Here is a 72089-nt window from a genome sequence, read left to right as displayed (position 1 = left end):
TTTAATTCTAAGTTTTTCGATTCCTTGGGCTTGGATTTGACTGACGTCAGAGATGCAACTCGACAATGCTGAACTACTAATGTTGCCTACAGACAGCTTAAAATTGTCACTGATAGCATCCCAGTCCTGAGTAATTCCTAGATCACTTCACTGTGCCAAGCAACAAAGTATTACCAAAGTGAGGATCTGCCAACATTACTTAATTGTAAAATTTAAATATATTATAACATATTTTAGTGAAAGCATGTGGTTTAAAGATGAAATATTGAAATTAAAAAATAAAATTTCAAAAAACACATTAATGCTTAAATGAAGATGTCCACTTGTAAAAAGGAGTAAATTTATCATGTGACATATGTTCTATTTGATGGATTTAGAGTAACATTTAATACTCATGAAATAATAACAATATTTATACATACACTAAATATTTGTAAGTCAGCACAATGTAAAGATATAAATTTTTTAATTTTAAATCTTATAAGCCAAAATTTGTTTTGATAGATAATTATAGTCAAAATAGTATAAATATTATGACCTCATGATACATCCTCCCGGCACATAATATTTGGAAAAGTCATAAATATTTTGTACCTAAACGCATAGTAACTAAAAATCTCTTACAATACAAGAAGAAAACAATATGGTTGATAAGATATGAAAAGAAGAGGTGGTTGCATGCACAATGTCACATTTTTCACATCACAATGTTACTTTAAAGTATATAATATAAAATGATAGAACTTACATTAATATTGTAATTGGAAAGTATGAAACATATTATAAAAAAGAGTGATTGACACTTTGCACCCCTTGTGTTTAGGCGCTTTTTCGATTTGGTCTCAAACAATTATTTTGGGCAGTATGCACCCTAAAGTTTGAAAAGCGCTTCGCTTTGTACCCCTTTGACCATACTCCGTTTAATTTACCGTTAAAGTTAACAGATGTGGGGTTTACACTTTGCACCCCACAATTTTAATTTTTTTTTAATGAGTATTTGAAATATATTTATTCATAAATGTAAGTCCTCACCCTTTGAAGCTGATGGCGCAGCTGTAACAGAATGCCTCTGTTGTGAAGCAGGCAAGCTCATCTACACAGTTACCTCAGCCTGAACCTGTTTTTCATGATGCTATAGGAGAAAACATAATTGGTCTAAAGCCACTTCCATCAGCAACAGAAGCAATTCAGCCAGTACCTGGTCTACACAATATCCGTGGAAATAATGGAGAGGACTTAACATCAATTTCTGCAGCTACAAATTCAATACAGCCGACGCCTGATGTGGACAATGTACCGAAAAATAAAGAATGTGGAGCGAGGTCGATCAGTTTCCACAGTTATACCGTTAGTCCAGCAGGCTTCAGGTATCCAAAATGTATTAGGAAACAATGGAAGATGCTTAATCCATCCGGCCCCTGGTGTGAACAAACTATTGGGAAAAAAAGAAACTGACGCGATGATAGTTTCCTCCGCTAGGCTATCAACTCATCCAGTGCCTGGTATGTACAGTGTATCGGGAAATATAGGATTTGGCCCAAGGTTAATTTTCTCAGCTGCAAATCATTTCAGCCGGATCCTGGTATGTCCATTGTTTCAGGATTTAGTACAAGTGGCTCAAGTATAGTTTCCTCAGCAAGACCATCAATTCAGCCAGCTCCCAGTAAGTATGATATTAAAAATCTTTTAATGGAGAAGGCTAGGAATATGATTCTTGTTAGAATTCAAACTCGTATTAACTATAATAACTAGGTGATCCTGAAATTATAGTAGGCTGCAAGAATATATGCGGAATAAATGGTTGGCTATTAAGTGAGTTATGGAGTTCAGCTTGTGTGTACCGGATAACATGGAAGACCATATTAGCAGCTGATATAAATGCAAATGTTATCCTGTTAAGCAAGTAGGAGTTAAGTCATAAATAACAGCTGGGTGTTTATAAGATGTACGATGTATGGACTACAGGAGACTTGAATGTATGGACTACAGGAGAGATCAAAGAAAGAAACATAGCTCCTGGATATAAGGTGGGCTCTCTTTAACACAGGCTGGTGACAATCTGCAGCATTCTCCAGGTCAAAGATGGCAGGCTGATAAAAGTCTAGAGCAGCAATAAATATGTGTTACAAGTTGTAATCTGTAACCTATATATAAGGCTGCTAGAGGAGGAAGAAATAGAAAACACTGAGAACAACTACAACAGCAGTTGTAGAGAGAAATTATATATGAGCCGAAGCTTTTGAGAGAAAAGTAAGGCTGAAGCCTAGTGTGTGTAGCAAAATTATAAGTATTGTAGCTGCGTGTTACATTAATATACAAGTTGTGTGTTTGCATCTTAATATTATCGAAGTTTTTGGTTTAAGGCCCATACACGTTTCCAACAATTCTCAACAAGCTCCATCAACTTAATGATGCTGCTAGGGATAAAAATGAACACAGCTCTGCAGATGCTATAGATGACGCAGCAACAGAAGGTCCCAACGATGATATAACGAAGACTATGGAGGTTCCAGAATCACATTTTCATGACTTTGACAATGATAGAACCAAAGAATCATTTGCAGAGAACCAATTAAGTCTGGGCAGTTTACGACGAAGATGATGGAATGCCTTAACTATATGCTCTAATCCGGAAAGCATCAAAGAGGTCATCTAAGCTGCAAGTCAGTTGGCCCTACTCTGAAAGCAACATGGAGCCGGAATCATTAAAATGGATCGACTCTCGATTTCACAAAACCTGCGGAGACTTCAAAGGGAAAGTGAGGGCTTACATTTATGAAAAATTATATTTCAAAATACTCATGAAAAAAAAATTAAAAAATTGTGGACGGAGAGTGGTCAAGGGGGTGCAAATCGAAGCGCTTTTCAAACTTTAGGGTGCATACTGCCAAAAACAATTGTTTGAGACGAACTCGAAAAAGCGCCTAAACATAAGGGGTGCAAAGTGTCAATCACTCAATAAAAAATTATAATATGTTTATTGATGTATTTATCTCAAAAATAGTTGGCATGTTAATTGAAATTAAGATTCTCACCAATTGAGTTTTTATATGATATCAAATTTTCTTTACCAATTAAAAACATAATCATTTGTCGAAATAAATCTATTAATTCAAAATTTTTATAATAAAATTTGTAACAAGATAATTTACTAAACTTAATGAATAACTAGTGCAAAATATTAGTTACCATAAAAGATATTACCTGCGTAGTACATGTCCCAAGGACATGGATTTCAAGTCATACTGGAGCATTTTCTTCATTATTTTCGAATAATTCTTTCACAAAACTGAAATAAGATGAACATCAAATTATTTTTGCAATATAAAATTTTATGGACTAATTCAAAAATACAAAGATGAATACAATCTATGATTTTAAGAAAAAGATTATACTAAAAGATTAAAGATGATTAAAGTGTGAGACACCGAGGCTTTTCATGTAATTACATTACATCATGATCAATTTATGCTTCATCGGAAACTTTATATCTTATATCAGAATTCAAAGATCAAAACTCAAAAATCAATTAAATCCAACTTTCAATTTAATCCAAATATGTACAAACAAAATTAAATCCAAAATAAGAAGTAAATATATGATAATGGCTTACTGATTAGGCATGAATTGTACAGGAAATCAACAGATATATGATATATCGAAAAGATCAAAACGATGATTGTTGTGGATGGTGGTTATATAATTTTACACTAAAAAGATGATAAGTTAAGAAGAGAAGCGGGTGCGGAAGGTAAATTAGGAAGGAGAGACTGATGCGGAAGGTAGAGTTTCAAGCGGAGATAACAAGGAGAGGAAGGATGATCGGATGAAACTAAGAATGTAGTATAAGTTTTTGTTCTAATAAGATTTTATCCCAGAAATTGTCATGGGTCGTGGCAGACCCGCCATTTATAAACCATCAATATGGGCTCATTTAGTGGATATCACAAATCCGTTGGGTTTACACTTACGATGGATTGCCCTACATAGATGGGCTGCTAGTATGAGAAATTATCTAGCCTTCCCAAGGAGAGGGGTGGTTGCTAGAAATGATGTGGCCTCCAGGGATCGCTAGCAATTGGGCTCGCTAACCCAGGCCTTGCTGAGGGCACACCATACTTGGGCTCTTTGGGACCGTCTAGCTTCCTCACTTCAAGATGACCACGATTGGAGAAAGTATGCTTTATACACTAAGTTCTTTGTCGGCACTCCTAAAAACTACTCCATATATTCTTCGATCCTCTCACTCCTTAAGAGGATGAGGCAGGATTGAAGACTCACGACCAGTCCTAAGGTTAGATCACAACCGAACTGAAACTGAAAAATTAAACCGGATCATTTAAATTCTGTCCGATTCGATCCTAATTTTTGAAAATTCGGTCTATTCGATCCGGACTAAATACACCTATATAAAATTCGGTTCGTTTTGGTTCTTAAAAAAATATTTCGGTCTGGTCCGAATAGAAGAATAACCCAAACAATATATAATATTAATTTATATTTATATTATATAAATTATATATATCTTACTTACAAGTTATAATGATAATTTTTAATTTGTAAATTTAATTATATCTATATTTGGTGAAATTGAGGTGATTAATTAATATTAATTTATTTATTAAATCACATATTTTAGCTTTATTTATAATATAAATTTTTGTTTTTTAAAATAATTTTGTTTCTTCTCGGACAGACCAAACCAAATTATTTCGGTTCAGTCTATAATAATATTTCGTTCCGGTCTAGTCCGGAAAAATCGAAGTTCGGTTCTCGGTCTATTAAGTCCGGTTCAATTTTGGACCGAAATGACCAAATGCTCACCACTAGTCCCAGCTTGGACCACATGATTATAGCTTTCGAGGTCTCTACCTTCTTTCACTAATAGATCGCTATCCACTATCTAACCCGCTCCATGTCAGCCTTCTTAACCATTAAGACCTGGGTCATGCGAGAGTTATGGGCTTTGTTATTTTACACCAACTATGAGAAAGATTGTAGAAGGGGGGGATTGAATACAATCTTTTACAAATTAAAAGATTCAAGAACAAGAACACTTAAAACAATAAAACAGAAAAACACCAAGTATTAAAAATACGGGTGGATTGAATGATCCACCCGTGAGATTTTATATTGAAGAATCTGTGGATTGATTACAATTCGCACAGCTGCTGGTTCATCACTTGAATGGTTTCTAACTCTCAGATTTTTCTCTCAAGTATTCGAACACTTTCAACTGATACTACTAACTTGGTTATATACTCCAAGTTTCACAAGGCTTTTAACTAGAATACAAATTATGCACTCTAATCTAAACAATGCTGCACATCTTTGTCTTATGCAAGCTTTCTCTGATGTCTTCATCTTTGACCATCATCTTGATTTGATCCAGATTGCATTGCATGAGATAAGAATGTTTCTGCTTCTTCTTTATTGTCCTAATCAGCCTTCCATTTCTATTTTAGTGTAATTCGATCCATGTGATTTGTCAGACTTAAGCTCTAGTCACTTTCAACTGCTTGTTTCCTTAGTTGAAAGCTCCTTCATCAGTTGAACGAATTACAGACTTCATCAGTTGAATGCTGTTCCAGTCTCATTAGTTGAATTGCTCAGCTTCATCAGTTGAACACTTTGTCTTCAGTTGAAAGCTTGGTTTTCATCAGTTGAAACATGATCAAGTCTTCATCAGTTGAATAGTTACATCTTATCAGTTGAATATCCTTCACTTAGATAGAATTACATGGCATTGGATATTTACAATTAGCCACCCTATTCCATCCATCCGTTGATAATTCTCAAGGACAAGAAATATAACAATTACAACTGAAATTTTGATAAAGATTCTAAATAAAACATGTTACAGAGTGTTTATGTTATCATCAAAATTATTGATTCCTAACAGGCTTCTCGACGATAGCTTTCATGGTCTAATGGACCTCGGCCGTAATGGACCAAACAAAATCTAGCCTATCTAGATATTTGTTTTCAAAGAACTATGTGATAACTTGAACCCGTACGTAGGAAGTAGCTAGCCCTCTTAACTTCTATGATTTCTTGTCTAGTAGTTAGAGATCAATCTCGTACTTTCTCAAGGATCAAATACAAGATCAACTATACTTTACATCCCTTTCAGTCCCGTGTTCTCCATGATATTCTTTTTACATTCAATTAAGTTTCCTAATTTGTTGTTAATCACTTTCTCCCGTTAAAATAAGAGATTGAGAAAAATGTGCGAAAACAAGAAAAGATGCCCGAGAAATAAAAATGCGGTGTTTCGATAAACTTTGTATAAAGTATATACTTATATATACATACTTTTATATGATTTTATTCCTGTAATTTAGTATTTTGTTAATAAAGAGGTATTATTAATTAATTTTAAGTGTTTAATCATAGTAAAAAATATTTCTAAAGTTCGAATAAATTGAGCTAATTTGGCTTTCTTTTTTTTTTGTGCGGGAGCTAATATGGGTTAATATATATTTTCTTACCGAATTACAAATAACTTATCCCCAATTAGGGGATTAGGTGGTATTCAATAATTTCATATGTTTGTCTTATAATATGGTGATTCTTCTTGTTTCTCATAATTTATCATTGAGTTTTGAACATAATTGAAAGAGACACCAACTTTTAACTATATCCACAGAAATTATAATGAATAGAGGTACGTTAATTATGAAACTATAAATTCTTGAATCTTAATAGTTTATGACTTATATTTTTAATGATCATGAAAAAGAAGTTGAAGATATAATTTTAAGTACTGCATTGTATTTTGTGAAAGGAAAATAAACACAGCAAGAAGAATTATTTTTACCAAGATAAATGAACAAGATTTAACATAAGTAGACATTCATAAAAATCAATTGAATAATCCTTACTATTAGATTGCTTCACATTATCAGTATATCATACGTAGTTTTAAATTCATGTCAACTAGTACTCATTTCCTACCAATTTATAATAAATATTTTTATAATTATTTAGGTGCAAAAAAATAAGTATTTCCTACCATTAGGGTTTTTCGGTACCAAGTTTGGTAGGAAATATATAATGTGTCTTTTATATCAAAATATGTGTGGCCGTTTTTAATTCCTACCATGCACTGCCCATTTCCTCCCCGTTTATGGTAAATATTTTTTTAATAATTATTTAGGTAAAGTATAATAGACAGTTTGTGAGGAATTGCAACATTCATTAGTTAAATAGACACTTGTTACTTTTCCTACCTTAGTTTACAAATATTATATCTGAACTTATAATTTAATACTATAACTGTTATATATTTTAAAAAATTATAAATTATATTGTTAATTTTCCAATATAGAAGGGCTGGTTGGTAATGACAAGGTAAGGTTCCCGAAGGTGATTGTGAATGGGAAGGACTTGTGCAAAGCAGAAGAGGTGGACGGTTTAGATGATTTTGAGAACAGGCAAAAGCTTATATCAGTACTGAATCATCTCTATCTTTCTGCAAAAATAATAGAAAACCTTCATGACATGTTTAGTAGGAGTTTAACATTTCAAAGTAGTATTCAGGACCATTGGATCAATCGGAGATACTCTTAGTGGTTGTGCTACTTCTTTTTCTGTTTCTTTACCATGATTTTTTTAAATAAATGTGACTAGCTCTCATTCTTTGCCTCTTCGCTGTAGTGGAATATCAATGTGTTATAGCAGAGAATTAAGTTACTACATATATAGCAGCTTTATGTACATTAAGAGCAAAGATATAAACAGTTAATGTTAGTAGTTTTGACACAAATCTACAGCTCCAAAACACCTCCTTTGTCCATGCCGACCCATCAAACTTCGTGCTATGGTCAAAAAACTAACGAGAGCCACAGCTGATCCACGAGAAGCTGCCATCAAAGTTCCTACCGTCCATCCATTTCTAAACAGAACTCTGTTGAAGTTGGTCCCTTAAGTTGATCATTCAAGCTTCAAGAACGAAGACAAAGCAATAGAAACCTCACAACACAACTTAACCAAAATTCACAAAGTAGCATCTTGTTACTAGCTAGGATTCTGTAGCTTGTTTCTTCGGATGTATGCCCACACCTGATTTACAATCTGAAGGCACAAAGTAGAAATTAGCTATATTCAAGCATGACTGCAGGTTATTTTAAGTTACATCTCTGCAGGCACAAAAATATGAACTCTAATAGAACTGGAATTTATAGCTAGCCACAGATCTCAGGAATGCTGTTGACCAAAAATAACCTGGAGTTCAGGTGTTACACCACATACTCTGTTTAATTCCCTCAATCGTTACAGAAATGTTTAGCATATTGAATTTACCTGTTCACAAGTTGAATCTCAGCACCAACCTCCATTGGGCATTAGGCTTTTCAATTTTAGGCGACGAGTTTGAGCTACAACAGAAATGTTTAACATATTAAAGTTGTTAAAGAAGTTTATGGCAATGACATATATACAGTTGTAGTACAGCATTCTTATATTCTAGGTAACAACTTACATATACGCTCACGCTGGTTACACTTACAGATCATTTTTGTTAAAGTCTTCCGTGTCTCTTTTCATTTGGCCCCTTCCACAAATCATGCAGCGCCAGGATGAATTAATTGGCGATGATGATGAGTACGATGAACTTTATGGTGATCTTAATATTGGAGAGGGTTTTCTTCAGCCTCAACCGTCTGAGGCGCCTGGTCCAAATGGTGCGGTGAATGTGGGATATGGCCAGACACCAGAAACTGTTGTTCCTGAATCTACACCAGTAAATCTGGTGGCATCAAATTTTGAAGAAATTAAGACTTGACAGAAAGCAATAGCTCCATATGTGAGTCATGATTCTCAAGCATTGAAATTGGGGTCAACACCTGTGGCTCAGAATGGTGCAAGCAGGCTCTTCGTGGGAGAGCTACACTGGTGGACTACTGATGCGGAAGTTGAGAGTGTTCTATCTAAATATGGGAGGGTCAAGGAGTTTAAGTTTTATGATGAAAAACGTAGTGGAAAATCTAAAGGATATGTCTGGTTGAGTTTTATGACTCAGCTTCTGCTGCTGCTTGCAAAGAAGGAATGAATGGTTACAATTTTAATGCTTGACCACACATAATTATGCTACCTCCTTCGTGACAGGCTGAACAATTGTCATCATTAGCAATATTCTATCCATTGTTCCCATCGTCGATTCTGAGCTTTAGCTGCATCTGGCACTTAAAGGGACCATTTTAGGATGCACTCTTCTGAGTGATCGCTAGACACGCCTGGAAACAGTATTGCTTTTCTTGTTTGTTGGTTTGAGCCTTGAAACAGAAACAACAGAAGCAATCTTGCTTTTTCTTCTACGTTTTACGATTCCTTGGGCTTTGATTTGACTGACGTCAGAGATGCCACTTGACAATGCTGAACTACCAATGTTGCCTACAGACAGCCAGATCACTTCACTGTGCCAAGCAACAAAGTATTACAAAAGTGAGGATATGCTAACATTACTTAATTGTCATATTTAATTTTAATATATTATAACATATTTTAATAAAGGCGTGAGGGTTTAAAGATGAAATAGTGAAATTAAAAAATAAAATTTCAAAAAACATTAGTGCTTAAATGAAGATGTCCCCTTGTAAAAAAGGAGTAAATTTATCATGTCACATATGTTCTATTTGGTGGACTTAGAGTAACATTTAAAGATATAATTTTTTTTATTTAAAATCTTATAAGCCAAAATTTGTTTTCATAGATAATTATAGTCAAAAGTAGTATAAATGTTATGACCTCATGATACATCCTCCCTGCATATAATATTTGGAAAAGTCATTACCTAAACGCATAGTAACTAAAAATCTCTTACAATACCAGAAGAAAACAATACTAGAAGAAAACGATGTGGTTGATAAGATATGAAAAGAAGAGGTGGTTGCATGCACAATGTCACACTTTCACATCATATGATCCACTTGTAAAATATTATATAAATATAACAATATAAAATTATAGAACTTACATCAATATTGTAATTGGAAAGTATGAAACTAGTTGGCATGTTAATTGAAATGAAGATTCTCACCAATTGAGTTTTTATATCATATCAAATATATATTTGTTTACAAATTAAAAAGTAAACATTTTGTCGAAATAAATCCATTAATTCAAAAATTTTATAATAAAATTTGTAACAAGACAATTTACTAAACTTAAAATGAATAACTAGTGCAAAATATTAGCTACCATATAAGATATTACCTGCGCAGTCAATATCCCGAGGACGCGAATTTCAAGTGATACTGGAGCATTTTCTTCATTTTTTCGCATAATTCTTTCACAAAACTGAAATAAGATGAACATCAAATTATTTTTGCAATATAAAATTCTATGGACTAATTCAAAAATACAAAGATAAATACAATCTATGATTTTTAAGAAAATAATTATACTAAAATATTAAAGATGATTAAAGTGTGCCATACCGAGGCTTTCATGTAATTACATTACATCATGATCAATTTATGCTTTATTGGAAACTTTATATCTTAGATGAGAACTCAAAGATCGAAACTCAAAAATCAATTAAATCCAACATTCAATTTAATCCAAATATGTACAAACAAGATTAAATCCAAAATAAGAAGTAAATATATGATAATGGCTTACCGATTAGGCATGAATTGTACACGAATCATCAGATATATGATATATCGAAAATTTCAAAAACGATGATTGCTGTGGTTGGTAGTGATATAATTTTTACACTAAAAAGATGATAAGTTAAGAAGAGAAGCGGGTGCGGAAGGTAATTTAGGAAGGATAGACCGATGCGGAAGGTAGAGTTTCAAGTGGAGATAACGAGGAGAGGAAGGGATGATCGGATGAAACTAAGAATGTAGTATAAGTTTTTGTTCTAATAAGATTTTATTCTAGTCATGGGTCGTGGCAGACCCGCAATTTAAAAACCATCAAGATGGGCTCATTGCCTCATTTAGTGGATATCACAATTCACACTTATGTTGGACTGCCCTACATAAATGGGATGCTAGTATGAGAAATTATCTAGCCTTCCCAAGGAGAGGGGTGGTTGCTAGAAATGATGTGGCCTTGTAGAGATCGCTAACAATCGGGCTCGCTAACCTAGGCCTTGCTCAGGGTACTCCATACTTAATTGGGCTCTTTGGGATGGTCTAGCTTCCTCACTTCAAGATGACCACGGTTGGAGAAAATATGCTTTATACACTAAGTCCTTTTCGACTCTCCTAAAGAATACTGCTTATATTCTTCGATCCCCTCACTCCTTAAGAGGATGAGTCAGGAATGAAGACTCACGACTAGTCCCGGTCAGGTGTGAGCAAAACCGAACTCAAACTGAAAAATCAAACTGAATCATTCAAATTCAGTATGCTTCAATCCTAATTTTTTAAAAATTCGATCCAGACTGAATAAACTGAAATAAAATTCGGTTCGGTCCGGTTCTTAAAAAAATATTTCGATCTGGACCGAATAGACGAATAGCCCAAACAATATAAAATATTAATTAATATTTATATTATATATATTATACATATCTTACTTGTAAGTTATAATGATAATATTTGATTTGTAATTTAATTATATCTATTTTGGTGAAATGGTGGTGATTAATTAATAATAATTTATTTAATAAATCATTTATTTTAGCTTTATTTATAATATAATATTTTTAAAAAAATAATTTCGTTTCTTCTAGGACGGACCAAACCAAATTATTTCCAGTTCGGACTATAATAATATTTCGATCTGGTTCGGTCCGGAAAAAATCAAAGTTCGGTTCTTGATCTATTGAGTTCGGTCCGGTTTTGGACCGAAACGACCAAATGCTCACCCCTAGTCCTAGCTTAGAACACATGAGTATAGTTTTCGAGGTCTCTACCTCCTTTCACTAATAGATCGCTATCCACTATCTAACCCGCTCCATGTCAGCCTTCTTAACCACTTAAACCTGGGTCATGCGAGTTATGGGCTTTTCGATCATAACTTTCATGGTCTAATGGACCTGTGCCCTGATGGACCGAACAAATTAATCTAGCCTTTCTAGATATATGTTTCCAAAGAACTATGTGATAATTAACTTGACTCCGTACGTAGCTAGCCCTCTTGTATAACTTTTATGATTTCTTGTCTCTAGTAGCTAGAGATCAATCTCGTACTTTCTCAAGGATCAAATACAAGATGAACTAAACTTTACATCCCTTTCAGTCCCGTGTTCGTCATGATATTCTTCTTACATTCATGTAAATTCCGTAATTTGTTGTTAACCACATTCTCCCATTAACATAAGAGATTGAGAAAACTGTGCGAAAACAAGAAATGATGCCCGGGAAATAAAAATCCGGTATTTGGATAAACTTATGAATAAAGTATATACTTATATGATTTTATTCCTATAATTTAGTATTTGTTAATAAAGAGGTATTATTAATTAATTTTAAGTGTTTAATTGTAGAAAAATACATATTTCTAAAGTTCGAATAAATTGAGCTAATTTGGCTACTTCTTATTCTGCGAGAGCTAATATGGGTTAATATATATATATATATATATATATATATATATATATATATATATATATATATATAATAACTGATATATCCCCAATATTGAGGGGATTAGGTAGTATTCAATAGTTTCATATGTTTGTTGATCATATGGTGACTCTTACTTTATCATTGAGTTCTAAACACAATCAAAAGAGTCATGAACCTTTAGTTGTATTCATAGAAATTATAATGAATAGAGGCTTGTTATGAAACTATAAATTCTCGGATCTTTTTAATTTATTTCTGATATTTTTATTGATCATGGAAATGAAGTTGAAGATATAATTTTAAGTACTACATTGTATTTTGTGAAAGAAAAACTAAACACGGCTAGAATAATTATTTTTACCAAGACATCACATAAGTTAGACATTCATAAAAATCAATTGAATAATCTTTATTGTTAGATTGTTTCACATTGTCATTATATATATCTTACATAGTTTTAAATTCCTTCCAAGTAGGGGTGTAAACGAGTCGAGCCGAGTCGAACACTGCCAGGCTTGGCTCGAGCTCGAGTTCATCACTTGAATGGTTTCTAACTCTCAGATTTTTCTCTCAAGTATTCGAACACTTTCAACTGATACTACTAACTTGGTTATATACTCCAAGTTTCACAAGGCTTTTAACTAGAATACAAATTATGCACTCTAATCTAAACAATGCTGCACATCTTTGTCTTATGCAAGCTTTCTCTGATGTCTTCATCTTTGACCATCATCTTGATTTGATCCAGATTGCATTGCATGAGATAAGAATGTTTCTGCTTCTTCTTTATTGTCCTAATCAGTCTTCCATTTCTATTTTAGTGTAATTCGATCCATGTGATTTGTCAGACTTAAGCTCTAGTCACTTTCAACTGCTCTTTGTTTCCTTAGTTGAAAGCTCCTTCATCAGTTGAACGAATTACAGACTTCATCAGTTGAATGCTGTTCCAGTCTCATTAGTTGAATTACTCAGCTTCATCAGTTGAACACTTTGTCTTCAGTTGAAAGCTTGGTTTTCATCAGTTGAAACATGATCAAGTCTTCATCAGTTGAATAGTTACATCTTATCAGTTGAATATCCTTCACTTAGATAGAATTACATGGCATTGGATATTTACAATTAGCCACCCTATTCTATCCATCCGTTGATAATTCTCAAGGACAAGAAATATAACAATTACAACTGAAATTTTGATAAAGATTCTAAATAAAACATGTTACAGAGTGTTTATGTTATCATCAAAATTATTGATTCCTAACAGGCTTCTCGACGATAGCTTTCATGGTCTAATGGACCTCGGCCGTAATGGACCAAACAAAATCTATCCTATCTAGATATTTGTTTTCAAAGAACTATGTGATAACTTGAACCCGTACGTAGGAAGTAGCTAGCCCTCTTAACTTCTATGATTTCTTGTCTAGTAGCTAGAGATCAATCTCGTACTTTCTCAAGGATCAAATACAAGATCAACTATACTTTACATCCCTTTCAGTCCCGTGTTCTCCATGATATTCTTTTTACATTCAATTAAGTTTCCTAATTTGTTGTTAATCACTTTCTCCCGTTAAAATAAGAGATTGAGAAAAATGTGCGAAAACAAGAAAAGATGCCCGAGAAATAAAAATGCGGTGTTTCGATAAACTTTGTATAAAGTATATACTTATATATACATACTTTTATATGATTTTATTCCTGTAATTTAGTATTTTGTTAATAAAGAGGTATTATTAATTAATTTTAAGTGTTTAATCATAGTAAAAAATATTTCTAAAGTTCGAATAAATTGAGCTAATTTGGCTTTCTTTTTTTTTGTGCGGGAGCTAATATGGGTTAATATATATTTTCTTACCGAATTACAAATAACTTATCCCCAATTAGGGGATTAGGTGGTATTCAATAATTTCATATGTTTGTCTTATAATATGGTGATTCTTCTTGTTTCTCATAATTTATCATTGAGTTTTGAACATAATTGAAAGAGACACCAACTTTTAACTATATCCACAGAAATTATAATGAATAGAGGTACGTTAATTATGAAACTATAAATTCTTGAATCTTAATAGTTTATGACTTATATTTTTAATGATCATGAAAAAGAAGTTGAAGATATAATTTTAAGTACTGCATTGTATTTTGTGAAAGGAAAATAAACACAGCAAGAAGAATTATTTTTACCAAGATAAATGAACAAGATTTAACATAAGTAGACATTCATAAAAATCAATTGAATAATCCTTACTATTAGATTGCTTCACATTATCAGTATATCATACGTAGTTTTAAATTCATGTCAACTAGTACTCATTTCCTACCAATTTATAATAAATATTTTTATAATTATTTAGGTGCAAAAAAATAAGTATTTCCTACCATTAGGGTTTTTCGGTACCAAGTTTGGTAGGAAATATATAATGTGTCTTTTATATCAAAATATGTGTGGCCGTTTTTAATTCCTACCATGCACTGCCCATTTCCTCCCCGTTTATGGTAAATATTTTTTTAATAATTATTTAGGTAAAGTATAATAGACAGTTTGTGAGGAATTGCAACATTCATTAGTTAAATAGACACTTGTTACTTTTCCTACCTTAGTTTACAAATATTATATCTGAACTTATAATTTAATACTATAACTGTTATATATTTTAAAAAATTATAAATTATATTGTTAATTTTCCAATATAGAAGGGCTGGTTGGTAATGACAAGGTAAGGTTCCCGAAGGTGATTGTGAATGGGAAGGACTTGTGCAAAGCAGAAGAGGTGGACGGTTTAGATGATTTTGAGAACAGGCAAAAGCTTATATCAGTACTGAATCATCTCTATCTTTCTGCAAAAATAATAGAAAACCTTCATGACATGTTTAGTAGGAGTTTAACATTTCAAAGTAGTATTCAGGACCATTGGATCAATCGGAGATACTCTTAGTGGTTGTGCTACTTCTTTTTCTGTTTCTTTACCATGATTTTTTTAAATAAATGTGACTAGCTCTCATTCTTTGCCTCTTCGCTGTAGTGGAATATCAATGTGTTATAGCAGAGAATTAAGTTACTACATATATAGCAGCTTTATGTACATTAAGAGCAAAGATATAAACAGTTAATGTTAGTAGTTTTGACACAAATCTACAGCTCCAAAACACCTCCTTTGTCCATGCCGACCCATCAAACTTCGTGCTATGGTCAAAAAACTAACGAGAGCCACAGCTGATCCACGAGAAGCTGCCATCAAAGTTCCTACCGTCCATCCATTTCTAAACAGAACTCTGTTGAAGTTGGTCCCTTAAGTTGATCATTCAAGCTTCAAGAACGAAGACAAAGCAATAGAAACCTCACAACACAACTTAACCAAAATTCACAAAGTAGCATCTTGTTACTAGCTAGGATTCTGTAGCTTGTTTCTTCGGATGTATGCCCACACCTGATTTACAATCTGAAGGCACAAAGTAGAAATTAGCTATATTCAAGCATGACTGCAGGTTATTTTAAGTTACATCTCTGCAGGCACAAAAATATGAACTCTAATAGAACTGGAATTTATAGCTAGCCACAGATCTCAGGAATGCTGTTGACCAAAAATAACCTGGAGTTCAGGTGTTACACCACATACTCTGTTTAATTCCCTCAATCGTTACAGAAATGTTTAGCATATTGAATTTACCTGTTCACAAGTTGAATCTCAGCACCAACCTCCATTGGGCATTAGGCTTTTCAATTTTAGGCGACGAGTTTGAGCTACAACAGAAATGTTTAACATATTAAAGTTGTTAAAGAAGTTTATGGCAATGACATATATACAGTTGTAGTACAGCATTCTTATATTCTAGGTAACAACTTACATATACGCTCACGCTGGTTACACTTACAGATCATTTTTGTTAAAGTCTTCCGTGTCTCTTTTCATTTGGCCCCTTCCACAAATCATGCAGCGCCAGGATGAATTAATTGGCGATGATGATGAGTACGATGAACTTTATGGTGATCTTAATATTGGAGAGGGTTTTCTTCAGCCTCAACCGTCTGAGGCGCCTGGTCCAAATGGTGCGGTGAATGTGGGATATGGCCAGACACCAGAAACTGTTGTTCCTGAATCTACACCAGTAAATCTGGTGGCATCAAATTTTGAAGAAATTAAGACTTGACAGAAAGCAATAGCTCCATATGTGAGTCATGATTCTCAAGCATTGAAATTGGGGTCAACACCTGTGGCTCAGAATGGTGCAAGCAGGCTCTTCGTGGGAGAGCTACACTGGTGGACTACTGATGCGGAAGTTGAGAGTGTTCTATCTAAATATGGGAGGGTCAAGGAGTTTAAGTTTTATGATGAAAAACGTAGTGGAAAATCTAAAGGATATGTCTGGTTGAGTTTTATGACTCAGCTTCTGCTGCTGCTTGCAAAGAAGGAATGAATGGTTACAATTTTAATGCTTGACCACACATAATTATGCTACCTCCTTCGTGACAGGCTGAACAATTGTCATCATTAGCAATATTCTATCCATTGTTCCCATCGTCGATTCTGAGCTTTAGCTGCATCTGGCACTTAAAGGGACCATTTTAGGATGCACTCTTCTGAGTGATCGCTAGACACGCCTGGAAACAGTATTGCTTTTCTTGTTTGTTGGTTTGAGCCTTGAAACAGAAACAACAGAAGCAATCTTGCTTTTTCTTCTACGTTTTACGATTCCTTGGGCTTTGATTTGACTGACGTCAGAGATGCCACTTGACAATGCTGAACTACCAATGTTGCCTACAGACAGCCAGATCACTTCACTGTGCCAAGCAACAAAGTATTACAAAAGTGAGGATATGCTAACATTACTTAATTGTCATATTTAATTTTAATATATTATAACATATTTTAATAAAGGCGTGAGGGTTTAAAGATGAAATAGTGAAATTAAAAAATAAAATTTCAAAAAACATTAGTGCTTAAATGAAGATGTCCCCTTGTAAAAAAGGAGTAAATTTATCATGTCACATATGTTCTATTTGGTGGACTTAGAGTAACATTTAAAGATATAAATTTTTTTATTTAAAATCTTATAAGCCAAAATTTGTTTTCATAGATAATTATAGTCAAAAGTAGTATAAATGTTATGACCTCATGATACATCCTCCCTGCATATAATATTTGGAAAAGTCATAAATATTTTGTACCTAAACGCATAGTAACTAAAAATCGGGCTCATTTAAAAACCATCAAGATGGGCTCATTGCCTCATTTAGTGGATATCACAATTCACACTTATGTTGGACTGCCCTACATAAATGGGATGCTAGTATGAGAAATTATCTAGCCTTCCCAAGGAGAGGGGTGGTTGCTAGAAATGATGTGGCCTTGTAGAGATCGCTAACAATCGGGCTCGCTAACCTAGGCCTTGCTCAGGGTACTCCATACTTAATTGGGCTCTTTGGGATGGTCTAGCTTCCTCACTTCAAGATGACCACGGTTGGAGAAAATATGCTTTATACACTAAGTCCTTTTTCGGCTCTCCTAAAGAATACTGCTTATATTCTTCGATCCCCTCACTCCTTAAGAGGATGAGTCAGGAATGAAGACTCACGACTAGTCCCGGTCAGGTGTGAGCAAAACCGAACTCAAACTGGAAAATCAAACTGAATCATTCAAATTCGGTATGCTTCAATCCTAATTTTTTAAAAATTCGATCCAGACTGAATAAACTGAAATAAAATTCGGTTCGGTCCGGTTCTTAAAAAAATATTTCGATCTGGACCGAATAGACGAATAGCCCAAACAATATAAAATATTAATTAATATTTATATTATATATATTATACATATCTTACTTGTAAGTTATAATGATAATATTTGATTTGTAATTTAATTATATCTATTTTTGGTGAAATGGTGGTGATTAATTAATAATAATTTATTTAATAAATCATTTATTTTAGCTTTATTTATAATATAATATTTTTTAAAAAATAATTTCGTTTCTTCTAGGACGGACCAAACCAAATTATTTCCAGTTCGGACTATAATAATATTTCGATCTGGTTCGGTCCGGAAAAAATCAAAGTTCGGTTCTTGATCTATTGAGTCCGGTCCGGTTTTGGACCGAAACGACCAAATGCTCACCCCTAGTCCTAGCTTAGAACACATGAGTATAGTTTTCGAGGTCTCTACCTCCTTTCACTAATAGATCGCTATCCACTATCTAACAAACCCGCTCCATGTCAGCCTTCTGAACCACTTAAACCTGGGTCATGCGAGTTATGGGCTTTTCGATCATAACTTTCATGGTCTAATGGACCTGTGCCCTGATGGACCGAACAAATTAATCTAGCCTTTCTAGATATATGTTTCCAAAGAACTATGTGATAATTAACTTGACTCTGTACGTAGCTAGCCCTCTTGTATAACTTTTATGATTTCTTGTCTCTAGTAGCTAGAGATCAATCTCGTACTTTCTCAAGGATCAAATACAAGATGAACTAAACTTTACATCCCTTTCAGTCCCGTGTTCGTCATGATATTCTTCTTACATTCATGTAAGTTCCGTAATTTGTTGTTAACCACATTCTCCCATTAACATAAGAGATTGAGAAAACTGTGCGAAAACAAGAAATGATGCCCGAGAAATAAAAATCCGGTATTTGGATAAACTTATGAATAAAGTATATACTTATATGATTTTATTCCTATAATTTAGTATTTGTTAATAAAGAGGTATTATTAATTAATTTTAAGTGTTTAATTGTAGAAAAATACATATTTCTAAAGTTCGAATAAATTGAGCTAATTTGGCTACTTCTTATTCTGCGAGAGCTAATATGGGTTAATATATATATATATATATATATATATATATATATATATATATATATAATAACTGATATATCCCCAATGAGGGGATTAGGTAGTATTCAATAGTTTCATATGTTTGTTGATCATATGGTGACTCTTACTTTATCATTGAGTTCTAAACACAATCAAAAGAGTCATGAACCTTTAGTTGTATTCATAGAAATTATAATGAATAGAGGCTTGTTATGAAACTATAAATTCTCGGATCTTTTTAATTTATTTCTGATATTTTTATTGATCATGGAAATGAAGTTGAAGATATAATTTTAAGTACTACATTGTATTTTGTGAAAGAAAAACTAAACACGGCTAGAATAATTATTTTTACCAAGACATCACATAAGTTAGACATTCATAAAAATCAATTGAATAATCTTTATTGTTAGATTGTTTCACATTGTCATTATATATATCTTACATAGTTTTAAATTCCTTCCAAGTAGGGGTGTAAACGAGTCGAGCCGAGTCGAACACTGCCAGGCTTGGCTCGTGCTCGAGTTCGACCGAGCCTTTAATTTCAAGTTCGAAACTCGGCTCGTAAATAGTTCGATAGGCTCGAGTTCGGCTCGAAAGCTCGAATCGAGTCACCAGATATTGACAAAAACTGGAAATATGATCGGTTCGACTCGAGTTCGATTCGATTAAATAATAAAATTATAAATAAATTTGTAAAAATATATTTATAATAAAAAAATTAAAAAATAATAGAGACTCGATAAGGCTCGCGAACCTTACGAGTCGAGTAATTTGAAGCTCGAGCTCGGCTCGGTAAAACATCCAAATAGCTCGAGCTCGAGCTCGGCTCGATTATTACCGAATCAAATTTGAATATTTTTCGATCCGAACTCGAGTAGCTCACGAATAGTTTGGCTTGTTTACACCCCTACTTCCAAGTAGTACTCAGTTCCTACCAATTTATAATAAATATTTTTTATAACTATTTAGGCGCCAAAAAATTTCGTGCCAATTGTGGTAGGAAATATATACTATGAAAATGTCTTTTATGTCAAAAATATGTGTGGCCTGTTTTAATTCCTACCGATCGAACACTACCTATTTCCTACCGGTTTATAATAAATATTTTTGTAATAATTATTTAGGTAAATAATAATAATACGTTTTTTTAGGAATTTCAATATTCATTAGTTAAATAGACAATTGTTACTTTTCTCCCCCCTTAATTAGTTTAAAAATATAATATCTGAACTTATAATTTAAAACTATAACATGTTTGTAATTTTAAAAAATTATGAATATTATTGTTTGTTTTCAAAGCTGCCCCTTTGTTTTTTAAGAAAAGCATGAAACCTTGTTTCCAATGGTATTAGTATCCAAGGGTATTAGTGCACATACAGCAAGCAACCTATTTAAAAAAAGTTAGTAATAATATAAATGTTGATCATGTCAATTTGTAGAATTGTTAAGCTGCAATGCAATGACCTGATCTCAACAAAACAAAGTAATCTAGTTTAAACTTTAAGTTGTTAACTCCAGTACTGTTGTTGTAATTAAATAGTACATTCTCTAATTTATGCTTTTAACCTACTTTTCGCCTACAATATATGTATATTACTACAAGTCCACTTTTGCACATGCTAATTTGTAGGATGTTGAGGATGATCATGGCAGTGATACCACTACAGAAATAGGCTACACTGATGAGAGTGATGTGGACAGTGATGCAGAAGCCATTGAAATTGAAGGTTCTGGTATAAATGGAGCAGCTTTCGGTGAAGCAGCATCTGATGAGAAAGATGGAGAAGACGATTGTGATGCTAGTGGCCAAGACGAGCACTATGATGAGGAAGCCTTGAAGTAGTTCTGATAACTAAGTTAATGCCTTGATCGGGAGAATATCTAACTTTTTTATGGTATATGTTTGGCTAACTTTTATACTTCAAGATGTTGCGGGCTGTTTCGAAATCTTGTTTCCGATATATTATTTATATCAATAAAATCAGAACTTACTATAAATACTTAAACAGAATAGCAGTATAAATAATGCTGCTGTTTACCAAAATGAACATTGTAAAACTTGCGAATATACTTTGATTTCCATATGAATATGACCACACATACTAGTGGACATCACATTATTTACCTAGCACATTTATTTTTTGTTATATTCACATTCATTTTTTGCTACACAAGCCTAACAAATTAAGCAGTTGTAGGCAACATTTAGAATTAGAGCAGTCAACCAAATATGCTATGGCATACAAAGATTGGGTTAAATTAGGCCGATAGTGCATGGCCTGACGAATTTGATGGCCAAATTAATACGCTTGGCCAAATGGTCGACAGTGCACAGGACGCCTGCATCAAACTTGTAATATCGAGTCCAGATCTAGACCTACAGAGGTTGTTTCAAATCAAATCCTTGGTTAAGAAATGCTGCAGCTACCCATAGCTTCATATTTGGTGCATTCGTGTCAGATTCAACTAATTCTCTAACCTGGTTTTTCAACATACACAGTTTTTCAAGTAAGAGCATGTATGGTAAATTGTGCTGATCAGTAAAATGTTTTAATAGAGGATGGAGCTTACGTTCAGATTGAATGTGAAAAGAAAAGTATCATTTTGAGTAGCCAAGTTGGAAGAATGAAGAATGAAGGTGGATAAAGAATCAAGAGCTTTGTAAAGTGAGGCTGCAACTCCATGGCCTTTGTTGGACACGACTCTTATGTAGTATCCATTCTCTTCCACTTGACACACACATATCTGCATTTCGATTCAAAGTTGAGTTTTAGAAATGTGACCCAATTTTGTGTAGCTTAAAAAGTCCTCAAATATGATACGGAGTAATAATCAGAAATAACCTGCAATATTATTTTAATTGTTGGATAGAAGTCTGCATTTCGAATCTTGTTTTCATTGTCATGTATTCCTCCTTGTCTCTCCGTTCTTGTCAGTGATGACTCCAGGCTCGCAACTTCAGCCTTTAACTTCTTAGCCTGCTTTTGCAAATCTTGAACATATAATGCAGCATCCCCAACTATAGAGGCTTTATCCATCTGCATGTATCATTTTACACATTAAGTTTCAGATGATTTGGACTAATAATAATATCAATTTTCTGATGCAAGACTTAAGCACTTACCTTGGTTATATTGGGAACTAAAGCACGTAACGCATATAGCTTGTCCTTCATCCGACTTCTTCTCCTCTGTTCTTGAACTAATGTTCTTGTCCGGTCTCCCTTTTTGCTCCTCTTTGGCGCAGACATGGTTGTGGTTGTCATTGTCCCAGAAGAATATCCACATGCATCTTCTCGCGTTTCTTTCATCAGTTCACTGCAACTATTGGGCAAATTATTGAAAAGAGAATGTGGATCAGAAAATGGTGTCAAAGGGAGGTTATCGAAATGATCATAGGGAAGTCCAAAACTAGGTTCCAACTGATTATGAACTAAACAGCCATTATTGGTATCACAATCAAGGAAATTGTGACAAAAATGACCGTCTGGCTGAGCAGTTTCGCCTCTACTTAATGAAATGAAACGCGCTAAATTTGCTTCATCAACTAAATCAGCTAAGCAATAGGCCTCTTGAACATTCCCCATTGGATTCTCAGATGAGCCTGTTCTCTCCATTAGTGTATGTCCAATGGCGAATGCTCTGATCTGCCTGGCCACTACCACCACTACTGCTACTTATAATATATGCATCTGGTGAATGTAGTTTCAAATGATTATTTTAGGTGTGAAAGGAACCTTCTTTCTGGGCATCTCATGAAGGATGTAAGAGGGTTAACATTATGTTTCATAAAAACAAATTTGTCGATTAAATAAACAAGATGTCGGTCTCATCATATTAACTTACATAGCAGCCTTGTTATTTTAGTCCTGTAAATTAAGTGAGAGGATATCTTGTTGCATCACTGATTGATTTGCAGATATCCGCATGTATTGCTTAGATTGGAGAATTAGACTTATCTATATGGTGCATAAACAAATGCAGGACCTATCCTCCTTTTAAGTAAATGAAAATTTTACTTCATTTCTGGACCTGTTAGTTCAAACAAATTGGCTCCGAGACTTTATTGGACTCTGTTAAACAAGTTCGAGCTCCAGATTTTGTTGGCAACTGGCTCCGAGATTTTTCTGTCTGTTGGCACCGGAGCATGTTGTGCATCTAATTCTCGGACTTGTTGACTTGTGAGTTAGGTACTGTAATAAAATTGATCTATGCTCCCAGATGCCGATATTATAAGAGTTGATAAGTTTTCTATGATTTTACTTTTCCATTCTCAACGCCCAGCAAAGTCAATCATGATTCCGATTCCAGTTAGATTAATAATAAGTTGGTCATCTTCGTTAAGATTAGGACAGAACCAACTTAACTCCACCAACTGTTTTCTAATATTAACGTCAATGATTTGTTTTTCGATTTTCCAAACAGCTTCCTGCTCAGTTTTTTACTACCAAATGTGAGCCAAAAGACTGCGTGTGAATGACACCCGCAGGATAACGCTAACACGTTCCCTATTCTCCTAATCAGCATACTAGTCCATAATTAGCACTACTTGTCTCGAATGTAACTCAGGCTATGCAACCACATCTAAATTTTGGTGATTGTGATTTGTCCCACATCGTTTGGTTGTAGAAGGGACAAGAAGCTATAACTCTAATAGCACGAGATTTTTTGGGAGGAGTAAAAAACAAAACCGTCTAGACTCGGCCCAAATCGGACTGGATGAGGCAGATGGGCCTTCGAGCCCGAGACAAGTTAAGATTCTCTATTTTAGACCCGTCTATAGGCTCAATTCGATTTTCATGCTAAATGATGGAGACCCGATTCGATTTTCATGCTAAATGATGGAGTCCGGTACATGTAGTCTATAGACGGTTTAAATTTAATTATTTTAAATTGTGATGAATTTGATGACAGTTTTTTTTTTTCCTTTTTGCAAGAGAGTTTGATGACAATCTTAAAAATACTAGTAAGATAGTAGAAGAACAATGGATTGTAATTATTTTTTTTAATATCTAGAATTATGACTTATATCTCAGCAGTCTACATCTTTGTGATTGTTTTAGTGAAAACAAGAAATTGTAAATGATAACATAAGAGTACTTCATAAGACACAGATATGAAGCCCCCGGCTTAACAGAAATCTTCCCATACTTGCCTTTGTATTTCAAGTCCAATTTTTCGAGTTTCGGGTAAAATCTGATCCAATCCGTGGATTTAGGTCTCAATTTTCGAATTTCTTCGGATCCTTGTCAGGATTTTGTCAAAAAATTTGGATTTGGATATAGATATTGAAAAATCCAGTCCGATTCGAACTGTTATCATTCCTAACATGCATGTTCAAAAATATAATCCTTATCTGAGTGTGTTTAATATACCTTTTTAGTAAACTGTTGATATGCCTCTCAGGCAAATATCATTATACTCCTCCTTGGTTGAACAATCAAAAGAGTTCCACTCCAAGCCTGAGTTTTGCCAATAGACATTCAGTCATTGAGTTACTGAATTGGTCAAGCCAGATGACATTATTGCTACTCTGTCCCCCAACAACAGTCTGATGTAATTTTAACATAACTCAGCTTTAAAGCTTTAAAACCAAAAGAAAACTTGAGGTACGATTTCACACAGAAGATGTATTAGGTAAGTGAGAGTTCACCAAAGGAAAAACAGTCTAAAGCCAAATCAAACAAGAGAACAAACAAGAATGATGAGGATGTTTTAGACTTTAGTCACTTTGGTGAAACAACTTACCAAGTTCCATTAGAATTGCGTCTAAAAACATGTATTTCATTTCAGATTTTGGATTTCAATTTATATGATTTGAGATGTCATTTCAAATTATGAGCTTTATACTATTTTTTGAATGTCCTCGGTTCATATTCAGATTCAACTTTTTTGTGTATCCAAACATGTCATTTTATCATATCCAGAAGTTCAAATGAAATTTAAGTTCCTAAACACGTCATAGAAGAATCAATAGAGTGAACCATTACAAAAGTGTTTTGGAGTGAGTGGTTCTAAAAGTCACCTGGTTTTGGCACTCTATTACTTAAGTTTTTGCATAAATTTATCAGTAACAAAAAATGTTGGCAATTTGGCACTGCCATGGCGTTTTTAACATACACGTTCGATGACTGCAGTCTGCAGCAAATGGGAGAAAGAAATAAACATATCTATTCGTTTAGAAAAACTTTTGATGAGAAGAACAAGAGAGAACGTATCCATAGTGTATGCATTTTGCATACCTCCAATTCTGTTGTTCGGTATATGTCTAGTTTTGGACATTTGAGCCGGCCTTCTTTATATTTTTCTATCGACCAAAGCACTCCTTAAATGTGTTGGCGAAGATTTTGTACTAATTTGGCGATTTGTGTTGAGCATCTTATGATGGAGTTCAGCTATAAAGTGAAAGCCAAATCTTCAAACCCTTATTCTTTAACTGTAAATGAGCTAAATCTCCATGGCTAACGAAGCTTCATTTTGTCATGTCTTCTTGAGCTTTAGAGGGGAAACTCGCAACAAGTTCACATGTTTTCTCTACGAGGCTTTAAGAGCCGAAGGGTTTGTAGCCTTCATGGACAAAACTGATATACGTGTTGGAGATGAAGTAAGTTTGACAATTAAGGAGGGGATCAGAAACTCTATGAGCGCCATAACTATATTCTCCAAAAATTATGCCGACTCTACATGGTGCCTTGATGAACTTGTACTCATTCTTGAACGCTAAGTTCCCAGAATGTCGCCTCCCAACTCAACAAGTTCCAGTTTTACAAGGCAGTTCTTCATCGTCCTCCTCGTCAAGACACGAGTCATCTGAAGACAAGATTATTCTGTACACAACTACTAGTGTTACCGATGCTGCAGGTGCATTAAAAAAGATTTTGAAAAGTGGAAATGTTGTATATGAGGAGAGAAACTGTTCAATTGAGCCTAGGTATTTGAGAGAGCTAAAAGATCTGGTTGGAAATGACAAGGTAAGGTTTCCTATGGTGATTGTGAATGGGAAGGACCTGTGCGGAGAAGAAGAGGCCGAGGGCTTTTATGATGCTGAAGTTAAGCAAAAGCTTATCGGATCACTGATGTATCACTACTATTCACAAAGATTTGCGAGCCACTTTCAAGCTACCATGTCAAATGCAATGTTTCGTAGATATTGGTAATGTTAAAACATAGTGTTCGTGTATGAAAATTGCATGATCTTCGCTTTGACGAGATCGTGGTTGTGGTATTTTATCTGTAAATCGAGGTTACTTTTTGAATTGATGACATTTTCAACTTGGAAAACTTGGAATTTGCTGTGCTCTCCTGCTGTTTAACTTAAGCTTGTGAAAAAATAGGCCAGTGACATGTTAATGTAGAATATAAAACTGATTTTTATTAGTTCTTATTATTCTAAAAAAGAAAGATTATTACATGCCATATTTAAAACAAACGTACTTGACTCCTAACAATACTCTACTACTTCTAATAAATCTCCTAAAACAAGATAGACTCAATACCTCCTACAAACTCTCTAGAACTCCAACAATCATCCAACTACTTCAATCTAAAATTAATCCTCAAAATAAATAACTAAACAAATAATAATAATAACTAAATTTAAGATTATTCCAACAATCACCCCCATAATCTTAAATTTACTTAACACAGTTTATGAAGCACTTCTCTTCATCTGTGATGCACTTCTCACCACCACCAATTTGTTGATGCACTTCTCATCAACACCAAATTCACTGGAGCATACCTCTCCAGGTGCACATAATCACCCATAATTCTAATGTTCTCTCTAGGTGCACATAATCACCCATAATTCTAATGTTCTCTCCAAGTGCACATAATCACCCATAATTCTAAAGGAGAGGTTTCCCTCTACTCCGTCATGCAAGATCCATCTCGTTCTGCATAGCACTCTATCTCATTTTCTGCCTTCAGCAGGCTTCTCCAGCATCGCCTCGTCTTTCTAGCTCGGCAGCCACATACTACACATGCATCCCATACTACACATGTAGCTTTGCCACCATCCTTCCGCAACGCCAACCTGAAACTACCTCGTCGGACACTTATTCCGCGCCTCCACCACCAGCGGCGGCTTCACCACCGCCTGCGGCGGAACAACAAAACCTGGCTCTGATGCCAAGTGTAGAATATAAAACTGATTTTTATTAATTCTTATTCTTCTAAAAAAGAGAGATTACATGCCATATTTAAAACAAACGTACTTGACTCCTAACAATACTCTACTACTTCTAATAAATCTCCTAAAACAAGATAGACTCAATACCTCCTACAAACTCTCTAGAACTCCAACAATCATCCAACTACTTCAATCTAAAATTAATCCTCAAAATAAATAACTAAACAAATAATAATAATAACTAAATTTAAGATTATTCCAACAGTTAATATGTATGTTGTTGAAGCAGATATATCCGATTAAGCTCATAATCAAGCACTTTTTAAAATCTTCAAATAAATTTTAAATTTTAATATATAAATCTCATAGATAAATACCGGAAATAATATCCGGTATATCCGATTTGGTTTTCTGAATCCCTGATTAGTCACTTTTATTAATTAGTTGCGTTGTTCATTATTCTGATTGTATTTTCCTAATAATGTATCAATATGATGACATGTGCTAGTTTTTTCGTACGAAATTTATACTTGTGACTCTGTTATGTGCCTATTTCTTATTCTTACTTTGTGAAATTACCATCATCTGAGCAAATCTTTGATTTATTCCTGTAAGAAGGGTAGGTTTCCACATCCATATTTATTCTTGTCACAGATTTGGAATCAGAATGATATTCTTCAAGAGTGAACCAAAATCATTCACTGCATTCTCTACATTGAAAGAAATTTATGTTCGCGTATCAAAAAATGGAAAGTAAATGTTCGAGGGGCAGTGGAGTTTTTATGCTAAAACTAGAGCAGCTTCTGAACTTCAGAAGTTTCGTCGATACAGTACTTGGCTTTGCTAGGCTTTTGCTCTACAGTGCAAAAAAAGATTTCCGGAACAACAGGGACTACCGCTGATGAAACAATCTTCGAAGTACACTCTTACATGTCTTCTTCTCACCGGTCATCACCAATGCAGAGGAAAAAATATGGGGCTTTCCACAATTGTCTTCCATTCAAGATCTACAACCAAACTGAGTTGACTTTGCCTATCAAAAGTTTTTCCCACCTGCAAAGACAAAGTGATTACTTTAGAATCCACTAAAAATTTAAGTAGTAATAACATCAAGAGAGGAATGAGAAAAAAGAGTATTATTAGGGATTATGCTTTCAGGGAAGCAATTTTCGGAAACCTAAGGAGATTGCAGCAAGTCAGCAGCCTTGAATCATTCATGGTGATCGCATATAATGCATAGCCTCTACTTCCGAAATAATGTCAGATGGATTATTTCTGACTGCTCCACTCAGATATGGAGATTAGCCTAAAAATTCAGAACTAATTAGCACAACTTGCAGGTAACAATTATGTTTTCTATTTGGGTTTGCCAATATAAGGTAATAATTGTGTTAATGTGCATAAAATTTTCAAGGGATTGAAGAGTAACACAAGTAAAGCTCGTTTCTCATTTTAGAGATCTTCATCCAGAGTTAGATTAAGGTCAGAGTACCAAGTCCTTTTTTTTAGGCAGGGAGAAGAACTTGTATTCAAATGTTGTGTGTACTTTTTTGTATATAATCTGTCACCTATAAATTTTTAAACTTAATACCCTCTAATCGTGTATAATTTCATTTTTCACATTCTTAGAATTGATAATGTTTAAGGTGCTTCTAAGTTACTTTGTGCTTTTGTGCACTTGGCCATGACATAATCAATTTTTCCAGAGAGGGACTTCTTATATGGAGTTACGTAGTGCGCCACTATAAATCATCAATTTTATTATAAATTCTGTTATAGATTACATATAAAACGTGATTCTAATATAGAATACTATAAAATATATCTATTTTAAGTAATTTAACACTTAAAATTTGATTAAAAAAAGTTATTTTCGAAACTGATTCTACAACAGAATAATTCTGGATGATTATTATTCTGTTATAGAATCGTGTTGAGATATTGCATAATTTTAGATGATCTTTGGAATAAAAAAATTGTATAACTTCGTTTTCTGTTTAATAATCAAAATTTGCAATTATATTTCATAAAAAATATAATAGAATATATATTATGTATATATTTATAATGGTGTGCTACGTAACTCCATATAAGAGGGTATGCTATGGAATGCTACCCTATATATATATATATATATATATATATATATATATATATATATATATTATAGTTCCATGTAGTCCACATATTTACTGTAGTACCGTAGACCACGTATGTTCTGCAACTATAGTATAACATAAAAACATTGCAAAATGTGTTATTTTGCAAATCATGTTCTATAAACATCATTATTTTGTTAAAAATTTTGACAATCCTAAACATTCTACAAGTTAAATAGTGAAAAACACATTATTCTGCAAAACATGTTAAATTTGCAGAACATATTTACATATTACAGAATGTGTTCTATTTGTCGAACATAAATGATTTTCAATATTTTTCATGAAATAGTGATATTTACAGAATGTATTTCAGAAAATAACAAGTTTCATACATTTTGCAATGTTTTTATGACATTCTATAGTTGCAGAAAATATGTGGTCTACGGTACTACAGTAAATATGTGGACTACATAGAACTTAACTCAGAACAAAGTTCCATGTAGTCCACATATTTACTGTAGTACCGTAGACCACGTATGTTCTGCAACTATAGAATGGCATAAAAACATTGCAAAATGTGTTATTTTGCAAATCATATTCTATAAACATCATTATTTTGTTAAAAATTTTGACAATCCAAACATTCTACAAGTTAAATAGTGAAAAACACATTATTCTGCTTAGGAATCAATCACCTGGTTCAAAAAGCTATGTACAACCACACATATATGTAAGTATATAGAAAGATATATTATATTGTGAGATATTTGGTTGGATCAGATATTTATACCAGTGAATGATGATATCAAATATATAATCTAACTTGTTAGTTAAAATTACGTACCATGTATACGAAGCCTTCAAGCCAAAGAGTGTCGAGTCTAGGCATATTGCCAAGTAGCTTGTCCAAATTAATCACTTTATCAGTAGAACTGGGCACTTCACTCATCACAATCCTAAGAATTTGCAACTTATGGGTGCATTCAAACCATCGCCAATCAATTTCATCACTGTTGAAGAAATACAACGCAGTGAGATTGTTATCAGGTTTGAACTGTCGTCCCAAATGTTCAATGCCCCTACAATTATCCAGTCGTAAATCTTGGACTTGAGTGCCAAATGTCATGTCAGCACTGAATGTCACATGCTCAAGGTCTACACTTATTAGCTTACTAAATCCCGAAAACCCAAGGGGTGGGTTTAATATGCAGCTCTCCAGCCACAAATCAGTTAACTGCAGACAGGAGAAGAAATAAGAGGGCATTTTGCAGACAAATGGTGATTGATTCCTAAGCATCAGATTTTCAACACCCTTGTTTGATATGTTTTTGATCCAAAGAATGAGATCTACTTGTCGAACATTATTATTTACATATTACAGAACATATGTGTTCTACTTGTCGAACATAAATGATTTTCAATATTTTTCATGAAATAGTGATATTTATAGAATGTATTTCACAAAATAACAAGTTTCATACATTTTGCAATGTTTTTATGCCATTCTATAGTTGCAGAACATACGTGGTCTACGGTACTACAGTAAATATGTGGACTACATGGAACTTAACTATATATATATATATATATATATATATATATATATATATATATATATATATGGCTTATATATATGTATGTATGTTTGTTCATATACCGTATTTTTCTTGAGTAGAGTAGATAATGTGATTGATGTGGTGGTTCCTGGATCAAAAGATGAAACTTGAAAGCATATGTATATACAATTTTCTTGTTACTTTCGACAACAAAAGGATGGGAATATATGTGGTGTAAAGCAGTGCTTACATAATATCATTTATTTTTTTTAAATAATATAAGTGAAATCATAAAAATTATCAAAATGATTATCTATGTATACACAATAAAAATTAAAGACATGTTAAACAAAGTCTAAGTTTTCGTACTTAAACTTTACAAACTCTCCAAAAATTATACTATACTAAATATATGTTTCTTTTCCAATTTTTAAAGCATTAGAAATAGAATTTATTTAAATAAAATTCTTTAATTCAAATCCGCATGACAAATTATAACAAAATCAATTCAACAAATTTGGTATTAATACCAAACAAAACATGTATTGAAAGTAATTAAGCAAAAATAAGAAAATTACCCGGATTTCAGGCACCAGAAGAAGGTGGTTAACTGTGCATAAAAAATCTTCCTGAAGCATTTTCTTCATTGTTTATAATAACTTCCATTGATGCAAGAATCGAAAAAAGAAAGAGAACATAATAAGTAAATTTTTCAATATAAAATCTAGAGGATCAATTTTACAATCATTAGATCTAATTTTAATTTTATAAAATAACCTGTATAAAAAAAGATTGAAACTAAGTCATAACAATCAGGTAATTAAATCGCAAAAGGCTCGATCCCACATGTGACTCTGCATCTATCCAAACGAAATAGATAAGAAAAACATAAATAGTTATTTTCTAATTCTTACCGATACGAATCAGAAAAAGTCGGATTTCTCAAATGCTTTGTAATTAGTTTAACAAGTACAATCAAGTAGATCAGAAATGAATCGGATAAAATTGGACAAGAGTGAGGAGGCTCGAGGGTTTTGTAAGCGAAAGGAGAAAAATTAGACATATATCAAGCACCAATTCGCAAATTAAAGATATATCGGAAACATCTTAACACTTTATTGATGTTACAAGGTAGTGGTGGTGGTTGGGTTATAGTTTTTATAATAAAAACATGGTAATGGAATGGAATTTGAAGATGAAATGAATGTTTTTAGAAAGAATTTAGAAGAAGAGGTTGATCGGGAAAATAGGGTTTCCGATGATGAGGAAAAGGCAAGAAAGAGATTATGTTATGAAAAGTCTAATAACAGTTGTTATACCCAAAATTCACTATGGGTCATTAACATGGGCCGGATTCGTATACAAAGTTAAAGACACTACTTTGCATTCTAGTGGGCCATCCTCATTGGATTGACGAATACCACAGAAGTCTTGCTCCGTAGTCTGAGTAGTCCTCGTTTGGTGAGCTTGTGGAAACTTCTCATACACTTGATTTTGGATCACTTATCCAGTATTCTGATGGGTTGTTTTCATAAGGGGTAAGGATGGGCCTTAACATCCAAGCATTCCTTAACGGGCTTCTACAGCTGTTGTTGATCCATCGACAAGAAACCCTAGCCCATCTAGTTATTTTTGGCAAAATTGGTACTTTTAAATTCATTCATAGACTAATACAATGGCTACAAAGGATATGTAAGTGGAAATGAAAAGTCTATGCTCTTTTTAAGAGTGATATAATTTGTATACAAAAAATATATGCGTCGATATATACAACAACAAACATTTATGAACTCAATGTCATTGTCACCCCTCAATCTCAATGTTATATACACACACACACACATACACACACAACAAACATTTTTTTGATTTGTATATATGAGTGTTAAATTTTGTATATAAATGACCGTAAATATAATGACGAAGATCTAGATAGATTGTGTGATTAAGACGATCAGTAGTATTACTTACATGTTATATATAATAACTTGACAATTTATATATATGTATGCATGTCAGTACTGAGAGAATCAATTCAATATAGTTTATTGTTGCACTCTATAGAAATGACCTTCTAATGTTTATGAATATTTTTCATGAAATTTTATATTAATTATTAAATTTGTTAAAAAATTTAAAAAATTTGTTGGACCACTACCTCCATCAAACGTAAGTTTCCTCGTGACATAAGAAACAAGGACATTCTTTCTTTGTTATTGTAATTTTCCTTGTGAACCGATGTTGGTTTAAAGTAAGAGTTGATATTGCGACAATGATATTCCAATAACTAGTAAATATTATAAATTATCGTATCAAAACCTATACAACTATGTGACCATAATACAAAGAATTGTCTAAACAGCTGCAAGATAACACTGAACAACACAATAATACAATAGCAATGATTTATAGCTCATACAGAATGGTTAGTTTTAAACAAAAATCGTTTCTTGAATACCGTCCTGACAAGGGTACTTGCTAAAATCGTTGTGTACAACAAGTTACAATAGAGCTTTTTTTATAAAATTATTGCTGTTATGCTTTCAGACCACAACCATATAGAGTTACTGTTATTTAAAAAAAATATCTAAAAAAGTTTGAATACCTTACTTGACATGAATTCCTTATTATCTGTCACTTAAAAACCATTGCTTTACCATATTTGCAACAAAGATTTTTTTTAAAAAAAAACTCTTGTCTCTACTTATTTTAGTAAGAGTGTCCAAATTGTTGTGCTATCTTGTTCTAACAAAAGTTAAAAGAACGTTGTCTGATATTCAATCCAATCAAATGACTGCTCAATAGGTCAATAAAAAATTTTAGGTTAGAGCTGAAAAACTGTTGTGTGAGAGAACCTGTTTTGCGTCAATTATGAGTAAATGAATAAAAAACTAAGCAAAAGAATCTTACCACATCAAATATGTTTAATATTAATAACATAAAAATAATATAATCATTATAAAGACTTTTAACTAAAAGGAGTGTAAACTATATAGTAAAGTTTGAGTACATATAATAAGTAATACAATGAAAAAAATATTTAGATTTCCTGTTTGAGATCCTATTAGTTTACAAATTTTTTATTCATGTGCTTGCAATTGTACACCATCGAATAAATATAGTTGATTTTAGCATATTACAGTATTCCTTTGTTACAAAACTGTTTGAGGGGACTGGACGTTAGTTGACTCCTGGCTCCATTTAACTAGTACACTTGAATCGGCCAAAGCCCACCCGCGTGCATTTATGTATCTCGCAGTCTCACAATATACTAACGCGGTTGGTTACCACAGTTAGGTAACTTTGTGGAAGCTTCATCAGACTAATTGTTGTTCAAATTACAATATAATTAATATTGCTGTGAGAAGATCATTTCTTTATAGAACGAACTTGCCTCATCATCATTATACTAGTTAAATCTTCTATCTATCCTAATCATTGATTCGGAAGAAGCTGACGACATGGCTAAGGAAACCTCATTTTGTCATGTCTTCTTGAGCTTCAGAGGGGAAACTCGCAACAAGTTTACATGCTTCTTGTACGAGGCTTTGAGGGCTCAAGGATTTGTAGTTTTCATGGACAAAACGGATATTTGTGTCGGAGATGAAGTGGATTTAAGGATCAAAGAGGGGATCAGAAACTCTATGAGCGCCATAATTATATTTTCCCAAAATTATGCTTATTCTACGTGGTGTCTGGATGAACTCGTCCTCATTTTAGAACACAGAAAGAACTCCAAGTATTTTATCATACCGATTTTGTATGAGGTTGAAATCAGAGATATTAAATACCAGCTTGGGAATTACGGCCTTGCGCTTGAAAAGCATAGGGAAAGACACAGCGACAAGGTGGAGAAGTGGAGAGAAGCTCTGGTAGAAGTTGGTAAAATTCTTGGAGACCATGTGGAGGGGTAATATTTTTCCATATTTTTAAATATTTTCTTCCTAAAATTTTAATTCTGAACAATTTCTCTAGTACATAATGTTGTTTACTTGAATATACAGAGTTTCTATAATAATAATGTGTTTAACACTGCCAGTCTACAGAGCACTTTCATCCAGAACACTGTCAAGATGCTTCAGGAAAAATTAGCTGTCAAGTACCCAGAATGTTGCCTCCCTACGCCAAAGCTCATGGCTCCTTTCGGTAGTGTGGTGGATAACTCCTGCCAAGAAATGTGTTGTCCAGAAAAGTGCTCCCCTGAAAGGTGCCCTCCCAAAAACTGTAGTCCGGAAAAGTGCTCTCCCGATCAGTGTTGCCCAGAAAAGTGCCCTCCGGACCAGTGTTGCCCAGAAAAATGCCCTCCTTGGCCAGAAAAATGCTCTCCTGAACCGAAAAACGCTTTCATGAAAACAATTGTCAGTAAAAGTGTTCAAAAGAAAAAACATTTGCTAAAATCAATAAATAAGCTGTTGAAATAGAAACAGGTCAAAAGTGTTTTTTACACAATTTGTGAGAGTTAATTTATTAGTTAGAGCATCCCTATCCCCTGTTACTCTAATAATCTATGGGGAAGGGAGGTGCTGGGGAGAAATGTAGAAATTATTTAACTGTAAGTTCCACATTTCGTGGCTTTAAACGGGCCTCCTTACAAGTACTAACTAAGATAATTAGCTTGTTCACGTCCTGCACCTATAACTTGTTAGGAGAAATTGCTATCTTGTTAGTTCAATTTTTTTATAACCCGCCTACCTCAGCTATTCTAACATGGTGGGCAGCAGCCTGGATAACTCTAACTCAAATGACCCCTCTGCACCATTCATTCTCGTCAATTTCAGCAATTACCCCTGAACTATCTCTCCTGCAAAACCAAGATCCATCAGTTCCCTTTGGCCATGATTTACTCAAGTTTGTTGACGATACCTAAGCAGCATTGACGACAGGTGCTCTCTATTGGTTCATTATATTCCTTCTCTAGTTCTCCTTACCTCTTTACCCACCTTTAAATTTACTAATGTTCTGCATGTTCCTTTTATTTCTCATAACAAGTTGTCTATTTTACAATTCTTTGAAGAGAATCGTGCGTTGGTTAAATTCTTACCATAGTTCATTGTGCAGAGGATCTCTCAACAGGCATGATTCTCCTCCAAGGATCTTTTAAAGCAGTATCTATCAATAGCATGCGAGTCCCCAGTCATTTAAGGTATACATGTGATGAATTATAGAAATGAGAATATTATTGTTGATAAATATTCCGAAAAATGATCAAGAAGGTGACCTTAAACTGGACTATGTGATTAATTTGAAGGATTAGTATGACAAAATGAGGGCAAAATGAGGAATCATTGTATTATTGATAAGAGTTAGACTATTTATACAACGACAGAAGGATGTGATCGGTAACACTTGAATCTATGTTATCCATATATATTAAATTATAACGTAATCACGCCCTGCAAGATGGACTTTCTTTTTGGCAAGGCCAGTCTTTGTAAGAAGATAAAATCGTGTCTTAGCGAGCGGCTCAATTCAAGTGTCTGTCAGCTGATCATCTCAAGATATGTGTGTTGAGCATGAACGGTTATCTCATGAAATGCGCGTTGAGCGCAAATGGTAAATGGTAGGACTTGCTTGTTAAGTCCATGCTTCCTAACAATGTTTTCCTGGAGCCGAGGCGAGTTAGCTAGGTCCATGGTTATTCGTGTCCTCAGCTCCGAGGCTCCTAAGTTCTCCTCTCCTCATAGGGCATTTTTCTCTTGTGACGCCTAGAGTTTTATGATCCCTCGGAGTCCTCTCTGCAGGTATACTCACTGTACACAGAAGTTTTTCAAGAGGGCTCATGGTCCTCCGTTTGATATTCCTTAGACAAATTTTCAGCTCGGTCCTGAGACACATTATGTCTTTCATTTGGCAGACCTTAGCTTCAAGTAGGTGGCGCTCAATATCCAGGGCTTTATTCTCGCCCTTCATCTCTAGGATATCAAGTCCTTTAGTTGTGCTTTCCAGAGCTTAGTCTTGGCTTTGATTTTTTCATGGTAAAGACGAGCGTCACTAGTCAGAACTCTTTTCAAGTTTGTACTGTCATTCAAAAGACCTTGTCTTTTGCTTCTACCTATTGGATTTGACCTGACCGGGCGGGCTCCCCTTCGAAGCTAGCCCGAGGCTCTTTCCCGAAGAGTCTGCTTGGACCGAGCTCTCGCCTTAAATTTATTTCCTGCGACTACACAGCCAGGATCTCGTTTGTTTCGGGATCTAGCGCCTTCGTCTCCGTCCATCCTTGAGGTGATTCTGTTGTTGTATTGGCTAGAGACCCCCTCCTTCTGGCGCCAAATATTGGATGAATACAGGAAATTCTATATTTCTCACTAATATCTATTTCTATTACAAGTAAGAGGTTCTACCTCTAATTTTTCAACCCCTTCCTCTGTCTTCTTTCCTTCTCTTTATAGCTGGTTTCAGGGGTCTTCTCCTTGGGCTTGGGCCTGTTACTGGGCTGAGGTTAGGGGTGAGCAAAATCGAACCGAAATCGAAAAACCGAACCAAACCATTTAAATTCGGTTAGGTTCGTTTTCATTTTTTTCAAAATTTCGGTCAGTTCGGTTTGAACCGAATAAAATTTCGGTTTGGTTCGGTTTTTGATATAATATTTCGGTTTGAACCGAAATAACCGAACTTTTTATTACATATAAAATAAATATGTTTTATATACATTTTTCATTAGTAGACCTATAATCTAATATCCTAAATTCTAACCAATGAAGCTTATATACTGTAAGTCTGTAACTGATGTAGTTTCATGTATGCATTATTAATCGATGAAGAGATTTGCCTGCCTTTTATATACATGTAACCAAGTTTTATTTATTTGACTGATTTCTTCTCACTGCTCAGTAATCTTCACATATGAAAGTAAGGAGTCATTCCAGTTTAGATATCCCTGAGATTGCTGATCAATCACTCTGTATATATATTTCATATACTGAATGCAAACTCGAAGGTATACCCACACAAACTATGGGAATCAGCTAAATTATGAAGTTTGGTTGTCTTAGATTTAGAAACTTCAGATAAAATATATTTTTTTTGAAAATTTCGGTTTTTCTAAACCTAAACCGTAACCGAACCGAAATAATTCGGTTAATTCGGTTCGGTTGAAATAATAATTCGGTTCGGTTTGGTTTCAAAAGAAAGAGCAACTCGGTTTTCGGTTAATTCGGTTCGGTTCGGTTTTGAACCAAACCGACCGAATGCTCAGCCTTAGCTGAGGTTGTCACTGAATTGCTGAGTAAGTTTTACTCCGTAATCTCCCTTTCAACTTGTTTCTAACCTTGTAAATAATTTTCCTCTCTGATGAGAGTGATCTTCCTTGATTGTGGGAGGAGTTTGTTTTCCCAGCTCTGAATGCCAAACAAAAAGTAAATGTTACTAATGTTATTTTGATAAGAATAATAGAAGATAGTACCAATCCACATACAGTTCCAGTCCATATACTTCATCGACATAATACATTTTCCCTTCATCTTACACTGGTTTTCATTCAATTAGCACCGGTGTCATTCAATCTCTGTTCTCTCAATGGCACTGCTTCACTGCCGTTGTTCTGTCTCGTTGTTGTTAACACTTTTAATTGCTGTTTTTCGCCGTAAATTGGTGTTAATTCTTGGATTTGGCATTTCCAAGCCTAATTCTTGGATTTGGTATTTCATATCTCAACAAATCTTTCTAGGCGATTCACTTCAAATTCTGTACATCTAAGATCCGGATATTCAACTTTAGATGTTTATATTTAGGTTTGAAAAAAACCTGTTAACTTCAATATTGCTTCAATTTTGTACAGCATCGTATTCAGCTTTCGATAGCATTAGGTTTTTAATTAATTTCAATTTTAAACCAATTTGGGGTTTCAATCCTGTAGCTGGTTTCATAATTGAATACGAGCTCTTATAGTGATTCTATATTGGTGATATTCTGGTGAATTAATTAGCTTTATTGACTATTGTTCATTGTTTAAATTGTATTTTCCTAGTATTGCATTAATCTGATGACATGTGTTAGTTTTTCTAACGAAAGTCTAAACATGTGACTCCGTTATGCACCTGCATCTTATTCTCATCTTGTGAAGTTAACATCATCTTAGCCAACCTTTGAATTTATACTTATTAGAAGTTTGGGTTTTCGCATCAGTATTTATTCTTGTTAAAAATTTATTATCAGAACAATATTCTTCACACGATATTAAAATTGTTTATCTTTAAATGAACCAAAATCATACACTGCATTTTCTAAGTGGAAATGAATTACATTTGCGTATCGAAAAAAATAGCAAGTAAATGTCAGAGCTGGAGTTGAATTTTTATGCTAGTTATGGCACTACAACAAGAGTATCAGACAAAACTAGTCAGACAACGGACGCTGAAAAAACTGTTGGCCGAAACAAAGACACAACACTTTATTTTAATTCGTCCTCGATCGAAAAACTATTGTCTAACACCTACGACGGTTAAAAAACTATTGTCTACTAAATTTAATCAGACAACGGTATCTTAACAGTGGTATTGTGTAATGATGCACGTTAGACAACTGTTTTTAGCGTCGATGTGTGAAGAAACTTCAGACAATATTCTAAGAAACCGTTGTGGTAATTAGACAAGTGTTTTATTTGTTGTGTTGTTTACGAGTAGTTCAAACAAGGGTTCCATATAGTGTTGTGTGACGGGGAAGTTAACATACAAGTGTTTTTGTTAGCATCGTATCATGGCCTTATAGACAAGCCTTTAACTAATAAAACGTTGTCCGACTGAATGACTTTTAAGAAAATAAACGTACATAAGAGAGTGCAAACATTCAAATGTCCTAACCAAAATTATAACAAAATAATCAAGTTCTTCATAGTCATAGGTTTTTCTTGCATTAGATCAAGAATTGATCCAGTAAATGCGAATTTTTAACTCTTAAAAATGAATATTTATTATACAACGGTTTCCTGCCTATAAACCGTTGTCTACATTACTTTTATATAACCGATTTTCCCTGAAGCGTTGTTGGAGCCTAATTTATACAATGGATTCTTACGGTATAACTTTCTTTGTGTCATTTTCAATGATACAACATAGGTGCATATAAAAATCGTTGTCTGTTAGACACTACAGGACAAAAAATACCTTTTATAATAAGACAAAATTTACGTTTGATTAGTATTGTTAAAAAAGCATACAAAATAAACATAAATTTTTTTTATTTTTTTATACATGGCTAATATTGTTAGTTCTCGACATCCGTACGGTTAGATCATCAAAAAAAAATATTTATAAATTAATATAGAGCTAATCTTATACATCACAAAGATTCTATCCAGTACTCTCTAAATTGTAAACATAAAACACATACTAATACTTACGTCTGAATTACAAAATTATTTTGGTATTACAAATGAATAATACATATTTGCATACTATGAATATATTTGTAAGGATAAAGAGTATAAAAACAAGAATTCATCAAGGAAATGCAAATTTTTAACTCATAAAAATGAAAACTTATTATACAATTGTTTCCTTCCCATAAGCAATTATTCTAATAAAAATATAATTTGAAAATATAAGCAATTAATCTTTTTCTGCATTGTAGAGCAAAAACCTAGCAAAGCCAAGTACTATGTCGACGAAACTTCTGAAGTTCCGAAGCTGCTCCATATTTGTCATGTTCTGATTTTCACTTCCAGCAATCAAAACATTATTTGTATTTTCATAATTGTCACCCGGACCCGTATCATTGAGCCAACTGGAAAAATCTTCCAATTCAAAGTCAGTGTAATCAATTGGAGGTTGATGCTCAGAAGGAAATTCAGAAAAGGGTATTTCCCAGATCTGATCTTCTGATGTATGGTTAGGGGAAAAAGAAGATTGATAATGATTTTTTGGAGAATCAACGCCGTCAGGAAGGACTTCACCTCCATCACCTTGTTTTTCCATTGGTAAGATATATATGAATGAAAGTGATAACAGAGAAAACTTGTTAATGTGTGTATATATATAGGGATTTGTGTATATATGAAATCAAGAATTTGAACAAAAGGAGATTATGTAGACCTTTTTGTTAATCTAATCACAGTATTTTAAGAGGCTGAAGATGGTGTATGAGATGGGTAGCTAGCTCCTCCGATGCAAAGCTACTTGTAAAGTGGAGCCTAAATTACTAGCCATTGATTTTTTTCATCTAACGATCCATATCTTAAGATGTTATCTTTTCTCGTGTAATGCTCCTTATCTTATATTACCTTAGGTCAGTGTAATACTTCTTTTGAGTGAATACTTAATTAGCCACCAACTTATTGAATTAGTATTACACTGACGTAAGGTAATATAAGATAAGGAGCATTACACGAGAAAAGATAACATCTTAAGATATGGATCGTTAGATGAAAAAAAAATCAATGGCTAGTAATTTAGGCTCCACTTTACAAGTGGCGTTGCATCGGAGGAGCTAGCTACCCATCTCATACACCATCTTCACCCTCTTACAATACTGTGATTAGATTAACAAAAGGTCTACATAATCTCATTTTGTTCAAATTCTTGATTTCATATACACACAAACCCCATATATATACACACATTAACAAGTTTCCTCTGTTATCACTTTGATATATATCTTACCAATAGAAAAACAAGGTGATGGAGGTGAAGTCCATCCTGACGGAGTTGATTCTCCAAAAAATCATTATCAATCTTATTTGTCCCCTAACCATACATCAGAAGATCAGATCTGAGAAATACCCTTTTTTGAGTTTCCTTCTGAGCATCAACCTCCAATTGATTACACTGACTTTGAATTGGAAGATTTTCCAGTTGGCTCAATGATACGGGTCCTAGTGACAATTATGAAAATACAAATAATGTTTTGATTGCTGGAAGTGAAAATCAGAACATGACAAATATGGAGCAGCTTCGGAACTTCAGAAGTTTCGTCGACATAGTACTTGGATTTGATAGGCTTTTGCTCTACAGTGCAGAAAAAGATTTCCGGAACAGCAAGGACCACTGCAGATGAAACAATCTTCCAAATACACTCTACATGTCTTCATCAAACCAATCATCTCCAATGCAGAGGATGAATCAAGGGCCTCACCGTTACCAACCATTGTCGAGATTACCTTTTCTAGTGACCAAGCGTTTGCTTACATCCGACATATTACAGGTGTTGCTAGTTAAGTAAATTATTATACAATGTAGAGGAAAGTGGGAGATGAGAGACACGTACCGGTAGCTTAACCTCAACAATATCCTTTCCCCTTTTAACAATTACAGGTCTGTTGGAGATTGGCAATGACATGTGTTAAATGAAGATCAGATCACTCCTTTGCCTGTAAGGATCCAAAATCGTGATCAATATTTTAACTTAATAACCTGTAAACTAAAAGATACACAGAAAGAAAGAACACATACAGTTCGTAGGCCGCTTTTTCCAATTCTCATCTGCACTTTCATGGAACAAGCTAAATCAGCCAATTTTTATTTAACAGATCTCATATGTGTTTGTGGAGTAATTAAAAATTTCTTGTACCTACTCCAAAAAGATGTGTGTGATAACATATGTGGTGTGTAGTGGTGATCACTTATTTTTCTAAATAATTAGTAAAACATATATAAAAGAGTAGTTAAGCCAATATTATTTAAAATTACCTAGATTCCACAAATCTAAAGAAGGTGATGGGAATGAAATGTTCTTGAAGCACTTTCTTCATTGTTTACGATAACTATTCCATATATGCAAGAACTGGAAAAAATAGAGAACATAATAAATTAATTTTGCGATCTAAAATTTAAGAGATCCGTTTTACAAACATCAGATCTACATCAAAACTCAAAAGCATCAACCCCCAATATAAAACTCTGCATCTATCTAACAAAATCGATAAAAAAACATAAATGAATTCTAATTTAATGAGCTTACCGATTGAATCAGAAAAAAGTCATACTGCTCAAATGCTTTGTAATTAGTATAACGACTAGATCGGAAATAGATCGGAAATAGATCGTATAAAACTAGACAAAAGTGAGAGAGATCGGAGGTTTCGTAAGCTTAATTAGAAAAATTCACAGATTAGCTATAAATCGGTCGACAAAACATGTAGAGAGGTTTAAGTGAAAATAAAAAGGCAAGAAAGAGATTATGTTATGAAAGGCTATTGTTGCAAGAGTTTCTTTAGAAAGATAATTAAAAGGTTGTGAAAAGGAAAAGAGAAGATGTTAATGAAATAATCATAGCACTAGCATTGTATTTATGTATACATTGGGCTTAGGAGGCTTGAGCCCACCCCTGAGTCCATAAAAATTTCAATTATCTTTCTAAAATTGGTGTATTTTATAAATGAGCTCACCCCAATTACTTTGAACCGGTTCATTTTTATTGCAAGCCCAGTCCATTGGCTAAATAATTTACTATATTATACCTAATGTTCTCTCACTATCGCGGGTGAAATGAATGAATTAAAAGAAGAAAAATAATGCTTTGCTGCTCTTGCTCGACTTCTGGTTCAATGCTTCACTACTTCCCCCTTCCGCAAGATTCAACTTCACTAATTTTTTAAATATTAATGAAGCCCCCTCCTTGTTAAAATTCTAGATCCGACATTGCATTTGCGTGTTTATACATATATACGATTTAAAATCATGTATACATTTGTGTGTGTGTTTATATATATATATACATATATAATTATTACAAATTAGATTTTCATTAGAATAATTGTTTATCTCATAAAGTTAATATTATTTATAGATTAAATTTTTCAATTTCCGTGAATGAGAAATCTATTTTAAGGCAAGTCGTGTCGGTATTAGTAAATTGTCATACATATTTGAAGTTGTAGTTTAAAATAGTTTCTTGTTGACCTTTATAGATATGACCTTTCATTTTTATAAAATATTATTCATGAAATTTTATATTAATTAATAAAATTGTTAGAACATTCAAACATTTTGTTGATTCACTAGCTCCATCAAATCCGAGGTCTTTATGCCATAAGAAAGAAGGACGTTACCTCTTTCTCAGTGTTATTTTCCTAGCAAGTCATTATTATAGCAAGAGTTTTGCTCAAGTATTTTCAATACCTTCACATGGGATGCTACAACCGAATCTTTTTCTTATTAATTTCCAACTTTATTAAAACTAATATGACTTGATTTTCTATATGTTATGTAACCTAAAGGAACGATCACAAGGTATTTTTCAGATTAGAAAGATATGTAAGTTCGAGTAAATTGATAGAATTTTTCAATAGTGATATACTTTATATAAAAACAATATAGGCATTATTATGTATGAGAGAGAGGGGCTCGTTTGTTGATAAAATACTTAGTATCTTCTTTTTGTCTACTTAATAATTTGATTATTATTTGTTTTAAATATATTATAGCTTGTGTTAGAATTTATTCGAAGTTATGCATAATTAGTCTTCCCTTTAGAGCGTGAGTTTCACACATTTATAATTTAGTATTTAATTAATAAAAAACAAGTTTTATTTTTGAATAATACAAAATATTCAAAATCTAGAATTCTTGTGAAAATGTTCTTGAATGGCCGAATCAGTCATTTTTTGGAACTGGAATTAATAAAATAATTCAACTTCTTACAAGTTTTGGGTGCAAATTTCTTTAGTTCGATTAAATATAACTATTTTTAGTCATTTGTACCGTTGGTATTGCTCTAACTTAGGATTAAATCAATTTTTCTCTTTTAACTTTCACTCAAAATAGTTTATGATTTATATTTTGATTGATCATGAGAGTTACGGTGAAGATATAGTTTAAAGTAATGTATTATATCTTGGAAGAGAACAATATAATAACTAGAAAAATTGTTTTTAGCAAAGTGAGAGAAAAATGTATCACATAAGTAGTTAGACGTTTATGATCAAAACCAGTTAAATAACATTTATTTTGGATTGATTCTCATCATAGTTGTATTTAGTGGCAGGTTGCCATGAATTATTTTGATGGGAGCACTTTATATAAAATATATTTTAAAAGAAATAATTCATTTTGGAAATCAAGATGAATTGTGACCACTAATTCTTCAACTATGTAGTCACATTATCATATAGTGCGATGAATGATAACAATTTTAATGAAGTCATATGAATAATTTTGATGGCAATATAAAAATCATTGTATAAGTTACTACTTACACTACAAAATCATCAACAAAACCCATCGACATATATGATCGGTTACTGCTTGAAACAGTCGGTTTTACAGGCTAATTAACCGACCAACTAAGATGGTCGGTTTAGCCAACTTGGTCGTGTTTAACTGACAAAACCAACCAACATTATGGTCGGTTTAATTTGAAACGAAAACTCCCAACTTGTGGGTCCAACACTACCACCTGGAAATAGAGTGCCACATGGGTTAATATAATTGACCGTGTTGTGGTATATATGTTATAAGTTGCGCATGATTGACCGGTAAAAATCTAAAAAAAGAATAAAAGGGACCGATATCAGGTTTATATCAGTTGGTTTTGGCAAGCATTAAACCTGACTAGAAAGTGGTCGGTTATGACATTGTGGTCGGGTTTATCCAGAATATATAGAACTTATAAATAAAACCGACCGATAGGGGTCGGTTATAAACCATTTGTCGAGTTTATTCCAGTTCATTGTGGTAAGCAATAAAACCGACTGATAAGTAGTCGAGTTCATTCTAGCTTTGATCTTTGATTTGTAAAACCAACCACTGTTTTTTGAATATGGTCGATTTTCCGGATTAAGTAATGGTTAGAGTGGTCGCTTATAGGCTTTGACGGTCGGTCTTCTGGATTAAGGAATAGTAAGAGTGGTTGGTTATTAGTTTTTTCGGTCTATTTTTTGGGTGTTTTTTTAATCAAAAGAAATGTATTAGTAGCTTTTTTTTACTGCCAATACCAACAAACAACCATATTCGCTGCCATTACCAATAAACAACCAACAACTAACAAGCCATCCCTAACTAATTTAAATTTTTACAAAGTTTACAAAGGCATTTCATTATATCTCCCTTCATTTTCAAGCTTTCAAAATTAAAAAAAAAAATCCTCTACACATTCTCTATTTCTTGATTAATGGTATTTTCCCTCTTTGTAGCCGATTACATATCCAACTTTGATCAATATTTGCCATCTACATGAATCTATATATACATATGCATGAACATCACATATATAACAAGTTATCTAAAAAAATTGAAATTAATAACATGCATACAAATTTGAATGTGCTCATGAATTAAGAAAAATAGCTTCTTTGTTTTGATATTTGATTCTCCCTCCTTCCTTCCTTTCCCTTTTCTTCTTCCCTTTTGGTTTCTGTGTTTTGTTCACTTTTTCAACAAAATGAAAATCAAAGCTGGATATTTGTAGTCATGACAAAACAGACCAACGGTCTAAATCAGGTGGTCATTTATGTCACTTAACATGAAAAGTCTTCGTGCCTCATCTGCAACGTATATATTTTCCATTTTAAAAGATTAATTATATTTAACAATAATAAATAAATGAATAAAACAGACCACTAAGCTGGTCGATTTTACCGTTAGAGCCAATACAACATCATTTTGTCTGATAGATTCATAAAAATTTAATTGACTATATTCAAACACATAACTGACCGACAAATCGGTAACGTTTTACCTGAACACGTCAACATTAAAACAAACCAAGTGGCTTCGATTGTTTTAATTTTGTCAAAATCTTGTCAACTTAGCAAAAAGATGTCGTTATTTGTGGTATTTTATCCTATCAGGTGTTTTGTGTAGGTCGATTTTGATTATTTTTTGTTAATTTTAAGCTACAAGTTGGGCAGGGCACCTCCTCAAGACTCAAACACACCGAACTCGAGCCTATCAAACTGTTTACGAGCCGAGTTTCGAACTTAAAATTAAAGACTCGGCCGAACTCGAGCTCAAACTCGAGTCCCGAACTTTTTAATCGAGCTTGAGCTTAGCCGAGTTTCGAGTCTCGATAGAATTTTTATTTGAAATAAAAAAAAATTGAAAATAATTTATAAGACTATAGTTTAACTTAGCGTTAAAATATGTGCGGGATCTCCATCCTCAATATATACAAACTAGTGGGACAAAAGGAATATATGTTATAAACAATTATGTGTTATACTTGTCCTTGCAATCGCCTTCGATTTAATATTAATGAGATGTTTGAGTAATTTTAAATTTTCAAAAATAGGAATTTATTTCTTGAAAAAAGTATATAAAATCCCATTTTTTCTAAAATAAGCTCTTATTTTATTGTTAAATAATGAGTACAAAATAACTCAATTTTTAATGTTTAGATTCAAAAAAATTTAAAAAAAAATTTAAAAGTGTGGGAACATATTTGCTAATGACTTAAAATTCAGGGTAGAAAGTGCAATAATCTCTTTGAAAAAATATCTTTGCCCAACACATTATTTTAAGACTTTTGTTTCCAACTTTCCTCTACTAGTATTATTTTGCGCAGACCCACCAACTCCAATATCTATACGCAACATATTTTTATTTTTGACAGAATTGTACACAACATATTTGAAACTATAAAAAAAATAAATCAAATATCTGTATTTTAAATTGCATATCACTACAACAAACAGGGGCTTTTACGACAGATTACTTACGACGGTTTTTGTTCCGCGCAGAACTTACGACGGAAAAGCTATGTCCGTACGACGGAAAAGCTATGTCCGTCGTAAGATATGGTCATTTTTTGGCGCACCCAATTAAATTCTTCCCGCATTTAGTTCCGTCGTAAATATTCCGTCGCAAGTTAAATTTTTCAGAGAGATATATGTATTTTCGGAATGAAAAATAAATGAAAAATAAAATGTTTTGAATTCCGTCGTAAGTATTCCGTCATAAGTTAAATTATATAGATAAATGTATGCATTTCAGAATGGGAAAAAAAGGAAAATAAAATGCTTTTATTTCCGTCGTAAATATTCCGTCGCAAGTTCACTTTTTCAGAGAAATATATGTATTTCCGGAATGAAAAATAAATGAAAAATAAAATGTTTTGAATTCCGTCGTAAGTATTCCGTCGTAAGTTAAATAATATGGATAAATGTATGCATTTCAGAACTAGAAAAAAGGGAAATAAAATGTTTTTATTTTCGTCGTAAGTATTCCGTCGCAAGTTCAATTTTTCAGAGAAATATATGTATTTCCGGAATGAAAAATAAATGAAAAAAAAATGTTTTGAATTCCGTCGTAAGTATTCCGTCGTAAGTTAAATAATATGGATAAATGTATGCATTTCAGAACTAGAAAAAAGGGAAATAAAATGTTTTTATTTTCGTCGTAAGTATTTTGTCGCAAGTTCAATTTTTCAGAGAAATATATCTATTTCCGGAACGGGAAAAAAATGAAAATAATATGTTTTTGAATTCCGTCGTAAGTATTCCGTCGTAAATTCACCAACCAACTTTAATTGACACCTTCCTGCATTTATGATGAGCGGTAAAATAATATATCTTTTAAATGAACTTATGACGGAAGTTGGCATTCCGTCGTAAGTTGGTTGAACTAATGCAACCAGCATACTGCTTCTCTCATTCTCTGCTTCTAACTCCAAGGAAAAAAAATATGTGCTCACAAAAATCATAACAAAAATCAGATCATCACTTGCATCAATCATCAATGTAAGTATGTATTTAGATCTTCTCTATTTTAATTATGTAATTATTATCATCTATATTTTAGTTAAATTGATATAATTTCTCAATTTTTTATATGAATGTTTGTGTCCATATTTGAAATTGTAATTTTATTATTTATTTTTTGTAGATGTCTAATGATCGTAGTTGGATTACTCGACGTATGAAACCCGGTGGTTATGGTTTTACGGATGAATATAATGAGGGGGTTAAATATTTTTTGGCATTTGCGCGAAGTAATTCAAGAACACCAAATGATCCGAATCTTTTAATCAATTGTCCTTGCAATATATGTAGGAATCAATTATTCCAGCTCATTCCCGATGTTGAGTTTCATTTAATTGCAACCGGTTTTTTAGAAAGTTATACTAATTGGCACTATCATGGAGAAGCTAGTGGTTCAAGAAATGAACAAATGGATGATCGTGAAGATGTATATGATGAATATGAAATGTTTATCGATGCATTTGGTAAGGAGGCTTTTGATGAAGAAAAAAGTAACCACGAAGACCCGAATGAGCAAGCATCCAATTTCTTAAAAAATGTGAATATAGTCGGTGAGCCAATATACCCGGGAAATGTCAAATACTCTCAATTGAAGTTTGTTACGAAGTTACTGCATTGGAAGAATCGCAACAAATGTAGTGACAAAGCCTTTGATGAGCTTCTCCTTTTACTTGGAGATGTGTTTCCAGATCAACATAAGCTTCCATTCAATTATTATGCTGTCAAGAAGATGGTTAAGAAGCTGAGTTTGGGATATCAAAAAATACATGCATGTGAGAATGATTGTATGTTATTCTACGGTGATGATAAAGATCTACAACATTGCAAGTATTGTAAATTAAGCCGATACAAAGTTGCAACAAATGCTGGGAATAACATCATTCCAAGAAAGGTCTTGAGACATTTCAAGATTACTCCTCGGTTGCAGCGTTTGTACATGTCTACTCGCACGGCTATGCATATGAAGTATCACAAGAACAGAATTGTGACTGATGGGGTTCTTACTCATCCTGCAGATGGGGAAGAATGGAAGGACTTTGATAGGAACTATCCTGAATTTTCAGCTGAAATTCGTAATGTCAGACTTGGCCTTGCAACTGATGGATTTCCCCCGTACAGCAATGCTACCTCTACAGTATACTCGGTATGGCCAGTTGTACTACTTGTGTAAAACCTTCCACACACTATGTGTACAAAGGATCCATTCATGTTCATGACATTGCTAGTACCCGGACCAAATGATCCCGGCAAGAATCTAAATATTTATCTCAGACCTCTGATTGATGAGTTGATCGATCTATGGAATGTTGGTGTGCACACATATGATGCTTCTACAGAGACAAATTTTATGATGCGAGCAATGGCTTGCCATGTGTGTATGGGTGAAGTCAAAGCTAAACAATTGCCGCATAGTAGGAAGTCTAGTTTTTATGGGTTGCATAAGGGGTTCTTGGATAAACGTCGAAAAAATCGAAAGAAAGGTTGCACTATTCGCAACAAAATTGCTAGTATAACTTTCCCACAACCTGGGAAACCACACACCAAAGAAAGGGCAGCAGGATTTGGGGATTGGCACAACTGGACACATGTACCTAGCTTCTTTGACTTACCATATTGGGATTCGTTGCGTTTGCGCCACTGCATTGATGTCATGCACACAGAAAAAAATGTTTTTGACAACATTTTTCATACTATTCTTGATAGTGTCAAAACTAAGGATACCATAAGATCAAGAAAGGATTTGGAAGCATTGGGCATCATGCAAGAATTATGGCTCAATGGTACACGAAAGCCTAAAGCTAGATACAACCTAACCCGTGATCAGTTGAAATTGCTATGTAATTGGGTACATAAAGTGAAACTCCCAGATGGTTGTTCATCAAACTTAAAGAGGTGTTGTAAAAGATCTCTGTTAAAATTTCAAGGCATGAAGTCGCATGATTGTCATGTATTTATGCAGAAGTTGTTGCCTTCTGCTTTCCGTGAACTTCTTCCGGATGATGTGCAGAAAGTACTTTGTGACCTATCAAATTTTTTTAAAGACCTGTGCTCAACTACACTTTTTGCATCAGATTTGAAACAAATGGAAATTTTTTACACTTTTATAAGGTAATTAATGTTTTAAACTCATACAATACAAGCTAAGGATTAAATGTTCTTTTTTGTGGATGTAGTTTCTTTACTTATTTTGTTTGTTATAATTGTACTTTACATTCTGTTTCTTTAGTTGGACTGAAATTGGTTGATGGCTATATAAAACGTTAAATCTCTGGAAAACAAACAGATGTTTTCTAAGATGAGTACTACAAACTAATGTAACACAGTAATGTAGTATAGTTTTATTAAGTGTTGTCTAGGCCGGTGCACTATTTTATTGTAGTATAGTTGTATTAAAGCTATCAACTTGCAAGAATAATACTTAGACTGTTATGTAAATTTTCAGGGGAAGGGCATTGTGGAGGAGGATGGTGGCAACACTGACACGGGCTGTCGTGAGGGGGGGGACTCTAGTACTGACTCTGAAGATGGTGAACTCCGCCCACCACCTAATATTAGATCTAAAGGTGGTCCTGTGATTAAGGGTTGAAGTCTTTATTATGTAATTTTAAGCAACAATGCAGCTTTTGTATGATGATGTGGACAAACTTTGGCATGAACAAACTTTTGTAACAAATGGTTATATTTTGGGCATTTCATGTATCAGACAATTGTTTGCAGTATTTTCTAGGATCATATCCGGTTGCGTGTTTGTGATTATGTATTTTATCTACGTTTTTCATATATTCAGAAGTTTGATTGCATGTTTGGGCAGGTTATATATATATGTGTGTATCTTTTTGGATGCCAAAAAAATGGCGGGAAACTAGCGAAAATAGCAGTAATAAGAAACAGGGATTCCAAATTTACGACGGTTTTTCCGTCACAATATAACAAAATAATGACGAAAAACATCTGTCGCATATTGTGGTAGAAAATCTTAGGGATGGGGCCCGCAACTATTTACGACAGTTAATTCGTCGCAAGATACATTATTTACGACAAAACAGTTTCGTCGTAAGTTAAGACACAAATTTCTCAATGTAGGGCCCACGCTAAATTACGACGGACATTCCGTCGTAAGGTGCCCATTTACGACGAACACCGTCTGTCGTAAGTTAACAAAAAGAAATCCGCATGTAGGACCCACCACTAAAGTACGACGTTTTTTCCGTCGTAAGTTTGTGGAGCCCACTGACATTTACTTATGACGAAAATTGTAACTTATGACGAAATTTATGCATGTGACCAAAAAATGAACTTTAGACGGCTATAAAAACGACGGAAATTATCCGTCGTAATTGCATGTATTAACGACGGAACTGGTGTAAAAATCGTCCTAAAAAGCCTGTTTTGTTGTAGTGATATTGAATTGTCTGATCTCATCCCTTACGTGTTATACTCCATCCCGGTGTCTTTCTAGTTTGTTTATTTGAGAAATAAATATTTTGAATTATTATGAAATATAGCTTTACATATTATTCAAATATTTATTTTTTGAATAATTAATGTTTAAATATTTATATTAAAAAGAATTGTTTTAAAAATAAATTATACAGCTACATTTTGATATTATATACTTATATATAATAAGTGTAAGGAAGATAATTTGGTCGCATGGTTCTATGGTTCAAAAGCTTATCACCCGTTGGATCGTATATTGAACAAATAAGCACCGTCAGATTGGAACAAAATTAACTTCTGTTCTATAAGGCAACTGATATCTACTTGCATGTTTATAATTCCTTTTCTGAATCCAAAACAAATTATGTCTTTCATGTGTTTATGATTGTTTTAATCCAAAATAAATATTTATTGCCAGTTTTATATGTAGAATCATATAAATCGCACCGTCATAATTTTTTTATAATATATTTTAAAATTAATAAGCCGGATTTATGTGAAGAATGAATACAAAAACTTTTTCTTAATCCAAAATAGTTTCTACCTTCTTGTTGCATGTTTATGATTTCTTTTCTTAATTCAAAACAAATTATATTTATCAATTTTAATCTAGAACCATATAAATTTTTTGAAAAATATTTAAATGACATTATAATAATTATAATATAAAATACATTTATAAATATAATCTAGGAGTTGACGACTTGGCGTAACGTATTCAACTCAGAATATATTAAAATTTGAAAGAAAGAATTTAATACTTTGCCATGATTCATACGAGAAAAGGAATGGCTTGATTACAATAGTTTATTTGAAGTCATTAATGGCTGTGATGGTGTATTTACAACAGTTCTAACTTACAAACAAATCATAATTTTGAATTTTATTTTATTAAAAATTTAAATTTATTATTTATAAATTAAATTTTTTCACACCATTTAAAATATATTTAAAAAGTATAAATAATTAAAAAGCTCTCGTGCCTTGCACGGGCTATAAGCTAGTATATCTTAGGGGCCGATTGGGTGAACTTAAAATAAGTGCTTCTTACTTAAAATAAAAAAGTGAAGTAGAAGTTAGAAGCAAGTTAAGACTTATAAGTGATTAAAGTGTTTGAAAAAAAAGTAGAAACCCTGAAACAAAAGGTAGCATTCCTAACTTTTTATAAGTGCTTCTTATTTTTTACACAACGGTACGAATAAGTGCTTCTAACTTATAAACCAAAAAGTTGGTCTTAAAAGCCCTAAACAAACACCCTCTTGAAATGTGTTAATGAAAAACTGGTAAAAAAATAAGAGGCAGGAGATCGTATTTCTGATGAACTAACAATTGACCAGCTTTCAATCAAAAAAATAAAAAATTGACCAGCTCCCCTTTATGGAATATAAAAAGACAAGGTTGAATAACTCTGGCAGCCCCCTTTTATTCACGTGCCATTTTATTTCTTCCAAGCAGATAAGATTTTGTTTTATATGGGTTCATTTTTTTTTCTTTTTGCTAATTATATGGGTTCATCTTATACAGGATTTACAGGCTTGTATGTAAGCTGATAAGTCTTGTATTATACTGCTGGTGTAACACGTAGTCGCTGTAGCTGTATTATAGTTTGAATTTCTAACACATGCATCTACATCTCGCAGTTTTTCTACTGTAAAAGAGCATTAAATAGTCATGTACTCTCTCCGTCCCATTATGTAATATACATTAGGGTAGCACACAGAGATTAAAAAATATAATTTAGTGAAAGAATTTAGGAAAAGTGGATGAAGTGATGAGACCATTTGAGTATATCATTAGATCTCATGTCCAGAAAAAGAAAATGTATAAAATGAATGGAGCAGATAACTATTAACATTAAGTAAAATATATACATGGATAGATAGATAGCTCGAGTCTCTTAAGCTGCATAAGCCACTTTCTCATTCTTAGAACAATATGTACTCTGAAACAGTTGAGCTCGTATCAGAATGTTTGATCAGACCATCTGATTTGCCCGAAAAGGCAAAACACCCATTTCATTTAGGGCCCTTTGATCTTGCCATGCTCTCAGTTTATTACATCCAAAAGGGTCTTTTGTTTAAGAAACCGACGGTGACAAATGATCGAGAAAATTCAGTTGAGGTCCTTGTGCAGAAGCTCAAAAAATCTCTCTCTGTTACTCTTGGGCATTTTTATCCACTTGCAGGTCGCCTTGTGACAAAAAAGGAAGAATCACCGCAGTCTTATGTGGTGTTTATAGATTGTGTTAATAGCCCCGGTGCTAGATTTGTCCAGGCCAAAGCGCACTTGACGATTTCTAATATTCTGTCACCAACTTATGTGCCTTCAGTCGTTGAATCTTTTTTTGATCATAACAGGGCAATTAATCATGATGGTCACAAGGTGTCTTTGTTATCTGTTCAAGTGACCGAGCTAAAAGATGGCATTTTCATTGGATGCTCGCTGAACCACTCTGTTGTTGATGGCACCTCTTACTGGCATTTTTTCAACACTTTATCAGAAGTTTTTATGAAAGATATTCGTGATGAGGGTTCAGAAATCTCGCGGCCACCTATTCATGAACGCTGGTTTCCTGACGGATATGGTCCTGTTATTAGCCTCCCTTTTACTCATACCGATCAATTCATAAGCAGGCACGATGCTCCGGAGCTTAAACAAAGGATTTTTCATTTTCAAGCCGCAGCCTTGGCAAGGCTCAAAGCAAAGGCAAACGCTAAATGCATAAACAAAAGCACTACAATATCAAGTTTACAGGCCTTGGCTGCCTTAATGTGGAAATGTATGACTCGTGTTCGTGGCTTACCACAAGATCAGATCACTGGTTGCAAACTGGCTATGAATAACAGAGCAAGATTACATCCTCCATTGTCACAGAATTACTTTGGAAACTGTATTCAGGTGGTGAGAGCTACGACTACAGCAGGAAACCTGCTGATAAATGATTTCGAGTGGGCTGCTTTGCTAGTGCACAAAACTGTGGCTGAACAAGATGATAAGGCATTAAAGAACTTCATAGCAGATTGGCTGCAGAGTCCTTCGGTATACCAACCCGGGCAATTTTTTGATCGGTGTAGCATTATGATTGGAGGCTCACCGCGGTTTGACATGTTTGGAAATGAATTCGGACTTGGAAAAGCTGTGGCAATTCGGAGCGGATGTGCTGATAAGTTTGATGGAAAAGTTTCATTGTATCCGGGGACTGAAGGAGGAGGAAGCATGGATCTTGATATTTTCTTGCCTCCGCATTTCATGACGGCTTTGGAATGTGATGAAGAGTTCTTGGAAGGTCTTAATCTTTCTGGCTAATTATACTGATTTCAATTTGTACTTCTAATAATAGTTTTCGGTTGAGCCAGGATCGGACTTATATCTTGGTAGGAGAACCTGTAGCGTATTTCTTTAGGGTATTGTGTCAGTTTTTTTACTAAATTTTATCATTACTGCCTTAATAAAGTAGACAACTCAGAGTCTCATCTTGTAATTTGATTTTCTCAATTTATTCCTTCATTTATATTCCTTCCTTTTATTTTGACATTGATATACATGCAGGGACATAAGATAAATGTTTATAGCATTCTGAAAATACAAATTGAACACATTCAGAAGGAATAAAGTCAAAATTAGACACCTGACAAAAAAAAAAAAGAAGTCAAAATTAGACAATAAGAGGGGTGCTTAATTCAGATATTAAAAAATTAATAACAATTTATGAATTTTAGTAGATTGCAAGTGATTTTGTGTTTTTATACACTCTAGCTAAATTAAGTTTAAGAATCATAGAGTTGATGTAGGGTGGTTAGGACTTCAGTAAAATACTTTTAAATCTTGGATTTCAGAAGAATTTCTGAAAACATATATTATATCCAACAATCTCATAATCATTTTACTTGGCAATAACATATATACAGTTCTAGTACAACATTCTTATATTCTAGGTAACTTACATATACTTTGATTCTGTATATTAACAGGCGCAGAGAATATGTAATTCTCCGCCACGTAGTTCTATACATTTTAAAGCTGGGAAGTCCCAAACTGTTGCGGGTAATCTACAGCTAGACAAACAGAGGGTTGTTAACGCTTACAAACAATGAATGTAAACAATCACATGAGACAGTGGAATTGGTGTTTATACTCAAAAGATGATGATTAAGACTTTAATGGAAACTTCATATCTTAGATCGAAACTCAAAAATCATAACGCAACATTCAATTAAACCAATATATGTACAAATGAAACTAAATCCAAAATTAGAAGTAAATATATGACAATGACTTGCAGACTAGGCATGAATTAATGAGGCACAAATCGTCAGATTTATGATATATCGAGAACATCATAAAAATGATTATTGTGGACGGTGTTGATATAGTGTTTACATTAAAAAAGAAGAAGATAAATTTAGGCTTAATTGGAAATTTTATATCTTAGATTGAAATTTAAAAATAAAACCCATCATTGGATTAAATTCGAATATGTAAAATTGAAAATAAATCCAAAATAAAAATTAAATATATGGCAATGGCTTACCCAGGCGTGGATCGGGCAAAAATCGTCAGATATAGCTAGGATATATTGAAAAGATCACTACACTGATTGTTGTGGATGATGGTGATGTAGTGATTCCACTAAAAATGATAAATTAAGAAGAGAGAAGCAGGGGCGGAATGAGGATTTAGAATCCACCTGGATTTGGAGACAGAGCGGCAGCAGGGGAGTAGTGGCGGTTTTAACTGTGCAGGCTGTGAAGAACAGAGACAACCGAGGTGTTTATATAGAGAAGCATAAATTAGGGTTTGGATTTTTGGGCTACTTCGGCTGAAACTCAGCAAAGATATTTAGAATTTTATATAAAAAAAATTTGGGCCGGGCTGCCACGCGCTAGTTCTGGCCGTGTACCGAAGGTAAATTATGAACCAGAGGCTGATGCGAAGGTGAAATTTTAAATAGAGAGAATAAGGAGATGAAGGGATGATTGTATGAAGTGATGAATGTTGAATGATTTTTTTATTATGATAAGAGATTGAAAAGGATGTGCGATATGCCTGGGAAATAACATTGGGGTGTCTGGAATGAAATATATACTTATATCTATACAACCTCTTATATGATTTTATTCCTATGATAGAAGTATTTTGTTGATAACAAATTATTAAAAATCAATTTTAGTGCTTAATGGTAGAAAAATATATTTTCTAATTTTTGAAAAAATTAAGCTAATTTGACTCTCTCATTTTATGTGAAAGAGCTAATATAGGTTAGTGTGAAATTTTGATTTTGTGGGCACTCTACCACCTAAACTTTGTTTAGACTATAATTGAAGTTCTAAAGATTAGAATTGGATATTTTAACATCTCCCCCAAGAAATATCAAGTAAGAGGTGGTCACATAGTTAAATGGGGTTTTCTCATAAATACCCAAGTCCAAAATATTTTTTACTAAAACACCACATCATTTTCAAATATTTTACAAATATATCAAAATTTTAAAAATATTTGCAAAAATACTGTATGCAACCACATGCAATTATACTTGCAACCAGATGCAACCATACTTGCAATCCCTGCGAGGCCAATTAACTAAACTAAAATTTGGTTGCATCTAGTTGCATATCGTATTTTTGCATATATTTTCTAAAAAATTAATATTTTTGGAAATATTTTTAAAAGATAGTAAAATCGCAAAAAAACCTAGAAAAAGTGATAGTTTTGGTAAATTCCCTAATTATTAAATTTAGTAGTTATTTATAATATTAATATGGATTTGACTGATAATAATAAATGAACTCCTTATTTTTTGAATTCTGAAACATAATAGAAATTTTATATATGTGTTTCGTAAATTAAATTGTTTGAGTTTCAAAAAAGAAAATGAATAATTTTCTTAACAGTGTAATTTTGTTGGTAGGAAAATCGTTACATTGTAAGAATTTAGCCAATTTGGAAGTCAAATAGAGTTTTTAGCCTCTTTGATTACAACTAATTTAAACGCCGATTAACCTCTTTGATCCTATACTTAATCTCCCACTCAAAGTCTTTCACTCTATTTTCTGTCTACAAGTGTGACTATAAGTATTCAATACAAAATCTAATAATATAAAGTGCTTTTAATAGTTTTCACGAAAAAATAATCATATCATATATGTTGAAAACAAGCTAGACTGTAAATAGTAATTTGAAATCAGTTGTGTAGGACATTTTACAAGCAGCTCCATCTAGAATTTTTAACGGCAATTTATCAAGACCACCACTTTTCTAGGTTTTTTTTCCTGTAATTTTACTGTCTTTCGAAAATATTTGTAAAAATACTAACTTCTTACAAAATATTTGCAAAAATACGATCTGCAACTAGATGCAACATGATTTAACTTTAGTTAATTTGCCCCGCAGGGGTTGCAAGTATAGTTGCATACAGTAGTTTTGTAAATATTTTCAAAATTTTGGTATTTTTGTAAAATATTTGGGAAAAATGTAGTATTTTTAAAAAAAAAAATTTTGGACTTGGGTATTTACAAGAAAACCCCTAATAATTATCTTATTCACCGAATGTAAACTGTCCCGGAAAAAAAAAACGGGGGAGGTGAAACTCATTGACCGTGTGACCAACATGCATGCGATGTAGGAGATGAAGTGAAATTTTACCTAGTTGAGTTCCACATTTAGTTTGCCTTTTAAAAGCAATCCAACTAATCATAATATGAGTACAATTTCCGCCGAATAACTCGTTCCATCGTTAATTTGATGTATTTTTTTTAGCATAGAATTTCAACTAATTTGTCAATTTATATCAAAAAATATTTTTCCTCTTGATAATGTGTAGGAATGTAGTTGACTTTTCATGTTATGGTTAGAGATCTTAAAGCCTCCTGCTAATCTAGGAGCTATCTCACCATGATCAAAGAAGCGTCATTTCTCATATCTTCTTGAGCTTCAGAGGGGAAACTCGCAACAAGTTCGCATGCTTTCTATATGAGGCTTTAAAGGCCCAAGGCTTTGTAGCTTTCATGGACAAGAGTGACATACGTGTCGAAGATGAGGTGTTTTCAACAAGACGACAATCAAAGAGGGAATCAAAAACTCTACGAGCGCCCTAATTGTATTTTCCCTGAATTATGTGTCTCTTGATGAACTTGTTCTCATCCTTGAACGTAAGAACTCTAGTTATTTTATTATACCACTTTTTTTTTTAGGTTGAAATTCGCGATATCAAACACTAGCGAGGAAATTATGGACTCGCACTAGAAAAGCATAAAATGAGGCACAATGACAAGGTGGAGAAGTGGAGAGAAGCCCTCGTAGAAGTTGGCAATATTCTCGGAGAACATGTAAATGGGTAATCTTATTTTCTTATTATTCTCAATTAATCAACGTTTCATGCTACATAATGGCCCAGTTTGGAAGTTAGAGGTTTGATCACTAGAATCCGCTAATATTAGTTTTTGATAGTTATAGGATTGAAATAGAGGTTTGGATCTAAAAAACAAATTCTAAAAACCTACTTTGAGGAACTTTTTGGGTTAGAGATTTTGGTTTGTATCAGAAAAAGCTAATCAATCAGCTATTTACCAAACAGATTTACAAGAAACTATATATTATTTCAATCCGCTAGTCAAAACATCTATTTCATCATCTAGTCAAAACATCTAATTCAATCCGCTAACAGCTAACCTCTAATTTCTAAAAAGGACCAATACCATGGTTTTCTGATATTAGCTTTCTTAATTGTATAATACCATGGTTTCTTATTATATTTATGGATTGTTGGATGATAATGTGTTTGCTTTTTCGTTAGGCAACAGAGCACTTTCATCCATAATACTGTGAAATTGTTCAAGGAAACACTGGCTGCCAAGTTTCTAGAATGCCGGCTCGCAGTGCCTGAAAGATTAGTTTTACGAGGCAGTACTTCATCATCCTTGTCCAGAAATGAGCCATCTACCGACAAGGTAATTCTTTACACAACGAGTGCTAACAATGGCCTAGGCGCAAATGGGTTGGCAAAGAAGGTTCTGTTGAGTGGAAATGTTGTATTTGAGGAGAGAAACGGTTCAATAGAGCCTATATATTTGAAAGAGCTAGCAGAGCTGGTGGGTAAAGAAAAGGTGAGGTTTCCCATGGTGATTGTGAATGGGAAAATTTGTGTGGAGAAGAAGAGGTAGAGGGTTTAGATGATTTTGAGGACAAGCAAAAGCTTATGTTGGTATTGAATATGCTTCATGTCACCGAAAGAGCAGTGAAAAGCCTTCCATTTGGCAGAAGGAGTTCAACTCATGGGGAAGGTTTTTAAGACTTCCCTCCCATTGAAGGTTTTGTAATATTTTTTGCAGTTGTTGACTGCTTTTGTGGAGCTATTCACTTGGAGAAACTATTGCATTAGTTTAATGGTTGTTGAATGGATTTTTCTTTATATTTCAGCACACTCGTTGTAGAATGTGGAAGTCTAATAATTTCTTATTGAACTTGTATGGTCATAGCTTTATTAGACATGAAGTACATTATGAGCACCAAATTCTCACCTCTAATCGAGCCAAAACCTTGATTTTTGCTGTAACAAGTGGCTCAATTTTAGTGGTCGAAGACTCGAAGCTGAAGCTACTCATGGCCCGCACCTCTACAGTGATAGTTGTGAGCAGATCCTGTGCCAGTAATATATAGTTAATGCTAGTAGTTTTGACACATAAATACAACTACAAAACACCTTCTTTGTCCATTCCAAGTCCAACCCATCAAACTTCGTGCTATGGTCCAAATAAACTAACCAGAGCAGCAACCGATCCTCGAGAAGCTGCCCATCACAGTTCCCACCTCCATCCATTCCACAACAGAACTCCGTTGAAGTTGGTCCCTTAACTTACTCATTCAAGCTTCAAGAATGAAGACAAAGCAATAGAAACCTTGCAACACAACTTAACGAAAATTCTCAATGTAGCATCTTGTGTTACCAGCTAGGATTTTGTAGCTTGTTTCTTCAGATGATAATTCGCCATAATTATCAGCAATGCGGGTTATTTTAAGTTGCATTTTAAGTTCAGGTGTTACAAAACGTACTTTGCTTCATCCCTGAACTACCTCTTTATTAAGCTGGCACACTGAAATGTTACCATAACCAAAATCATCGAAACAAAATAGTTAAAAAGATCTTGGTAGAGGTTTCAAAAATTCACAAAGAATTATTTATTTCAAAAGACATCAAAGTCAAATGTTTGCCCAATTAAATGGCAACCATTAACACCAAAAATTATTCAAAAAAAATGATATGTCTCACCCAACACACATTGCAACCATTAACACCAAAAATGATCCAAACTTACTGGCATACATGAGGTTGGAGCACAATGACATATATACAGTTCTAATACAACATTAATATATTCTAGGTAACTTACATATACGCTCACGCTCGTTACACTTACAGATCACTTTTGTTAAAGCCTTCCGTGTCTCTTTTCATTTGGCCCCTTCCACAAATCATGCAGTGCCAGGATGAATTGATTGGCGATGATGATGAGTACGATGAACTTTATGGTGATCTTAATATTGGAATGGGTTTTCTTCAGCCTCAGCCGTCTGAGGTGCCTGGTCCAGATGGTGCGGTGAATGTGGGATATGGTCAGACACCAGAAACTGTTCCTGAATCTACGCCAGTAAATCTGGTGCCAAAAGAGTTAAACGCTCCTGGAGGACTAACTGAAGAAATTAAGACCTCACAGAAAGCAATCGCTCCAGATGCGAGTCATGATTCAACACCTGTGGCTCAGAATGGTGCAAGCAGGCTCTTCGTGGAGAGCATTTGCTTCTCCACATACTGCAAGGCAGCTGGCTGATTCTTATACGAATACATCCCAAGTCCTACCTGAATCTCATAACCAGTCACCATAAGGAACACTCTATATAGGAAAGATTTTAAATTAACATTCTTGCAACAAATACATGCGTTACACTCAGTAAATATACACTACTATGTACATATGTACGTAATATGTGCACACATTTTAACAATAGCAAGGGGAAACAAACACATGGTTACAAGTATTTAATTTATTAAGTTCTTCATCATAAAACAGATTAGTATTAATAACTACAATAAAAGTTAATATTACCTGCTTAGCACATGATGAAGGAGGCATTTTAAGTCATGATGGAGCAATTTATTCATTGTTTAGAATAATTCTTTTACATATACTGAAATAAGATGAATATTAAATTATTTTTGTAATATCAAATTTCAAGGACCAATTTTAAAAATACAATGATATATGCAATATATAATTTTAAGAAAAGATCGAACCATAACAAAAAATTAAAAGATGATTAAAGTGTGTCATGATAAGGCTTTTATATAATTATATCATGATCACTTTATACTTTATTGAAAACTTTATATTATAGATTGGGACTTAAAAATCACACCCCAACATTCCATTAACCCCAAATATGTACAAAGAAAAAGAAATCCAAAATAAGATTTAAATATATGATAATGACTTATTGATTATGCATGAATCAAGCACAAATCGTCAAATATATGATATATCAAGAACATCATAGCAATGATTCTTGGGGATGGTGGTGTTATACTCCCTCTAGAAGGTTCTTTATATTACTCCCTCCGTCCTTTTGAATTCTATACACTTTCCTTTTTTGATTTCCCACTTAATTCTATACATTTCAAAACTTTCCTAAAATAGTAACATTTTATAATATAAAAGTCTCAACCACCCACTACTCTCATCCACTTTTCCAAATCTATCAATTAAATATTGATGGGTCCCGCCACTTTACCCACTTTTCTTTTTCTTTCCCACTACTTTATCTTACTTTATACACTTTTCTTAATCTCCGTATCCAAACTAAACGTATATAACTCCGAGGACGGAGGAAGTACTTTTTGGCACCAATTTTTGACGCTATTATAAAGTACTAGCTTATAGCCCGTGCAAGGCACGGGAGCTTTTTAATTATTTATAAACTTTTTAATATATTTTAAATGGTGCGAAAAAATTTAATTTATAAATAATAAGGTACTATATTGTATGTATCATGCCAAACTATTAAATTCTTTCTATCAAATTTTAAATTATTTTAAGTAAAATATGTGACGCCAACTCCTATTATATTATATTTATAAATGTATTTTATATTAGAATTATTATAATGTGATTAAAATATTTTTCTAAAAATTTTTATGGTTCGAGATTAATAAACATAATTTGTTTGAATTAAGAAGATGAATTATAAACATGCAATTGTTTTGGATTATAGAAAAGTTTTTGTATTCGTTCCTCACATAAATCGGGCTTATTAATTTTAAAATATATTAGATAAAAATAATTTTGTGACGGCGCAATTTATATGATTCTACAAATAAAATTGGTAGAAAATATTTATTTTCGATTAAAAAAATCATAAACACGTGAAATACAGAATTTGTTTTGGATTCAAAAAAGGAATTATAAACATGCAAGTAGATATCAGTTGTCTTATGGAACGGAACGGAAGTTAATTTTGTTCTAATCTAACGGTGTTTATTCGTTCAATATACGATCCGATGGATAAAAATAATTTTGTGACAATGCGATTTATACGATTCTACAATTAAAATTTGTGGGAAATATTTATTTTGGATTAAAAAAAATCAAAAACACATGAAAGACAGAATTTGTTTTGGATTCAGAAAAGGAATTATAAACATGCAAGTAGATGTCAGTTTCCTTATAGAATTAGAAATTAATTTTGTTCTAATCTAACGGTGCTTATTTGTTCAATATACGATCCAACGGATGATAAGTTTTTGGACCATAGGACCATGCGACCAAATTATCTCCCTTACGCTTATTATATATAAGTATATAATAGTTTCATAATAATTTTTAAACTTTTTTTTTCGTGAATAAAAGTTTGACGTTTAAACATTTTTCAAAAAAAAGGTATGGAACTATACTTTATAGGAGTCTCAATATGCGTGCAAACAGTGAACATAGACAATCACATGGGATGGAGGGAGTAATATTGGTACTAAAAAGATGATAATTAAGACAATCTTTACAACACTAATGTACAGATTAAAAGCTGGTGTGTTTTCCCCAAATATGAAGAGAATTAACCTGCACCAACTAAATGCACATGAAAAGATGAAAGCTAGTTGCCGAGGTGCTTTGTTGAAAGATATGTTCAAGATTTGCAAGAAATGATAAAGTGAACTTCTCTTCATAATTGGAAACTGCATATCGCAATTGAGGCATTAAAGAACCGTCATGTTTTGATGGAAAGGGTGCAGAATGAAGCGCATAAAATAACCAGTGGGTTGCCATATGCAATTTCTAAAAGTTTGCATACTAAAGTGTTTTTGGACCCAAGCGTAAGGATGCGAAATACAATTAACTCTTTTTCAACTCACGTTTTTTTTCCCCATGGAATTTGATTGATGCGTGGTCGAATTCTAGTATTGAACGCAATTAATACTTGATATGTATAAAGAAATTATAGTTTTTTCTGTTTATATTAATTAAGGGAAGAAATTATCGTTAGGTATATAACAAGTGATCAATTCAATTTATATAGGCCTATATGTGTAAAAGAGCTTACCACTTATAACTTAAGCCTGCCTCCGCCTCCTCCTGACGCGTATATCACTGCTTTCTTCCTCAAAGTCCAAGTCCTCAACCACATTGACAACCTGAAATGTGGTGGTAAAAATGGATCAAGACAACATAATTACCAGTATTTAACTCATTGAGTTCTTTATCATTAAATAGAGCAGTGTTAATAACTGCAATAAAAGGTAATATTACCTGCTTAGCACATGATGAAGAAGGCATTTTAAGTCATGTTGGAGCAATTTCTTCATTGTTTAGAATAATTCTTTTACATAAACTGAAATAAGATGAACATCAAATTATTTTTGTAATATGAATTTCAAGGACTAATTTAAAAATACAATTATATATGCAATATATAATTTTAAGAAAAGATCGAACCATAACCAAAAATTAAAAGATGATTGAAGTGTGTTATGATAAGGCTTTCATGAAAGGATGTGCGATAACAAGAAAAGATGCGTGAGAAAGAACAATGGGGTGTCTGGAATAAAGTATATAAGTCCTACTCCAATACAAACCAAATTAGCCCAAAAATTAAAAACAAGTTTGTGGTCAGTTTCCTATAACTATTTTTAACTACAGAAATCACTAATTTTTACATAACATATCACTCATTTATATTAAGCATATCTCGCGAACACACACACACATACAGCGTAAAGTTGTGAGCCTGGAGTCATCATTGAACTTTAGGGTGCATAACAATGAAGAAAATTAGAAATGTAATGTTTGTTGCCAACTCATATAATACAAACCAAAAGGGAGATCTAGCTAATTAACTGCGTGGCAGATATCCTTTTACCTTGATGGAAGGAGGACAATGTATGGAATGTAATGAAGGCTGCAGATAAGTCTAACTCCTTCACAACTCGTTTAACAGGGATTTGATATATAGGGTACCTAAAGAGAAGCAAGAAGATCTGTTAATAATTAATCTTGTAGCGAATAAGTGTTATACCTATTCTGTTCTTAATGCAAGAAATAAAATTTCATGTGCCAGCTACACGTCACAATTTCTGCCCTAGTTTAAATCTTCCAATCTGACAATTAGAATATTCAACAATTCTGGCGAAGTGACAATGATTATAAATGATAGTTACTACAGACGACAATTCTCCTTACTCAGGTTAAACGCTTGCTTCACAGATAAAGAGCGCAAAATATTAAAAATTATCATTTTTTTTCTGGCATTCTAGCAATGACGACTTGGAAGGGAAAATTTGAATTATCTCTAAATCCGACAAAATAGAAAACATATATAGTAATTTTAGGGTTCTCAAACTAGCTATTAGACTCATGTCAACACTGCATCTATGATGTTTTTCTTTCTGCAACAAGATTACATACCAGGCAACAACCATCCAACTGGATGGCAACAAATCAGTGCTTCTCAAAGTCATCAGGCCTGGATTTTCTTGAGCATCTGCATCGGAAAGTTGATTCATAAGCACAGAAAGGTAATTACTGTATGATAAACAATTTTCTGATTCATGAAAAAAAATATTTCAAAATACTCATGAAAAAAATTAAAATTGTGGGGTGCAAAGTGTAAACACTACATCTGTTAATTTTAACGGTCAATTAAACAGAGAGTGTTCAAAGGGGTGCAAAGCGAAGCGCTTTTCGAACTTTAAGGTGCATACTGTCAAAAACAATTGTTTGAGACCAATTTCAAAAAGCGCCTAAACATAAGGGGTGCAAAGTGTCAATCACTCTTTCTTTTAATATAAATTTAACTAGCTCTTGACCATACATAAGTCTAATTAGATGGTAGTCTCATTTATGTTTATTTCACTGTTTAACTCTTCGTCATTTCACCTAACACAACAATAATATGATATTGTCCACTTTGGGCCGAGCCTGCACGGCTTTGTTTTTGGGCACCTCCCAAAAGGCATCATTTTATTTAGAGTTGTTCTCGCTGCTTATATTCTAGCCTTCTCCCCTTTCAACTACCGATGTGGAACAATTCCTAACAATAGGAACATCCCTTCCTACAAATGGGCTAAACTAAGAATATATTATACTATATTTTAATTAAAAGACGTGGTTTAAAGATGAAACGGTGAAATAAAAAAAATTCAAAAAACATTAATTCTTAAATAAAAATATATATTTCTTTACCAATTAAAAACATAATTATTGCAAAAATAAATTCATTGATTTAAAATTTTATGATAAAATTCGTAACAAGATAATGTAATAAATTCGACAAGAATAACCAGTACAAAACATTAGCTACCATAAAAGATATTACCTACGTAGTACATGTCTCAAGGACAAGGACGCGGCTTTCATGTCATACCGGAGCATTTTCTTCATTATTTCGGATAATTCTTCCCACAAATACTGAAATAAGATGAACATCACATTATTTTTGCAATATAAAATTTTATGAACTAATTAAAAAATACAAAGATATATACAATATATGATTCTAAGAAAAGAATTATATTGAAAGATTAAAGATGATTAAAGTGTGAAGTGTGTCACACTGATGCTTTCATGTAATTACAATCATCATGATCAATTTATACTTTATCGAAAACTTTATATCTTAGATCAGAACTCAAAGATCGGAACTCGATCAAAAATCAATTAAATCCAACATTCAATTAATTAATCCAAATATGTACAAACAAAAACAAATTCAAAATAAGAAGTAAATATATGACAGTGGCTTACCGATTATGCATGAATTGGACACAAATCATCAGACACATGATATATCGAAAAATATCATAACAATGATTGTTGTGGATGGCGTTGATTTAATTTTTACACTAAAAAGATGATAAGTTGATAATAGAAGCGGGTGAGAATGATAAATTAGGAAGGCGAGGCTGATGCGAACCGTAGAGTTTTACTTTCAAGCGGAGATAACAAGAATAGGAAGGGATAGTGTATCAAACTAAGAATTTAGGATAGGTTTTTGTTCTAATAAGATGTTACTCCCGATATTGTCATGGGCCTTGGCAGACCCACAATTGAAGGACCATTAAGATGCGCTCATTTAGTGGATATCACAACTCACTTCGGTTCACAATTATGTTGGATCACTAATATGAAAAATTATCTAGCCATTGGGCTTGCTAACCTAGGCTGTGTTGAAGACACAAGGCTGGCAATTTCGGGTTTCAGGTCGAGTTTAGGTCGAGTAAACAGTCGCGGGTCAAAAATTTTACCCAACCTGAACTCGACCCGAAATTTTAATGGGTCAGAATACCCAACCCGAACCAGACCCACATTACCCGCGGATAATCCGAACCTGACCCGAAAATTAATATTTATTAATAGATATATTTATTAAATAATAAATAAATATTATTTTAATCCAAATAAATTAATTTTTATTTAATTAAATAAGTTTTTATTAAAATTTAACTAATAAATATTATAAAAATAATATAAATAATATAAATATATATACTGTTTAGATTATATTAATTTTTATATTTTTAAATAATATAAATATATATAATATTTATATTATATATTAATTTTCGGGTCAATTTCGGGTAACCCGAAATCAACTTGAAAATGACCCTTTTTTCTGGGTGGATTTTGGGTCAACCCGAATTCGACCCGAACCTGAAAAACTCCAACCCGAATTCGTATTTTACGGGTCGAATTCGTGTCGGGTCCAATATTGGCACCCCTAGAATACACTCCATACTTGGACTCGTTGGGACTACCTCGCTTTCTCACTTAAAGATGACCCAGGCTTGGGAAGTATTCTTTCGAGCATGTTTGTCCGGTTTAAAGTCGGGACTTAAAATTATTTTCAACTTTAGGCTGAAAAATATCCATTTGTGTAATATGTTGGATGCCGACTTCAAGTCAGAAACTGACTTGAAGCCACAAGTTAGTTGAGGTGCTTTTTCGGTGAGTTGAATTTTTAAAACTCTTTTTAAAAAAAAATTACTCATAAGACATGAATTACCTATACATCACTTTTATTTCTGTTATTATATTTTTAATAACTCATAAGTCCTTAATAAGTCAAAATTACTCAAACATATATTTTAAACTCCCAGCTTATTACATAAGTCACGTTAAGTTATAAGTCATGAAGTCCGGCAAACGAGCTCTTATACATAAAGCTAGCTAGGAAATTATGGACTCACACTAGAAAAGCATAAAGCGAGGCACAAGGACAAGGTGGAGAAGTGGAGAGAAGCCCTTGTAGAAGTTGACAATATTCTTGGAGAACATGTAGAGGGGATCACAGTCATCTCCCCGAAAGTGAAGTGAAAAGTGTTGGTCTCGGGTCTCCAACGCTCCACTAAAGCTGTGATCAAGGAAACATCGTTCGGCATAACCGACTTTGGGTTGACAAACATCCCAAATCCCCATTGCCGCAATAGGTGGACTTGATAATCATGTAAATTCCATTCGCCGAGATTAGATGTACTCTGACGGATTGTCAACTTTTCTCTTAACCCCCCGTTCCAGATTGTTGTGCTTATGTGATTAGCTTGGTCATAGAGTACAGAATCATCGACTGGGCCATAATAATCATTCGCCATATCTACAAATAAAATTAGATCATGTTATTATTCTCAACGTCAACAAACCAAACTCCAAATTAAATTCCATATCAAACTAAAATATCCAACTTTATCAAAATCTACACTATCAAACTCAAAATCCAAATAAAATCCAACGAAAAAATTCAACTTCACCAAATTCTACAATATTAAACTCCAAACCAAAATCAAATTCCAACTTTTCCAAAATCATCACTATCATACTCAAACTCCAAACCAAAATCAAATTCCAACTTTTCCAAAATCACCACTATCATACTCAAAAGTCTAACTAAAAATCCAACAAAAAAATTCAACATCACCAATTCTACAATATTAAACTCCAAATCAAAATCAAATTCCAACATTTCCAGAATCACCACTATCATACAAAAAATCCAAGAAAAAAAATTCAACTTCACCAAATTCTACAATATTAAACTCCAAATCAAAATTAAATTCCAACTTTTCCAAAATCTACACTATCATACTCAATATCCAACCAAAAATCCAACAAAAAAAATTCAACTTCACCAAATTCTACGATATTAAACTCCAAATCAAACTAAAATTCTAACTTTTCCAAAATCTACACTATCAAACCCAATTAATCAAACTCAAAATTAAACTAAAAAATTCAACTTCACCAATTTCTACATACTTCGACCAAAAAACACAACATCGAACAGAAAATCAAGCTAAAAAACTCAAACTTCACATACATTGATGTATATAAACATTCATAAAGCAAAATCAAATCTTACATACAAGAAAACAAAAACCTATACATACACAAATACACGCATATACATACAAATCGGACATATACATACCTTGAATTAGCTTTGAATCGCCTTGAATCACTAGAACGTGCCTTGAATCGCCTTGAATCGCCTTAGAATCGTGGTTTTCGGAGGTGGTTAGGGTTATTTTCATTGATTTTTGTTCAATATCCACAATATGCTATACAATATATGAAACGAAACCCGGTTCCGCTAAAATAAACCGGCTCCGCTATATGATATAGCGTAAACCCAGAAGGAAAAACGGGGATGGTTTGGCTGACCTGTTTTACGCTATATGATATAGCGTATACGCTTTTTTAAATCGCGTAGCTGTGTTTTAATCCTGGCCGTCCATTGCTAAATGGACGGTTATAAATAAGTTGGATATATTTTAATAGTTATCCACCTTTGGTTGCGGAACAAGCCCATATATATATATATATAGCGTATATAATCATCAACTTACCTGTACTATAATAAGGGGCCTCCTACCACCATTATCAACACTTTTTATAACTGGACACCACTGGCTACCATCACTAATAGTCATCGCCGCTTGCCACCATAACTTACCACAATTAGCGAATACTTACCACCATCACACGCCTCCTTTCATCACTTACTACTATTATGACCCTCGTATTACCATAATTGATCATTAATAATCGACAACTAACAGTTAAAATAGGTAGATTTTCTCAATTATGAAAAATAAAAGTTGTAGATTTTACTATATAAAACAGTGATTAATGCAGTATAAACTAGTGATTTATGTAGTTGTAAATAGTGATTTTGAAACGGGGTTTTAGTTTATATTTGAGATTTGATCACTAGCGTACTTATATATATACAACCTCTTATATGATTTTATTCATGATAGAAGTATTTTGTTAATAATAAGTTATTAAAATTTAATTTTAGAACTGTTTAATGGTAGAAAGATATATTCTCTAATGTTCGAACAAATTGAGCTAATTTGACTCTCTCAATTTTTGTGAAAGAGCTAATATAGGTTAGAGTGAAATTCAGATCTTATGAACACTCTATCCACTAAACTTTGTTTAGACTATAATTGAAGTTCTAGAGATTATAATGGGACATTTTAACATCTCCACGAAGAAAGCAAAATTTATCAACAAGAAAGAGATAGTCCAATAGTTAAATGGGGTATTCTCAAAAACACCTAAGTCCAAAATATTTTTTACAAAAACACTATATCTTTTTCAAATATTTTACAAAATACCAAATATTTGAAAATATTTGCAAAAATATTGTATACAACCACTTGCAACCCCTGCGAGGCCAATTAACTAAACTTAAATCTGGTTGAATCTATTTGCAGATCTTTTTTTGCAAATATTCTCTAAAAAGTTACTCACTCTGTCCCATTTTGTTTGAGCTCGTTTGAGCAGCGTGATTTTTAAGTAAGGAATGATTGACTCATTCTCAACCACACAAAGAGAGTTAGTGGATATATATTAAATGAGTGTAGTTTATGAATGTGTGGTTGTAATAATCTTAAAAAGATGTTGTAAAATAGAAGGTTCATTATTTTTATTTTTGGGACATCGAGAAAAGGAAAGTGGTTCAAATAAAATGGGACGGAGGGCATTATATTTATGCATATATTTTTAAAAGAAAGTAAAATCGCAAAAAACCCCCTAGAAAAAGTGGTAGTTTTGGTAAATTCCCTAATTATTAAATTTATTATTATTTAAAGTATGAATATGGATTTGACTAATAATATTAATATGAACTCCTTATTTTTTGAATCCTGAAACATACTAGCAATGTTATATAAGTGTTTCGTAAATTAAATTGTTCGAGTTTCAAAAAAGAAAATGAATAATTTTATTAATAATTTAATTTTGTTGGTGGGAAAATCGTTACATTATAAAAGTTTAGTCAATTTGGAAGTCAAATAGAATTTTTAGGATAAATAACTTCAATTCAAAACTAATTTATTATCAATTTTTTTACAA

At 33.2% G+C, this 72089-nt stretch overlaps 5 protein-coding genes across 5 annotated transcripts; 4 read left to right on the top strand and 1 right to left on the bottom strand.

Annotated features, from left to right (window-relative positions):
- The first annotated feature begins 8566 nt into the window (after positions 1 to 8566).
- On the top strand, positions 8567 to 9052 carry LOC108207501 (uncharacterized). Its single transcript, XM_017377940.1, has 2 exons — positions 8567 to 8743; positions 8789 to 9052. Exons 1-2 carry the CDS (start codon positions 8567 to 8569, stop codon positions 9050 to 9052), a joined length of 441 nt encoding a protein of 146 aa, XP_017233429.1.
- Positions 9053 to 21530: 12478 nt separating this feature from the next.
- Positions 21531 to 23270, bottom strand: LOC108192621 (transcription factor FER-LIKE IRON DEFICIENCY-INDUCED TRANSCRIPTION FACTOR). The gene is made up of 4 exons (XM_064086332.1): positions 22461 to 23270; positions 22180 to 22374; positions 21908 to 22081; positions 21531 to 21815 (listed from the first exon to the last, which is right to left on the bottom strand). Exons 1-4 carry the CDS (start codon positions 22950 to 22952, stop codon positions 21714 to 21716), a joined length of 963 nt encoding a protein of 320 aa, XP_063942402.1. The 5' UTR covers positions 22953 to 23270; the 3' UTR covers positions 21531 to 21713.
- Positions 23271 to 34585: 11315 nt separating this feature from the next.
- On the top strand, positions 34586 to 35038 carry LOC135150531 (toll/interleukin-1 receptor-like protein). Its single transcript, XM_064086875.1, has one exon. The coding sequence runs from the start codon at positions 34586 to 34588 to the stop codon at positions 35036 to 35038; it is 453 nt and encodes a 150-aa protein (XP_063942945.1).
- A 13839-nt stretch (positions 35039 to 48877) lies between these two features.
- On the top strand, positions 48878 to 49924 carry LOC108203723 (uncharacterized). The gene has a single exon (XM_017372847.2). The coding sequence runs from the start codon at positions 48878 to 48880 to the stop codon at positions 49922 to 49924; it is 1047 nt and encodes a 348-aa protein (XP_017228336.2).
- A 4142-nt stretch (positions 49925 to 54066) lies between these two features.
- Positions 54067 to 55705, top strand: LOC108192264 (uncharacterized acetyltransferase At3g50280). Its single transcript, XM_017372848.2, has one exon. The coding sequence runs from the start codon at positions 54130 to 54132 to the stop codon at positions 55498 to 55500; it is 1371 nt and encodes a 456-aa protein (XP_017228337.2). The 5' UTR covers positions 54067 to 54129; the 3' UTR covers positions 55501 to 55705.
- Positions 55706 to 72089: the final 16384 nt, after the last annotated feature.

Source organism: Daucus carota, chromosome 2 (assembly GCF_001625215.2).
Source record: "Daucus carota subsp. sativus chromosome 2, DH1 v3.0, whole genome shotgun sequence".
Classification (NCBI taxonomy): Eukaryota; Viridiplantae; Streptophyta; class Magnoliopsida; order Apiales; family Apiaceae; genus Daucus; species Daucus carota.
This window is presented reverse-complemented; position numbering and strand designations above follow the sequence as displayed.

What these genes read in the sequence shown, in the direction of transcription:
- LOC108203723 (XM_017372847.2), top strand. Translation starts at nt 48,878, where the DNA reads ATGTCTAATGATCGTAGTTGGATTACTCGACGTATGAAACCCGGTGGT.
- LOC108192621 (XM_064086332.1), bottom strand. Translation starts at nt 22,952, where the DNA reads ATGGAGAGAACAGGCTCATCTGAGAATCCAATGGGGAATGTTCAAGAG. An exon ending in CAATTAAAATAATATTGCAG is followed by an intron (nt 22,082 to 22,179) that starts GTTATTTCTGAT and finishes ATCGAAATGCAG; the next exon opens with ATATGTGTGTGTCAAGTGGA. An exon ending in TTTTCACATTCAATCTGAAC is followed by an intron (nt 21,816 to 21,907) that starts GTAAGCTCCATC and finishes TTGAAAAACCAG; the next exon opens with GTTAGAGAATTAGTTGAATC.
- LOC108192264 (XM_017372848.2), top strand. Translation starts at nt 54,130, where the DNA reads ATGTACTCTGAAACAGTTGAGCTCGTATCAGAATGTTTGATCAGACCA.
- LOC135150531 (XM_064086875.1), top strand. Translation starts at nt 34,586, where the DNA reads ATGGCTAAGGAAACCTCATTTTGTCATGTCTTCTTGAGCTTCAGAGGG.
- LOC108207501 (XM_017377940.1), top strand. Translation starts at nt 8,567, where the DNA reads ATGCAGCGCCAGGATGAATTAATTGGCGATGATGATGAGTACGATGAA. An exon ending in TTGTTCCTGAATCTACACCA is followed by an intron (nt 8,744 to 8,788) that starts GTAAATCTGGTG and finishes AAGACTTGACAG; the next exon opens with AAAGCAATAGCTCCATATGT.